Source organism: Vidua chalybeata, chromosome 1 (assembly GCF_026979565.1).
Source record: "Vidua chalybeata isolate OUT-0048 chromosome 1, bVidCha1 merged haplotype, whole genome shotgun sequence".
Lineage (NCBI taxonomy): Eukaryota > Metazoa > Chordata > Aves > Passeriformes > Viduidae > Vidua > Vidua chalybeata.
In genome coordinates this window covers 65,696,671-65,768,759 of record NC_071530.1, presented here as the reverse complement: position 1 = coordinate 65,768,759, position 72,089 = coordinate 65,696,671, and the positions used below count along the sequence as shown (strand labels likewise).

At 41.2% G+C, this 72,089-nt stretch overlaps 1 protein-coding gene across 1 annotated transcript; it reads left to right on the top strand.

Annotated features, from left to right (window-relative positions):
- The first annotated feature begins 35,351 nt into the window (after positions 1-35,351).
- Positions 35,352-49,669, top strand: TMEM170B (transmembrane protein 170B). Its single transcript, XM_053966337.1, has 3 exons — positions 35,352-35,905; positions 43,459-43,629; positions 47,548-49,669. The coding sequence occupies exons 1-3, from the start codon at positions 35,809-35,811 to the stop codon at positions 47,676-47,678; spliced, it is 399 nt and encodes a 132-aa protein (XP_053822312.1). The 5' UTR covers positions 35,352-35,808; the 3' UTR covers positions 47,679-49,669.
- The last annotated feature ends 22,420 nt before the right edge of the window (positions 49,670-72,089 follow it).

Sequence of the window (72,089 nt, the reverse complement as noted above, 5' to 3'; positions counted from 1 at the left end):
TAGCTCTAAAAACAAACGGCATGCTTGTAAAATGGCACAGAATCTCAGCTGCTGGAAATGAAACAGCAATAAGTGGCAACACTGAAGTCTGTCTTGAAGAGTTTGTCTTTTTTTTTTTAATATACTTTTGCCCCTTCACAGTCTCCTGCCTGTTCAATATCCTGAAAATATCTTTTACTGCCTTACCCTCGCCAACATCATTTTGCCACAGTTGAATTGCATCTTCTTTCTTATAAGTATTTTCTTCAATTCTGGCCTGCAAATGATTGATTTGTTAAACTGCAACTCCCCGCTGCCCGAACCAGATTCTCACCCACAGGCTGCTTTATAGTGCTCCAGCAATGTCAAACTGCTGAACTGCCAGTGTGGTATAAAAGAGAGCTGGACTTTGAAAGGAACATTCTTTCATGTCTCTAGAATATTTTCTATATTCTATATAAATACCAAATGGTTTTTTAAAATAATAATAATTTAAAAAGCAAATTCACCCATTTAATGTTCCTACTCACCAAGTATACCATATGGTATTTTAAATGTCATCTTTCATGGCCCTTCTCTTTGAAAAGCTGAGAAGATTTAGGCATAAATATTTTCCCTGTGAGGTTTGGAAACCAATGTGCTGGACACTATATTTTTTTAACAGTTATGGTATATTAGATCATGGTCTTTGGTGGTTAGGCATAACAAAGCCATACCAGGGGAATCACATGGAGAAAAACATGTCAACTTAATGGCTTTCAGCCTTCAAGGTAATTCCAAAAAGCCAGGCCTGTGTATGTGGAATGATCAATTGTTATTCTGACAAAGCTAACCTGGGGTGACTTGCAAGCATGCATACTTACAAGAAGTTTTGAGGACTAGATAAGGAGAAAATAATTGCTATGTGCATATTCCAATTTCAGAAAAAAACATCAGCAAGGCTGCCAGGACAGCCACTGCCCCCTCTTACTCTCCAGTAAATACCTGATGATTCACCTATGATCTGCAGTTCCTGGTACCAGCTTTCCTAAATGAGAAATGCATTCCAAATTTTTAACAGACACACCTTGGAATCTTGGTGTATCTGGCCTACTGCTTTCATAATGTTCCCATTTATCCCTTCCATTTATCTGGTGGGTTTTTTTCCATAATGCAGCTCCCACAATCCTTAGACCTTTCAGCCAGCACCATGAGGAAGCATACAAGAAAAATAACTTTTTTTGGAAGACAGATCTGTGAGAGCAAGGGCCAAAATGCTGATGGGCAGCTGGAGCACCGTGATGCCTCAAGGCTGGCTGCAGGTGATTTAGGTGGGGAGGGGAAACCCAGACCCAGGTGAATATAGTCTACCTTGTGGGCTGGGTGGTGGAGCTGCCCTGATTTGTCATGGGGGCAGAGGGATTAGCTCCTGCCCTGTGCTGCCTCCATCCTCCATGGCTTGTGCCATTACTCTTCTCTCACCCAGAGCAGTTGGGAAGCCTGCTTTTGGCCTACCTCTGCAGCCACATGGAGTGATTGCCAGGGAGGAGGGGCCCCTCAGGATATGAGACAGCTTGGGGAAAAGCAGGTCTCAACCCTTGGACAGACAAGCACCCATCTACATGGATTTGTATTATCTGCTGAGGAGGCCATTGCCTCCATGGAGCTCAGATCCTGGGGTTGGAGAAGTGGATTTTTAGTTGGTTTTGGGGTTTTGGTTTGTTTGTTTGTTTGGTTTGTTTGTTTGTTTTTCCCAGAGCAAATTCTTGCAGCTTTATTGGGAATTTGCTGATTCTGTTTCTGACCTGTAAAAGCACTTGTCTGCCTAGAAGGTTTTCTTCTTTTCCTAACTATCCTAATTGGGCTAATGAAAAATATTGCTTCTACCCATAAGCTTTTTTCTTGGTTAGGATGTACTCCATCCTGTCCCCAGCAGATAGCAAAGGGTGATTCCCTCTGCTGGCCTTGTACTTTGAAGGACAGAGACAACATGTGACAGATTCTATCCTGCTAGGCCTGGGAGAGCTATAGCTACAAGCAATCTCATACTGAGGTGTGTGCATGCCTGCACATGTGAGAGGAGATACCTCAGATTGCAAAGGCAATCCTCCTATTGCCATTTCTTAACTTTTAAGTCCTCAGTTTTGTAAGTCAAATGATGTCTTATTACCATAGGCTTGCATTTAGGCATGCACTAAAATCCCTCCAAATGTGCAGATTTATTGACACAATGTGTTGCATCCCGGAGTTTGGGTTTAGATTAGGGTTTTTAATTTATGTTAAAATAAGTCAAGTTCTGTAATCCTGCTTTTCCCCTGTGTTGTTCCCCCTCCCCCCCGCGGTTTCTGCCCCCATGTTGCCTGCTGCCGGATCCTTACCCCTGTGCCGCTCCTGTAACCACCCTGCCGTCCGGCCCCGGGAAACCCCGTGCTGGCCACCCCGAGCCACACGATCCCGCTCAGCCCGAGGCTCGGTGCCCGCCCCTGCGGGGTTCTCTGGTTGGTCGCTGTTGCTGGCATCACCGCCACGGCAGCCGCCCCTATTGGCCGGCAGGCCGTGGATCCTCTCGCCCCGCCCCTCCATAAAACCCTATCCCACCGGCACCCAGGCGCCATTTCCTCCCATGCGAGTGACGGGAGCGGTCGCGTCTTTCCATCGAACCGCGCCATGTGTGACCAATAAACCGTTCCTGCCAAGCACGGAGTAAATGGACAAATTCCTTACCTCTTTGCCGGGTCCCTAGCGCACGGTAACAGAGGCTGGCCAGCCCACGCGCCCGAGACACGGAGCCATGTCCGGGAACCCGCGGCAGCAAACCCCGGCAGCACGTGGAAGCTACGCCACAGCCGGGCTCCCAAGAGCCGCGTGCAGCCGGGGAGAGCGAAAACCCACGCCGCAATCGGCGCCCCAACGTGGGGCCGAGGCCAGCGCTGAGCTGATCGCGTGGACGGAGGTTCACCGCAGAGCTCCAGGAACAGCGCCGGGAGCCGCCGCTGCCAGCCTGGGGCCGCGCCGCCGCCAATGGGGGAGCGCCGCCGCCAAGCCAGAGCGGGCAGCAGTCCGCGCCGGATCACAGCTCTGTGCCGGACGGAAACCAAGAGCAGGGCCTCTCCAAAGTACGTCAGTGAAGTCTCCGTCGCCCACGGGGCACCAGACAGTGTGTCCTGCGTGGGACAGGAAGTGCAAACTTTCGCAGCCAAGAGGGCAGCAGAAAGGACACTTCTCAGGACTCCCGGACCCTGGTGGCAGCTTTCCTTTGCAGAGACTTCAGTCTGGTAAGTATTAGTCGTGGAAACGTGTCCAGCTAATACGGGGAGGGCTGGCCGTGTTCCCGAGGTTGGGACATGCGGCGCGCAGCACGAACGGCAGCCGCTGGAGTCGCCTGCGTTTTTTTGCTTTTTTTTTTTTTTACTGCCCCAGGGGTGAGGTGGTTTGGGTGGAAGAAGCATGGGGACCGTGCTATCTGCCCAACAAAAGGAATTTTATTGCCAAGTTAAGGAAATAAAAAGGGGTGAAGGGCCCCTACCCAAAAAATTTAGTGAAGAAATTTGTCCGGTGGTTGTTCTTTGCTTTCCCCTGTCTGTCTACCGAGGATGCGCGCAAAACAGAATTTTGGGAGCAAGTGGGAAAAAGGCTAGCAGAGGGGATCGGTAGGGATCCCTCCATAGATGACTGCTTCCCTAAATTCCATTTGTTGATCTCAGATGTAGTAAAATCAGACCCCGCGCGAAACTCGGTTGGGGAAAGGAAAGAACCATCCAGAAAATCTGTTACTCCCTCTGAATCCGTTTCCCCATCCCCTTCTCCTATGTCTTCTTCCCCTAACCCGGGTGGGCGAGGGGGGGTACCCCGTCGATCTGAGACGCAGGGCAGCTCCACAAACGTGGACCGTGCTCCGGGCTCCCCCAAGCCACCCCAGCATCCCCGCCTTAGAGAGATCGGTCGATTCGCTGAGGCCACGACCCTAAACCCTCCTTCCAATCCCTTTTTCCCAGTTGAAAATCCCAGTTTCGGCTCTACCCCGCACAGTTCTGTTTCCTTAAACCCCTTTCTTTGTTCCTCTGAGGAGGCCGAGGCCACGTGGTTGATCCCTTTGTCTTCCCAAGATGGAGGGCGGCCACATGGCAGGGTCTCTTCTTCCCACAACCCCTTTCTGTTCTTTGTTCCCGGTGTCCCTGCCTTTGACCCAACCCCAACCTTCCTCCCTGTGGGCATGGGCGCCGCCCCCTCGGGAGTTCAGGTTGCTCCCTCACCCATTGTTCCCCCTCGTGTGGGTGTTCCCTCCAGTCCTTTGCATGTCGTCCCTGCTGAGTCATCGACTCCACCCTCCTCCACCAGGGAGAGCTCTGCCATCTCCACCCCGCTGCCTGAGGGAGGCAGCCCCCATCCTGTTGCCCGCACCCTGTCCCCATCTTCCCATGGGTCCCGGAGATCCGGGCGGGAGGGAAGAGAGGGGAGGGAGGGACGGGAACCCCTATCCCCATCTTCCCATGGGCCCCGGAGTTCCGGGCAGGAGGGAAGAGGGGGGGGGGACGGGAACCCCTATCTCCAAGTTCCCATGGGCCCCAGATGTCTGGGCGGGAGGGAAAAGGAGGGCGGGGGGGAATCGGAGCCCCTGCCTCCACATTCCCATGGTTCCCGGAGACCCGGGAGGGAGGGAAGAGGAGGGAGTGGGGAACAAGAGCCCCCGACTCTGCAGTCCCATGGTTCCCGGAGACCCGGGAGGGAGGGAAGCAGGGGGATGTGGGTCTCTGAGCATTTTCCAGATTCCATGGAACGGGTCGAGCCGACAGATGAGAGGCATGTAGAGGGATCGGAGGTTCAGAACAAGTCTGTCCTGGAAGCGGCATCCATGAACACTGCTGCCTTGGATGCCGTGCCTCCAAAGAACGCTGGTCTGAAGCAGCCTCCAGCAAGACACCAGTGCTTCCACTGTAATCAGAGAGGACATTTTGTTGTTCAATGTCCATTTCTGGGCAGGGCACCCCCAGGGACAGTGGGAGGGGGGAGAGGGGGGGAGGGAGAGCCCATTCCCCCAAAAAACTGAAGAAACAACGCGCACCTGCCTCGCGTGAAGATAAAAGTAAGGCAGGCCACAGTACCTTAAGGGGAGCTATGATTTATCAAGTAATTGTGATAAATCACAATTTTAAAAAGTGATAGTTCAAAACATCAGGGTGCCTTTGAGTGTGGCAGATGACCCCACCAATCGGGGGGTTGCATCAAACCGCAGGCAACGCAAAAACAAAAAGGACCCTACGACCTCCTTAAAAAATATTTTTCCCCAAAGCCCCAGGAAAACTTTCCAGCCACCCCAGTCTGGGTGTGTCCCAAATCCCCATGTTTGTAGTAAAGTTGTCCCAGTTTCCCTATCCCTAAACACCCTGAGAAGAACCAGCACCAGTACCATCTCCAGGCCCTCTCCGCATGCGTAGCAGTCACCGCAGTTGCAGCAGCAGAAGAAGCTGGGAGAAGAGGCCACCGCTTGAGAGACTAAATCAACACCACTGCTTTCTTTTTATATTTTATTAAGCGGGGAGATGTTGCATCCTGGAGTTTGGGTTTAGATTAGGGTTTTTAATTTATGTTAAAATAAGTCAAGTTCTGTAATCCCGCTTTTCCCCCATGTTGTTCCCCCCCCCGCCCCGCGGTTTCTGCCCCCATGCTGCCTGCTGCCGGATCCTTACCCCTGTGCCGCTCCTGTAACCACCCTGCCGTCCGGCCCCGGGAAACCCCGTGCTGGCCACCCCGAGCCACACGATCCCGCTCAGCCCGAGGCTCTGTGCCCGCCCCTGCGGGGTTCTCTGGTTGGTCGCTGTTGCTGGCGTCACCGCTACGGCAGCCACCCCTATTGGACAGCAGGCCGTGGATCCTCTCGCCCCGCCCCTCCATAAAACCCTATCCCGCCGGCACCCAGGCGCCATTTCCTCCCATGCGAGTGACGGGAGTGGTCGCGTCTTTCCATCGAACCGCGCCATGTGTGACCAATAAACCGTTCCTGCCAAGCACGGAGTAAATGGACAAATTCCTTACCTCTTTGCCGGGTCCCTAGCGCACGGTAACAGAGGCTGGCCAGCCCACGCGCCCGAGACACGGAGCCGTGTCCAGGAACCCGCGGCAGCAAACCCCGGCAGCACGTGGAAGCTACGCCACAGCCGGGCTCCCAAGAGCCGCGTGCAGCCGGGGAGAGCGAAAACCCACGCCGCAACAATGAGTGCATTTTTTCCTCCCTGAAATGGAAAGAGGAACTGCAGATTCAAATGTATTTCATAGACCTGTGTTACTCTGTTCTCTGACTATTTTATTCTTTTTCATCCTTGTAATTTTTGTATAGCTGTTATTACCTTCTTAATGGGGCTTTCCTTTACCACATGCAGCTGAGATGTATAAATGGTTTTTTTAGAAATTATTCCATGTGATCCAACAGGCCATTCAGACTTAGCCAGTCTCCCCTGTATTTTGAATACTGACATACAAACTATGTACAGCTTGAGGACCCCTGTTAGAAATTTTTAGGGAAATCATTCTGAATAAGGAATGCTCTCAGATTTATTGTTCTTTTCAGCCTCTTACAATCTACAAATTCAGTGAGAGAATGAGTTTGTGGACTTCATTACATGAAACTGTAGCAACTATTAAGTTGAATCTGAACAAAATAGGAGGAGGAAGTCAAAATCCAATTTGTCATTGTCTTTGCTAAAATATATGTACAAAAGCAGTGATAGCAAACGTCACCACAGTGTTTCTTACCAACCCTTGCACAGGGAGATGAAGAGAAGATATTTCTGATAACATTTGAAGTAATTCCTTTTTTAGATCCAACATGTTCATAACATAATAGAATAGGATATCAGTTCTGACTGTACATAGCACAAACCCCTAAGAGCTAATCCATTGCTTTGCTCACATGGAAATGCTGCTTTCCACTTTGAATTTCATAACAGCTTGACACTAACTTAGATACTATGTTTTTCAATTGGCATTGGTATGTTCAGGGATTATTTTGTTGTTGTTACTGCTAGCCGGTTATGCTTTAGTCAGGGATTTGGAGGACTTCTGTGATCAAAAGCTCTGACATAGGTCTAAGTACCTGCACTGCTCCCCATCCCCAGAGCCTGGGGGAGAGCAGCTGAACCTGCCCTGCCCTGCACTGCTGCTCTCCTGGGGGGCAACTCAGTCATGGTGGGCAGCTGAGGCTGTAGGAGGTGTGAGGCTTGGGAAAACAGAGGGATCCCATTTTCTTTGCAGTATCACAAAGAAATACAGCAGGCCAAGGTCCTAGGTATGTCCTGTGTGCTGCACCAAACACTGACCTCCTGTAGCTTGACTCTAGATTTTCAAAGCACTTTTCTGAGTGACTCAGGGTGGGAAAGGGCAGGGGGTGGATTTCAAAAACACCTTGAAGCTGTGTTGTGTGTTTATTTCCTCCAAAACAGCCTCCAGGTTGAGGAGAGAGGAGCCCTGTGAGAAACACATATCTTTAAACCCTCCAACAAGGGCCAGATATTCCATGTTTGCTTAGCATGTCACTGGGCTGGGCATGCCTGTACTTCTAAGCCCTGGAGGACAGGGAAATGCTACTTCCCTGCCCTGGGTTGTTGCAGAACACGGTTTTTAATGGTTGTCAGATATTTATCAGAGAGCAATAAGGAACTTCCTGACTTCCCAGGGAAACATTTAATGCACCTTTTCTTAAACTGCCAGATAATGATGATGACCATAATTTTCAAGGAAAACCCTTTGCTAGGCACTGAAAAGGGAGGTGGCTTCCAGAGGCTGGCAAGCACCACACAGCTGCCCACGAAGTTGCAAGGAACTAGTGCAGGGGGCAGCAATGCCAAACAGCCCAGTAGGGAGGCAGCTTTGTGTCCTGTCTGCAGGTGTTGTTGAGAACCCCATTGTCCTGGGACAGCCTAAAGGAAGAACCACAACAGAACCTTTGGAAATTACTGGAGTGGTAAGGTTCCTTGTCGGTCGAGCGGAGGAGATCCTCTCCTTCCTGCATTCTGTGACAGAGAATAAGTACTCTGGGCTGAGAATGATACAAAATAACTCTTAAAAGTTCTGCAGTTCCTGGTTTCAGGCCCTTAGCAAGGGCCTGCTTCAAGCTGTAAGAAAGGAGTTCAAACATTCCCGAGCTAACTTCTTTTCTTTGAGCCTTCTCATGTCTCCAGCTGCTGTATTCATGTGCTTCCCCAGCTGGAAGGGATCCAGGCACAGGGCAAGGGAGTCTGTAAGTTTAGAGATTCTTTCTTACAACATTTGGAGTGCAGAGTGAAAGCATTAGGGAAACGCAGTAGTGGCCTTTCCCTGGACTGTTTTGCTCCCTTTTTGTATGGTCTTACCCCAAAAGATGATGATTACTAGCATATGGATTGCCATGCTGGTATTTTTCCATTCCTGGTAGAGGGCTAAAGTTGACTGGCCTAGTTCACCACAACTATCAATTAAAAAAAACGGATGAATGTGAAGTCCTTGAACTCTGCATTGTCTAAGGTGTGACTCTTATATCTAGTTTTATTGGTGTGCTATATGTTATATATTGTGTCTAATCATAAACAGAGTTTATGATCATAAACAGAGTTTAGACAAATACAGCTGAGACAACTGATAATGGCCAGGTATAAAACCCCACAGTAGTTCATCGTAATTTAAAGGAGAAGTTGTCTTTTTTCTAATGTTAACAATTTTCTCTGGAAGAACAGTCAGCTTTTCTAAGAGCATAAATGTGACTTTAACTGTATAAAACCTGTGTCTCTCCTACTTTGTGTGTTAAACTGTGTCTAAAAGACCACTCATTTCTATACTGCACAAATATGTTTAACCTCATGGAAGTTGACTGAAGGAAGGACTTTACTAGTTATTTTTCAGCCAGTTCTTGACTAGCGGGTGCACAAAGCATACAGAGTACACAAGACCCTTCTTCCTCTCCCTTGCTTGAGAACAAGATGGGCTTGATGTGGCAGAGCAACGTTTTCACCCTGCAAGCAAGCTATGGTGCTGTTCACATGAGCATGGTTTAGAAGAGCAAGTATGTTTCAGATGGCTTTTTTTTCAGAGACTCCCTCTTAAAGAATTTCAATTTTCAATTAGAAAGAAATATTCCTCTTAAACTTTGTAAGAGAAGGAATCATATAATGTAGCTAATGCTGGACTAGATGTAGTTGATACTGCTTCTCAGGAAACTCAGAGTAAAAGTATTCATAAGGCTGATGGCAAATCAAAAGCTCTTCTAGAGGCAGCACAGTAAGATTTTTCTATTACATTATCAGTGCTTGATGGGAAACTTGTCTAATATAGGTGGAAGAGATGGAATCAATAAACTAAATTAGAAAACTTTGGGCATCACATGAGGTAACACCTGTTGGAGCAGCAGTGAAGCTCCTGAGAAAGACCTGTTTCAAAGAAACGTGGAAATAATGGAGCACCTTGTTTGTGCATGGCAATCTCCCACCATCACCACCAAGGGATTCTGTAATAAGGACTCAGAGAAACAAAGCAGTCACATTTAAACATTTTGCTGGCACATGACATGGAATTTAATTGTTCTGTGTTCCTGCTTTCAGCAGCTGAGGAGGACAAATACAATAGACCCATCCTTCACCTTTCAAGCATCTTACTCAATAGCATTTTTCTCTGTTTTCCTCAATGACAGTGGTCTTGGAGGAGTCTGCCCCAGAGAAGAGGTCTGGGTGGGAGAAGAGTGGTTAACTGTGGGGCAGGGTATAGAATATTCTCTGGAGCTAAGGCTGTGATCATTTGCCCCATCACAGCTCCTGCCTTCTCCATCATGGCTCTGCCGTATGTTATACTTCCATTAACCTGTAAGCTCACAAACCAGTGTTTCACTGGGGAATGTGAACAGATGGATTCTTCCAGTGTCTTCTCTGGCTCCTGCAAACCCCTGTGTTCAATGCTGTTGTGTCAGCAGTATGAATCATATGAATTTTATTCAGAATTTTGGTAACAGGGAGGATGGGGCCATTTAAATATCAAGTGTTGGGTCACTGCCCCATGGACCTAAGAACTAATTACAGTGGGACTGGCTTTGGTTTAAACAGATTCTCTTACAAAGTTGTTGGTGTTTTTAGTATGTATTTGATAAGGGGAAAAAATTAAAATTTGAGCAATTAGATTAAATACATTTAAAGCATAATTAATTCAAAGCACAAATCTGAACTCCTTCCCTCCCCATCCCAACAAAAGAGAATATCTGGATTTTTAGACTGGAAAGTCACTTGTGAGTGACAAAGACGACTTTTGTTCTGCCCTTGGCCACACTTCTTACTTGCAGGCTGCCCCTCCTCAGGCCAGCCTCTGTCACCCTGCTTAAAAAGGGAGTGTAATGATATCGACCTACTTGGCAAAGTGCTTTGGGATCTATCTGTGAAAGAGCCAGGGCTGAGTTGCCTTTGCAAACTTTGAGTGTTTCACCTTGCTACACTCCTTTAGCTTGGAAAACCTTACGTGCTAAATTTGGGCAGGTTTTAGTGTTTGTGATTCATTCCCAGGGAATCCCAGATTTCTTTAAGCTCTTCCCTCATTTGTAGGTATTTGCTGATGGTTTACTAAACAGGCTGTCCTGAGGCTGTTTGCTGTGCTTGACACCACTTAGCCATTCGCAGCACTGAGTCACGCTCCACGAAGTCTTTCACCATTAAGTTATGGCAAACGGAACTCAACACCCAACCCACAGCTCGGAGTGGTGGGGCCACAGCTCCACCTCCCCACGCCTGGGCTCTCTCGGTGTGTGAGTCAGAGCAGGCAGCCGTGGGACCTCTGGCTTGATAACAGAGCAGGACAGAAAGGAGCTCTTATCTGCTGTGCACGCACAAGTACTCCTGGTGCAGACAGGGTACCCGGCACGTAAACTCATGAGCTAAGCACTGCATGCAAAAGGTAACTGTAATAAAAATATACTGTGAGCGTCTGGTTTATGGTCTCTTCCTTGGTACAATAATCTGCAAACTTGTGGCAACTCTTTCCTTAGTAATTTGCCTTTCTCCTATAGCTCCTATTTTAATGATATTTCTAACCTATAATCTGAAAAAAACCACAGATTTTTCAGAACATCCCTTATTATTATGAAGCCTCCTGCAGGGAACAGAAATGCAGTTGCAACCTGCTCATGGTTTCTCATAAATTGATTTCAAACTTTGCATGTGAACACACTGTGATTTCTCCTGGTACCCAAAGTGACATCTTCCATGAAACCTCACAGCTGTCCCTCAATGAGAGATTAAAAAGATGGTTTTATATTACTGTTGTTGTTTGCTCACTAATGAAACAGGCTTTTGGTGTATGCTATCAATTACATCACAAATCATGTAATGTAATGACTCAGTACTTTTTTTTTTGTTTGTTTTTGTTTTTGTTTTTGTTAAAGAAAACGTAGCTGCAAGTTTTATTCAGTCTGGTTATTTCATGGCTTCAGAATTTCATGGCTTGGAATTCAGAATGTCCAAGTTCCTCATTACTGCAGGTGTAGATAAAAACTTGAAAATCTGAATCTCTTTGGGCTCAGGAATGTGATGGAAAATAGCCCCCAAAAGGTCACATGCAGTTTGGTTCTGTGGGAGAGGAGAAGGTGAGGAAGAGGAGGAGAAGATACAAAAGCTGGCGCAGGATATTTGCAACTAACACTGTTGTCTCAGTGGGGGTTCTGGGAACACGTGGCTCTTGGGGCTCCTTGGAAAGTTTATGCTGTTTAGCCTCAGAATCTGCATTCTTCCAGCCTTGTTTAGTCTTTCTGGCTCTTTTAAAGGTCAGCTGAGGGAAAACATGAATTAACTCTTCCAGAGGGAGCTGCTGCTCCTCTCTTTCTGTTTGGCAATGCAGGGGAAGTGTCTAAAGCATGGTGTTGTGAGAGAAATTAGCTGCTTCTGCTTTCTCTCCTTCCCCTGTAGGGAATCTTGTTCCCTGAATGAATGAGATAGATTTAGTACGGATTTTATTCCCAACAGTCCCCAATAGGCAACCTAAAAATACCTCCAACCCCACACATGTCCCATGTAGTCCACAGCTTTTTCTGGAGCTGAGACAAAACAGAGATGATGTCATGGGCTATTTTTATACAGTGACATCTGAAATATTTTTGCAATAGTGAAAGAGCACACTAGACTTTTTGGTAAATAATTTCAATGTTATTCTTTCCATTTATGTAAATTGATGAATAGATGAACTTAGATGGAGCAACTGGGTTTTTTTTTTTCTTGTTTTTGGGGGGGCAGGGTTGGTTTTAGGTTTTTTTTTTTTTTTTAATCTTTTCAACTTCTTAAGCACCAATTCCACCCCTGTCTTCTTCCCCTGAGTCTCTTCCAACAGCAAACAACAAGGTAACACCTGCCAGGCATGGGTCAAGACAGTGGCCTTTGGTCTCCAAATAACAGCAGGTGAGTAACTGCACGCTTACGGCCCCAGACATGGGCAGGGAGTGCTGCAGCAGAGCTGGCACCTTCACTCACAGCTCCTGTAGAAAGATCCTGTGGTCCTGTCAGCCTCACATCCTCATGCTGTCCTAGCAGCTGTGAAAAGCCACCAAAGCTTCACAGAAGGAGTTCCCAGGATGGTAGCAAAGAGCAAGAACCCAGATGTTCAACTTTGAAACACGATGAATAGTTGTCATTAGACATGTCAGATACAGGCTGGGTGCTTTTACAGCTTCTGGTTTTCTTCTCCTTCAATGCTGCTGAAGTGTTGGAGCAGACAGTCTGTTCCCTGTCAACTCCCACTGTCACTTTTTTCCTTTAAGGTAATATCAAAAGTGCTTGTATTTTTTTTTTTTTAATATCAAGAATGTCCCAGTCTCTCCTGCTGTGTTTACACTTCTGCCAGCAAATCACTGCTTCTGTCATGTACTTGGCACCCACTTGCTGCTCACTAGAAACCCAGGAAACCCAGGTGGGCACAGCACAGCCTTTGTCTCAGAGTCATCCATTGGAGTAAAAAGCTTTTTTTGGCAATTCAAGTGATTACTAGTCTGCAAAACTGGAAAGTAGAATTTTGCTAACTGGAGCACAGAATGCTGATGAATGCAGAGCTGTTTCAAAAAAAGAAATGAAAGTAGTGCAGTTTCTCTCCATTTTTTTGTTTTCTAAAAGTCAAATCAAGGAAATTAACATATTTTGGGTTTTATTCAGGTCCTACTTTAGCAGCATCTGTCTTACCTGGGGGAAACAGGTGTGACTGAAGTGGTAAACAAAGGGCTTTTCTCCAAAAGGATTCAGGTTCCTAATGTCAGTTTGAGATGCTTCTGTTTAAAAACATCCCCAAAACCTCTGTGCTGCACTAGGGGACCCGAAAACCTGACTCCAAGCCTCTAGCAATTATCACAGAGCTCTGCCTGGGCAGAGGTGCACAAAAATGGTGGTGGCAGCTTTTTAGCCACCCATTTCCGAAAGGGGAGACAAAACCACTGGTATTTCTTTGCTGCTCAAGGACATTTGAATTCGTGGCTTTCACTTCCTCAGGGAACATCCTAAGCAGCCAACTAGAGCATATCCTGACCTGGTCCTCTCTTTGTTATGACTCTTCCTGGTTCAGAGTAATTGCATGTGTAATTATCAGGGTAGAGACAACCATGGAAGACTGACTCTGCCTGGGTGGTGGCTAAACAGTCACTGTAGGCCACAGGTCTTACTCCAAGGATTGTGAGGTTTATTTATCTAACTCTAGTATTCAGTGAATTGTTCTGTTTAGAAAGGAACAAAGCTTACTGAATCTTCATAAAAGCTTGTATTGATTCAGATGCAATGTTTGAGTCCTTTCTATGTACAGAGCACAAAGACTCTAAAGGTCCTTGAGATTTAGCTGAGCAATGTTTTGAGACGGCCGTGTTCCACTGCAGACCAGCACTGGCAGCAAGCACCAGCCTCATGACAGAAAGGAAATACCCTTATTGCCTGCCCATGCTCAGGTGTGGGGTCAGACCAGGGTGTTTTCATAAACACAGTGCCATACTTCATTACATCTCCATCATTTAAAGAAAACAAATGGCTAATCTTCTTGTTGCCATCTTCTCTGCTTCCAGCTTTCTGAATTACTTTCACTGATTTCATGGCAGGAAATGCTGATCTGGTGTTGCAAGATGTAGCCCAGCTTGGAATAGTAATTCAATTTTAAATCCTCAAGGTAGAAAACATTCTATTCATGTCTTGCCATCTAAAGGGTCAACTTCTACCAGTTTCTTCTTCAAGTCTTACTGAAGTATTTATTAATTAATATATGCTTTTCCACTCTTTATTTTTTTTTAATATAAATTTTTCTGACCACTATTATTAAACCATCTGCCTCTGGGGTACAAATACTTTCTCCAAACCTGCACCATTCTTGCATATCTGTGGACAAGCAGCCACTGACAACAGCTGCTGTAGTCACCAAAACGAGTGTGCTGTACTTCCTTCAGACATCACTGGAGAGTCTGCCTACATTCCCCAGCTGCTCTGAGACAGGGAAGAGGAATCTGGGCTGGGAGAACTGGGAACAACCTGAAAGGGTTTAAATGCTTCTGTCCAGTGAGGCTGAAGGAAGAAAGAGATGAACCAGTGACTGGCAAAGAGCAGAGCCATCTGTATCATGAGAGAACAAGAGGGGTCTGCAGACCCATGTGATTTACACAGTGTGTCACATGTACATGGCAAAACACTGCTTAGAAGATCTTGACCACATCTTGGCTGCTAGAAAGATGCCTTTGGTATTTTTAGTTCAACCTGCTAAGAAAATACAGTCCCTCAAGCAGGGCACTGTAACTAACCTGCAGAGCCAGGGCAAGCATAGAGCAAACTGTGCAATTTCACTCTGGATTTACTAAGACAGTTACTTCCCTCTCAGGAGTTTGTCCTTTCAAATGCCCAAGTGTGGCCTCAAAATCTCCATCCTTCATGGGTACTTGCAACTGTGACCTTCCTCCTCTGTATCTGCTGGTTGATGGAAATGAGCATAAACCTGCATGGTGTGGCTGCCCTTATTTCTCTCTCACTTTGAGATTCAGCAGCAGTTTTTTATGAAGAACCAGTCTTTCCTTTTTCCAAGCCTAGCCCTTCTGCACTGGAGAAATGCCCTCTCCTCAGAACCATGCCACCTTCCTCAGAGTGTTTATGTCCTCTCCCTAGGAAAAGATTACAAATTATGTCAGGAATGGATTTTTTTAAAACACACAACCTCTTATTACTCAGTGTTTTAAGTAAAATAACACATGAGCTTGTTAACTCTATCTGCCTCTCATCTCATGGAGGACATGTTTTTTAAACAAGCTTTAATATCCTTTACTAAATAAAAGTTGTTTTCAACAGGAATACCCTGACCATAATCATGATATACACACATACATAAATTTTAGAATTAAAAAAAAAAAAAAAAGGAAATAAAAAACCCAATAATTGCCATCTGCCACTTTCTTAGTAAACATTGTGATATGTCATGAATTCAATTACACAGATCACTGGGGTGTGGACAACTGGTTGCTGCTTTTTAAAAACAAGTGTTGAAATAAGACTTTGCTTTAGGTGCAGCAAACCCATTACTGAACGTCCGTCAAAGAGAAGGGGCTCCTTTCAGCCAGCTGTGTGTGTTCCCTTACGTCAGTGGAAAACTGCCTGGGTACAACCAGCTCATTTCTTATTGACGCCTGTAATTGCAGGCAGGGATAACAAACGGCAACAGTTACTGCAAAGGCTGCCCCAAATTCTTCATTCTGTCTTCGGCTGAGTTGAGGAACAATGATAAATTTCACCAGATCTTCTTTTTGGCCAAATGTTCTCTGTGGCAGGGAAGGCCACATTCCCTGCTGAGGAGATGCCGTGGGCTTGGTTTTAGAGATAGATTTATTTATTTAGAAAAAGTCCAGACTGAAGGGCTGAGACACTGCTAATACGGGGGAGAAAGAGGAGTCAAAAGAGAATATGAGGAGCAAATTTCGTGATCCCCTTGAAATCTGAATTTGGAAGCTGCTGGGGAAGATAAGAAAATGGGACACAGAATTGGTGGAAAGGTGTTTAAATTAAGTGAGCAAAGGCACTGGACAGAGGTAGAGCCATGAAAACAAAAGGCAGAAGAGTGGTAAAAATATTCAACAATCATTTAATGAATGGGTGGTGGGGGTCCCTCGTCCCTTTTCCCCAGCTCCTAAGAAATCATAGTTATTAAAGGAACAGTGGAAGCTTGAAAGCTAAGAACTCCAAGGTTAAGATTTGCTTGTTTTAATTTGAGTATTTTTAGACATAAACAGTTAGAAATAATTCTTAATTGCACAATAGATGAGACCATGCAGTGACCCACATCTGCTGATTGAACAAGGAGAACATCTTTTAGGATGGGAAACAAGTTACAAGTCCAGAGGCAACCTATACTGCAAATATAGAAGATGAGTCATGGTTATGATTCCTAATTTATGGTTCACTGGTTCAATGGCTTAGGGCATTGAATCATCTTCTCTGGAAACCTACAGAAATCTGCCATCTTACACCAGATTCTGAAAAAATTGTATCTTTTTTCAAATTACTACTGGCATCACTTTCAGATGACACTTCAGGCATCTTTAAATATTTATGTAATTGGCTTATTTTGTATTCATAGAAGATATGGGTCAGACTCCTATCATCCTGCCTCAGTATTCATTATAAATTGATATTAGGTTGGTAAAACAACTTCTAGGACAATTTAACACCTTCTTTCTCTCTTTCATTTTGGCAGGTCTTCTTTCACCTTTCTACACAAACCAGCCTGCTCTCTCTTAATGATCAACTGACATGGGAGGGAGGAAACCAGTTTGTGAGAGCTTTGATACACGCAACAAAACTCCTGCTGACTTTATTGGAAGAAGGATCAGTCCAGAACCTGTTTCTTCTTTTTGTGTTTCTTGTTGTTTTGTTGTTTTTATTTGGGGGGGAGGAGGGTTATCAGTTTTTAGTTATTTTTTTTCATTTTGTGTTTCTTTTTGGCCAAAATGCACCAACATGCTCTGAATATGTGTATCTTGCGTTCAGTAAGGCACAAAAAAAAGAGCTTTCTAAGGTTCCCATGACCTGTTTATCGTTCAGGAGCTGTCTGTGTTTGATGTGGTGGGCACATTGTGCCCAGTTTGTCACACCTACTTGCTTCTCAGCTGAAACCCCCTGGTGCAAAGCCGCAGCCCATTGTGCTAAGCACACTGGCCTCTTGTGAGCAGATTTAATGTATTCCCCTGGTTGAGTGAGACCTTGATGAACTTGTATCAAAGGCTTTTCTGAACTCATTTTTAAGAGCGTGATGTGAATTATATGGAGCAGGTGTGAGTGCCAGGGGAAGGTGGAGGTCGGTGTCACACTTCACAGCAGAAAGCCACCCACCATCAAGGCTGCTTTTCATGTGCTCAGCCAGTGTGAACCCTACTGAAAACAGAAGGCCCTCTGAGGCTATATGCAACCCTGAAGGAACAGAGCAGGCTTTTGAGGGAGGAAATCAAAGACATTGGAAAAATTCCTGCTTCAAATCAAGGTAATTTTTAATGACTCATAAGTCAAGACTGGACTGAAGAAAGAAAAACATAATGATTTTTAAAAAATCCTCTCCCTTTACTTCAAAGTAAGGAGGACCACTTTCCAGATCAAATCACCTGCCTCAGTCACCTCGGCAGAGCAGAGGACAACTCTGTAAAGGGAGCTGGTCACAATTCCTGCATTGGCGGTGCTACCTTCTGTGAGGAGGGGGCATGTGTTGTCCTGTCCTGAGAGAGCATCCTTGAGAGTGGCAAACAATTGCCTTGACTGGGAAACAGAGCCATGCTCTTTGCTTTCCTCCCAAAAGGAACAGTAATGCTTGGGCTTGACCTTTTTGTGTTGTTGGGTTAGAGCTACCCAGACCTTTTTGTGCTGTTGGATGTTGAGTTAGAGCTACCCAACCCCTGGAATCTTCCTCCTGGAGATACACTGTCTGATAATGCCCTAAGGCTACCGTGCCTTAGGTAAAGTGCCTTACAAGGGAAAGCCTCTGGCTTTGCTTCCAACAAAATTTGTGAGCTACTACAGCTGACAGAAGTTTCTGAAGTGTGGGTGAAAAGTGTGTAAGGGTTGATGAAACTTAATTTTAGCAAAGCAATTTTGGATGGCTCTCAGTGGTTTGAGAATGCTTATATTGTACACATTCAATAATGTCAGCTGGGAAATCATTCTTGTTACCATATTTCCCAAGACAATGATATCTTAATTGCTGTTGTTCTGATAATGCTCCAGTGTATTCAGTGTTTGATGCTGTGAAAGCCACCTCAGCTTACAGGAGAAATTCCTGTGCATTTCATGGAGACTTCATCTCTGGTCCATTGTGGGATAAACCTGAATTATGAGTAAGAGAGCTTTGGGTATCTATGCTCTGTGACCTGCTCTGGAAATGTATTTGAATTTTGTATATATATATATATTTTTTTTTTTAACTGAATTGGCTTTTTCTTCCTTTGAGGAAAGGAAGCCCCAGGAAAATCCTGCCATAAAAGATTTCTTTGCAGCAGTCCCACTAGGTTAAAATGGAAACCAATCACCATGAAAATGTTGTGCCTCTGTGAGAAGTTTCACCTGTTAAATCTGAGTGTTTCCAGCATGTTTTGGTGTGCAAGGTCTTTACATTCTGCCTTGAAGGGAATTAGGAAAGGGGGATGCCTGCAGTGGTTATGATTTAATTTTTTTTATTTCAGCAACTGGAATTGGGGGTGGAAGAAACAAACAGAACAGTAGAAGTGTTAGGAAAAGAGTATATTACTAAGAGTGGAAAAAGGAGTTTGAAAGACTGCCATACAAAGCAGACTACTGTCTAAAGCTACATAATTTCTTTGCTATGTTGGCATACATCTGAAAAGTTTTGTAAGCTTTCTTATATATTTCTGATTGCTTAAAAAAATTGGGAGAGCCTGGATCACTCAGATTAGTGTTACCCAATATCAGCCTGCATTATGTAATTCTAAGGCAGTAGAGCTACAAAATTCCAAGAGAGTTTGTTCAAGGTTTTGTTAGAAGATGTTAAATGGCACAATGTGTAGTAACAGTTGCTGCATATGAAGGGGGAAGAATATTTTCTGCCAGTTCTGAAATCAAGGGTTACATAATTTGCAGAAGTGGCTTTGGTTGAGGCTTTGCACTTCAAAGCTGTAATCTTCTGAAGTTGCTCCTAGTAGAGCTGGGCTCTGTTGGTGCAAACTATCACACCTCACATGCAACAGGTAATGTTTGAACAAAGCCTTCTGGCTGGATTGAAACCTCTCATAATTAGCAGATAATTAAAAAAAAATAAATCCAGTTTCTCAAAGCCAGCATAAACCCCCACCAACCTTATTGCTTAAATAATGCAAGAGAAGAACTCAAGTAATGCACTGACATCTGCAAATCAGAGTTAATTATTCTTTGCAATACACTTTCCAAAAATAATCTCCTTTATCACTTCTTGGTGAGAAGCATCAGCTGCCAGTAGAAAGAGCAGGGATAGACCACAATCAAGTATGACACACAGGGCACCAGAATGGGGCAAGAAGTAGAGTTGGGTTAGCCAAAACTAAATATTTCACCTCTCTGTAGCCTTCATTTGGCACCTTGCTTTAACTTCCAACAAGAGTCAGTTGTGCCGTGCATCATCCTCTTACACTTTGCAGTCTGGAAATACACTGAAGAATATGCTTACTTCTCAGATTAAAATCCTCCTAGCAGGGCTCATTTGAAAGAACACAATGCCACAATGGAGTCCAGACAATGAAGTAGCAAAATAAAGGGTAATAGAATAGCGAATTTATAACCGTGAAGTAGGGGGTACTTGACATCAGTTACAAGTCTTGGGATGCTAAGAATGATGACTCTAATTCTCCTGATGTTTTATTAAGGATAGGGCAGCAGAAAGGACTCTAGGCTGCTATAAGAAAGGTGAGAGCTGATGCTTTTCCAGGCTAGCATTTGCCAGCCAACACAACCTGCACAGGATTTTTAAGAACATAGGTGAATGCAAAGGACACTGAAAATAAGTGCCAGAGGGAGGGTTAGGCTTTTCATTTTTCCCTCTCTTGGGAAGAAGATGTATGATGTATCACCTTCACCACCAAATGTGCTTTGTATTTGTTTGCATTGTTTTCTATTAGTCTCATCTCTTTCACCAATCCCTTCTATGTGAATGCTTTTGGATGCACATTTACACTTTGATGGCAAGAGTAAGAACAGGGCGCAAGGACAGAGGAGCCTTTTCTTGGCCAGCCTGCTGCATTCTGGAGTTCTTCAAACTTCATGGTGGCCTGGTTGCATCACTGGTTTCTTTTCCCTGTAAGTGTTGGGTGACGCTGTCCATGATGGAAATCACAGATGTAGGCCAGTTAACACTCCCCACCTCTCACCTCCACCCGTGGCTTATGGTCAGCTTAGTTAGGTTCTTTTGCCTCTTTTAATATAAAAAGTGGCAGGTGCTGGTGGCCTAGGCTAAGGAAGTGTGATGTAGCTTTAAATATTATTTATGTCTTCTAGCTATTCCTTAGGCTAGCAAGGGGTATTCCTTCTTTCATCAACCTAAAACATAGTTGAAAACTACAGCTATCCATCAGAAGCAAAGACTAGGAAAAATAAAACTAGTCATTTGGCTCTCTTTTGCTTTATCCTCCATAGAGCTTATTTTTTGAGTGGATATTTTAGAGATACTTCCTTAGATTCCTCCTCTGGACCAGACACCATGAGCTGCACTCAGGTTAAATCCAGTTTCCAAAGTAGTCCCAGTGCATTTCAGGCATGGACAAGAGACACAGAGCATGGCAATGCATGGAACAAATATGTATAGGGCAGAAACAAGGCCTTTTCTATTGGTGTAAATGTATCAACATGCACCATGCTCATATTTTACCAGTGACTCAGTCAAAAGAGGGGGGTGGTGGTGGTAAACACAAGCCAGTAAACTTAAAAGCCTTCTTCTCATGAATATGTAATGGAGTCCTCTTCACTCTTTCAGCCTTGTTTGAATTCAGCTGGGTTAAAGCAGTGAACAAAAAATTAATAATTGTGTGCTGGGAGTATGATGATCCACAACAACAACAGTGTCAAAGAAACAAGCTGAAATGCACAACAACCTCCTCAACACCCAGCAATTATGCTGGTACATCATAGAGCATAACTGAAGTGCTGGTTAATAAAACAGTTAATGAAGTAAATCTAAAACATTTTTTCTACTTTTCTGCTGCGCAGCATGTGAGAGGTTCCTAACTTCATATCGGTGGCATAGAGGGGCCTTTACAGGAACAGGGATGAAGGAAGGGAAAATCTAGAGAAAAGAGTCCAGATATCTGAGCATAGAGTTTCCCCTTGAACCTAAACAAAGATTTTATTTTTTCATTTTCTTTTCTAGAAATACAAAAGTTTCAGGATGCAGTTACCTGAAGCATTTTCTGTGTCAGCAAGTCTCATTTAAGGAGACTACTGATCTCTTGCTCCTATGTCTGTGCTGACACGTCCCAGCCTCTCTCTCCATCAGTGCAACCATCTGTGGTGCTGCATGCTGGGTAACTTCCCCTGGCAGAGCATGAGGAAGGCCCCTGACCATCTCCAGTGGTCCAGCGGATGCTGTATTGAAGAACCTGACTGGTTTTTCTGGATACAGACACACAGAACCAGTGGCTGATAGTGCAGTAATAGGCTTGTGGATACTCTCAGCTCAGTCAGAGAGAAAGAGAAAGGTTTTCTAACCAGGCGAGAGTCTGGGAAGCAGTTAGGAAAGAATGTAAATAATTCTCTAATCTATCTTGTTGTTCACATTGTTTATAGATATGTTCTGCCACCGTGCGTCATTCACTGCACACCAATGGTGTGAAATGTTTTTACTCTAAGACCAATGAAATTAGTCTGCACGATGTTCTTTATATATAGAGCAGTGCATTTGAAATATATCTGAGTTCATTCTGTTTGCCTTCTAACTTGGAGTCTTTCATTCCTGTCCTGCTCAACAGCGACATAGGCTGATAGGCCATTCATTCATACTACAGAAAGTAGCTCTGGGAACTTGGAGGAGAAGCCCTTAGGAGGGCATGGACCTTTGATTTCTGCTTACAGATGCATTATTAATTTTTGAAAGATCACTTTACTTTCCAGAACACTATTCTAATCCTTTGTGCCAAATTTTCAGAAGTGAAAAATATCACATTGGGATATCTAAAACCTCTGTTTCCTGCCTTCCCGATAAGATCTCTGTGAACCTTCTCTTTTCCTTTATTCAGGAGACTGAAGCTGCAGACGTGAACGAATGCTTAGACATGTAAACATTCAGCAAAATTTCATTGCCCTGCAGGAAGAAAACCTGCCTGACTGTCCTCAGTTCCTAGTTTCTGTGCACAGACTAGTCTTTTACAGCTTCAGTGCCTTGTCACAAATACTGCGTCAATTAACCAACACCTGTTGCTAATAAATATTCTAATTGTCCTGAGGTATAAATTGGGAGAGGGGGAGGATTGCAGGTCATATCTTACATAGTTGACAAAGAATATGCAAAGGCTTTGGTGACCTCCTGAATAAATGTAAGGTATATCTGCATTTTCATTAGAGTAACCTCCTCCCGAGCGAGGCAGAAAGCGATTTGTGTCCTGAGGAAAGGTACGTGACAGAGGTCTGTGTTCTTAGAAGGCAGCAGTAAGCAGTGCCAGCAATATCCGGTAGATCAAATGTTTCTAGGCTCTCGTGTTTCTTGTCTGTGAAATCAGATTCAACTGATGGTTCCCAGGGAACTTACAGAGTAGCATTCCCAGCTAAAATACTGCTTTGAAAACTAAACAGCACTAAATGCGTATTATGTCTCCTTCATCACTACTGCTGGGCATCACAGCAGGCAGTTGTTAATTACAGCTGCATTTATAAGTGGGCTCTTGGGCAATGAAACATTAATTCTCCAATGTCATTTGCTATGCTGGCCACAAAGTCAATGCTGAATTACTTACGTCTGTCAATGTTTGGTTACTGTACCCAAAGAGATTCTCAGAAGCCCAATCCCCTTGTTGTCTTCACTAACTAAATCAAAAAGTAAAATAAAATTGTCTTTCAGCCAAAGCCTCTAGTGGCATATGGAGGATCTCTTCCTTATGACTAGGAATAAAGGATGCACAAAGACAAGTATGTGTGTCTCCAGACTTGCTATACACCTCCAGCTAAAAAAATAAAGTGTATATATATATATATGTGTGTGTGTGAGATATATATATATATATATATATATATATATATATATATATATATAATGCCTTGATATTTGAATTTTGCTTCCACTTCAGCCTGTGGCTGAGTCAGCAGAGGAGTCAAAATGAGTTGCAGATTAATGTTATGGAGGTTAGAAGTAAAGGGAGCAAATGGCTGTGCCCAGTGATATAGTATAAGAACCAGAAAGGAAGTCAGAGTAAATTCTGGGGATTGGCATCAAAACACTGAAAGCAGCAGGTTATAGTCACTTACAGGCTTTTGCTAGGCTTCTGGTATTATTATGTGAGTCACGTGAAGACATGTTTTGGACTACATTTAATGTGTTGGTGATAATAATTGTGGTGTTAATTATGCAAGAAGCTCACTTTTCACATGTGATGCATATCTAGTGTTATGTCAAAGGCAACCTTTTAATTTGCCACTGAGACCTCCATGATCCTGAGCATATTGAAAGAAGCCTGATTGATTGTGAAAACCAGTAGGCACTGCAACAGAAAGCAGTATGATAAATTGAGTGATTTGAGAAATGTGCTTTTTTGGTTGTTGTTTCTGTTTTCATCAAGGGTGATGTTTCAGCCTTAAATGGATAGTCTGACTAAAGTCCAGGCAATACTTATGCACCATCTAAGCTTTGACTTATTTGGAACACTGTCAGAGCAGTGTGTTTTTGGACTACTCACTCTGCTGTGGAATTTCAATCTTTAGGTTTATATTATCATGCCTCATTGCAAAAACCTGGTAAAAACTGATCCTGAATATGACTACACTCTCCAAATATGCCTCCCTGAAGCTGACCTCTTTTCATTCCTTACCTGGCTACATGTAAAGCTGCTGACACTTTTATGTAGAATTTGGTATAATTTACCTGAAATAGAAGACAAAATCCAGCTGTGTTCTGCAGTAAATAAGAACAGCTACTGTAACTTATTTGTCCAGGTGGTTGTACAACACCCCCTGACCTTTTGCTAGGTTTTCTTGTTGTTGGGCTTTTCCAATTAGCATCCTAGAATGGAAAATTTGTATTGAAACAAATGTTTAAGCACTAAGGATCACTATCTTCTCTTTAATGCCATGGCAAGGGAAACTCTGTTGGATAATTTTGTTTTTCACAAATGGCATGGCATCACTATCAATACTGAAGCCTGTAACAGACTAAAGTAAATGGGGTGTCAGAACCTGACCTTGCACCACAACTTCTTTTGGAACCTTTTGTATTTTCATTGTATTAATGGTTCACTCCATGAAGATTTTGTAAGAACAATGTGTAAGAACAATCTGAATGTGATTAGCTTTTGCCACACTGTGGTATATTACAAAAGGGCATTAGGTGCAATTCACCACTGTGAGGCATCTGGTCTTGCCTCTACACTATTTGCCAATGAGATCTCAGCTCAGCCTGGAAATGTGAGTGATGTTCTAATTTTGCACTTATGTCTTCATTAGCAGTGATTTTTTCTTAGAAATCCTTACAAAACTGCACGATCAAAATTTAATATAATCAGCAAGCCCCTGGCACAAAAACCAGATTGCACTTGCATTGGTCAAAATAAGAGTAATACAGCTGAAAAGAGTCAAAAGTGATCAAAGCATCTTCCACTATAAAGCTCTAGGAATAGGCTAGGAATTTTACAACTAAAAGATGCTTTAACTTTGATTTAAAGCAAGGGTTGTAACTCTAGGCTCTAAGATCCTCTGCATGCTTATGGATGCTGCTGGACAGAGTGGTTTGCCTCTGAACATGTAGAAGGAGAAGAGTTGAAGGTGAGAGAGGAGTTGCAGGGAGGATTCCATCTGAACAGCAAGGAAGGCAAACAGTACTGAAGGTACACCTTCAGTAAGCACCTTTCCCTGAGCAAGCCTTGCAGGTATCACATTTCCAGTGCAGTGCCCTGCAGACTGGAAAGGAGGGTGGGTGAAGGGAGGACAGCTGTGAATCTTGGGCAGCCCTCCAGGGGGGCTCTGGCAGAAGGAGCTGCCGGTGGACACTGTTGAACAATTGCAACCTGGCAGCACAGCTCTCCTCAGCCAGCACTACCCGGATCCTGAGCAGCTCTGGTCTCCTCTGGTAGCTCTGGCTGCAAGAAGGTTGCAGCCACTCTCTCCAACTTCCTCCCCAGACAGACAGTCTGTCTGGGAGGCTGTGTGCCAGGGTTCGTGCTGTCCCAGGGGTTCAGCCCCTAGTTAGGAGGATTTAGTTACTAACACATTTGTAATTCTAATGCTGTTAGTACTTGCAGCACCGTCACGGGTTTTACAGAAGCTGCATTTGTTTGCTCCTACACGAATGAGTAGAAACAGAAAGGCTACATTTTCTTTTGTAGTGAGAAGTGGAAACCAACATTTAAAACCTTTTCCCTGATCTCCTCACCCACTGTGCCGCTTCACCACAGAGACTGACAGAAACAGAGAACTTGGGCCAACATGCATTTCTCCTCGATTTGCAAACTGACCAAGTTCCCCTTTCAGATGTGAGGTAGTACGTGTGTGTGCACACTGTGGGACCAAACAGTTAGCTAATCCTCTGCTCTGGAATCTGTCTGACAAAGTGGTAGAGCACTGGGACGTTTTTCTTTTCTAAGTTGTTTAAGTAAACAAAATTAAATCTCTTCTTGGCCAGTTTTAAAAATCAAGTCATAAAAGCCTGGAATAGTTCTGTTGTATACATTTCCCTTGGAAAGTATCTGCTTCAGTTTTTCTCTTTGTTAATCAGGTCTGAGACCTCCATTAGAGAATAGTTTATTCCCAGCTTTAGCTAATATTTTTCAAGTGTGCTGTATTTGTGTACATTAATTCCTGCCCTCTCAGCTCTCAGAGATTATCTAAGGACAGGACAGCTAATGGCTATCTGAAACCAGTCAACTTTTTTTTTTTCCTGATGTCAGAGTAAGGACAGGTAAAATAGCATAGAAAACACCTTCTTAAATTAGCTGTGGTCCTTTTCCCTTTTGTAAGATTCTTTCTGATTTTTGTGTTGTTTTCTTTGAGTTGTAGATTGTTTAAAAGTGGGTGTATTATTCAGTGCATGTGACTAGAAAACCTATTTAAATTCTGATGCCTTTGGGAAGTTTGTTCACATTATGCATTTATCTTGTGTTATAATTTCTGTGATAACTGCTATCTGAATGGACAAATTCTGCTGTAATGATTCTGATACTTACCAAGCAAGCATCAGGTGAGGAAAATGTTTGTGAGATGATCTTTATCGTCTTACCAGGACTTGAATTATTTTTCGAGAAGGGTCATAGCAGCTGGTGTAGTCAAAAGCTAACATTGTGTAAGCTGGAAATATTACCATTGCATTTGTTGCTGCTTTGGGTCAGATCCCACCTTTCCTAGCAGTAGTAAGTTTGTTTTACTTCTTTCTCTTCCACTACTGCCCCAGGAAGCAAGGAATTAGAACATACTCATGTACAGTTCCATCTACAAACATTTCAGAGTGCTGCCACTTTAACTGCTCGTTTGTTTCCCTTCCTACAGGTGTATTTGTTTTCAGACCACTCCATTTATTATTCTAGTCTCAGAATAATCTCTGCATGGCTTTGTCAGTGCTGTTTTGGGGGAGGACCTGAGGGAAGAGTGGGAGGATGGTCATTTTCAGGGTCAGTGCAGCCTTGGGCATCCTTACACTGATTGTGATCTACACCTCTAATTAGGGCTTTGGACAGGGAGCCTGGCCTGCATTGAGTACATTTGTTTGCAAAATCCCCTGACCTAAGGCACTCCCATGCAGGCAGGTGCACATTACTTTCATGTAGCTCAGCCTGAATGAATCCTTGAACGGTCAGTGCAGGAGAAAGAAATGCAGAAGGCAGAGCTCCTCCTGTTGGGCACAGCTCCGTGCAAATTTGGCCAGGCTGCATACAGACCCAGGGTGGCAAGAGGATGTTGCACTGTGTGGTCCTCTCAGGTCAAGTCTCTATCAGCTATCTGTGCTCTGCACAATTTAAGTGGCAAAATTGTCCCATCCTGTAAGAAGGAGATTTCTTAGATTCAATCAAAGAGGGCATTGTAGCCCAGATATAGTGACCAAGTTCATCCTTTGAGTGAGAGAACACACTTCCCATCCTTGCCCGAATCTTTCATCCTGTTCTTAGGACTACTGAGTATCATGACAGCCCATTTTAGAGGGAACTGGAAGAGTGCATCTGGACAAATACTGACAATAAAGTACTTCACCTTTTTTTTTTTCCCTCTCCCCACTTAAGTTTTTTTTATCAGATAGAGCTTACAACTCTATAAAATCAAATATTTCTCCTCCTGGTGGCATTAAATTGCATGCAAAGCTCTGTGGGCAGGTAGCCAGAACAATAACAAAGCCACCTTGAAAGTATTTAGCTCTGGCAATACCTTATACTTCTGATTTCTGTCTGTCTGGATTTTTTAGTGCTTTTTAAACTGTCCATTAATTAAACCCCACAAGTAAGGTTACCTCATTTTTCCAATTGTAGAAACTAAACACCTAAGGGGTTACAAATAGAATTAGGAGACTTCTTTGTGTTTTGAGCACTACCCAAGGCCGCTGGAGACAAGAGGGCTGTTCACAGGGCACGATACTGCCTGAAGTGATTCTGGCCCTGTGACTCACCTGTCAGCATGAGGTTGGTCTAGAAAGAGATGTTGTGTCTCCTGGTTCTTGGTTGCGTGTCACACTACGACACGAAATAACTCACGCATTCACTCAAGATACAAAAGAGGGAAAAGAGGAAGTTTTATTTCTGACCTCGCAATATATAGAATTTCAAAAGTGACAGTGGATTGGAGGAAGAAATTGCCACCTCTCCAACCACACTGGTTGGAACCAACAGTCCATCAATTCTCTCCTCCCACAAAGAAGAATGCAAAACAATCATTATTTACATGAACAGTGTGTGATAACTCCAGTAGAAATATGTAAACATCAGAAGGCATAGAAAACTTTTAAAAGAACTTTAAAACTTTTAAAAGAACAGGGCAACAGTTGTGCACCTCAGTGGTGCTGCTGACTCTTTCCTTTCTTTAGAAATAATGTTCCTGAAGAGTTGGGCAATATTCAAGGCAGTACAAACAAGAAGAAAATCTTTGGTGTCCTGTTGGATCATATGTGCAGAATTTTATGAAGTATCAAGACCTGATCCAAAACTGTTACAATTATCCATAGTTCCACATGATTTTGGTTTTCTTTTCCAGCAATGGGACTCCCTTGCTCTAGGAATGAGCTGATTTTTTTTTCTCTTTATGTCTACCTTGAGTTTTGCTCAGCACAGCAGAGGGAGGTATTTTTGAAAGCATAGTTCTGTGACATATTTATATGATCAGCTTGAACTATGAACTAGGGGAGGAAAATCTAAAAGGGATGACAGGAAATCAAAGGCTTCTTTAAATAGTTTGAAAATTCCAGGAATTCAAATGGGAATCTCACAATGGTTGGAACTCATCTACGCATGTGGTGGTGCCAAAAATTTCTAATTAACACATAAATTAAGACCATGGGTCAGATTTTGAATTTCATGGGATTGTGGTAGGGCTGAAGGAACTAGCAGTCTTAAAAAAATGTTGACAACACAGGTGTTTTTTAAAAAACTGAGGGAGATGCCCTCAAAGACATTCTCTGCAATAGACTGTACTGATAAAATGGACAATTAGGGTAAATAAACCAGTGCTGCAAATGTACTGGGATAATCAAATAAGTGGGTAAGACTTGTTAGAACTGGCCTATGCTAAAGAGGAATGAAAATACGTGGCCCTTACTGCCAGAACATAATTATTTCTGCCCTAAGGCAGCTGAATCTCTAGAAACACCTGTAACAGTTCTGCTAAACATAATTATAGTTATCAGATGAAAAGAAGACATGATAAGATCAGATAATTCCCCCATTCAGAACTGGAGTCCACTGAAATCAATTAGGCATTTCCAGGTTTCTTTAGAGGATGCTGGGTCAGCAGGAGAAGGACCTGCTTAGGAACTGAAATATTTGTGGTTTTGCAGGTTTGTGGTATCGAAAAGCACTGCTACAGCAGGGGAAAACTAGAAGTTTTGAGGAAATACCCTGTTCTGTGATGCTGATGTGTTCTCTCCTGCCTGCTCAAGAATGCATCAATTGAGAGGCAAACAAGGGGAGAGGAGGAGCTCATTGTGAGGATATGAGCAGATATGGCTTCAGTTGTGAAGCTTGAAGTTACAGGTATTTCAACTAAACTCAGATATTTTGAAGCAGAGTTTTCTTCAGTTCTAAATCAGAGAAAGAATGCAAATGTATTGCAAATCAGATGAGCCAGAGTTTAGGGCTGTATGCAGAAGCTAAACTTAAATGCCTATGTACTCTCTGGACCATGGCATGCATATGTGAGCGTTAAACAAGAATTAGTTTAATGAAGGAACAGGTTTCTCTATCAAACTTCCAGCAACTCCAAAACAATCTAAAAATAGGATATTTCAAAAAATAATAGCTTGACAATGTTTTTGCTAGCTAATGACCTAAGCATATGAGAAACCTGATGCGGCTATCATGCATCGAATTGTTGACATGGACTGTGAGAGTCTGGTATGTTATTTAAAAAATAACTGGAGGAGGGAGGGCTATTCTGAAAGTAGTCTTGCTGGAAGGGAATTTTTTTCATTTTTGCAAAACAACCTTTTTGAACATGACAATGAAGAGAACAAGGAGCAAAAGTTGTCCCTCACTTTTACTTTATCTTCAGAAGGAGCAGTGAAACTGTTTTCATCCATGTCTTGAAATATGGTTGTCCCTGCTAGACTGTTCCAAATGTCTCCTAATGACAGTGTTAAGAGATAATTGACTGCTTTGAGTCAACTTATAAATGAAAACACAAACGATAATTTAGACTTCACAAGAACCCTGATAACATTCTTAGTCACAAGAAAGGATTCCTGTGGAGTTCACAAGAAGTAATAAAATTCTTTTATAAGTAACAGCATAGTTGATATTAACAGTAATCCTTACTTTAAACTGCTGCATGCATGTGAATGCACACACGTGTGTGCACCTGTCTGTCAGTGTGTGCAGAGAGAGAGTAGGAGCAAGCTTTATTTTTCTGAATGACGGTATTGTTTAAAACAAAGAGGTGAGTTGATCTTTTAAGCAGTACAGACTTAAATGTTAAAAAAAGAATAGATACAAGTCTAGGTAATTTTACTTATGACAGTACTCAACAAATCTTTTTAGAGTACTCAGTTGCACTTTTCTATTTCATGGTGGGGCCAATCCTTCAGGCATTTTAATACATGCGAATTATTGGCTGAAAAATCAGTGTATTTTACAGAGGGATATTCTCTAAACAGACCAGAGTCTTTATTTTTTTCATCTAAAGTTTTAATTAAAAAAAAAATCTAACTGCAGTTTCTAAGTATCCACAGGAATCTTCTTGCAACAGCGTTGCCAACCAAGCCCTGGAGCGTTCCGGCGGTAGCGCCCGTGGTGGCAGAGCGCAGCCGGCTGTGCGGAGCAGTCTTGGGGCCGCCGCGCTCCATCTGCCGGTGCGTGGGGAAAGTCTCCCGTGCGCCTCTGCCTCCCTCTGCCGCCCTGGGAGCCGGCTCGGGATGATTTCTGATGGCTTAGAACAACCTGTGACGCTGCTTTCATGCTGGGGAGAGTTGCGATATTTAACCCGTGGTATTACCTTACTTCCTTCCTCTCCTACATGGCTGTCCGGGAGTCTTCATCCGTCAGTCGAGGTTAGCGGCTGAGATCGTGTTTCAGCCTTTTAAGAGCTGAGATTAGGAGGCCAAGGATGTCTGAAAGACCCACTTCTCCAGCCATAACTAGCTGTGACTGCCAATTCTTCTGACTGAGTGGTAACTGCTGTGCATAAATTGCTGGTCCAGAAAAGGGACAAGTAGGAAGAAATCTATTGCTAACATCAGAGATATTAATTTATTATCTGCATTTATAACATCTTGTCAGTGACTTGGGTCAAAGGCCAAAAAACCCCCTTGAAATGAGGGAAAAGTGTCTGCATGTATGAGCATTACACCAATACATTGCATGGATTATCCATTCAGTTAAAACAGATCTTTAACTGCAGTGCCAGTCAATCTACATGGCCAGTTCTGACTAGAAAATCTCAAGTGAGAATTCTGTTCTTCAAGGAGACCAAAAGGGGTTGCTATTTGGATTTTGATGTTTTACTATGATGAAAAGCTGTATTCACTATGGAAAATTAAATATTTGTTTTAGAGCATGGCAGTAGAACATATTCAGTCTTGTCTGTTTCTCTAAAAAGATGTAACTTAAGAAATCAGTTCATTTTGAACAGCATTACCTTTCCAAGTGGAAAATCATTCAGCCAAAGCCTCTCCAATGAAACTTATCGTTATTTCTTCAGCTTCTGAAAACAATACCAGAAGTTAATAGCAACTTATGTAGATGTGTTCTGATCTTTTGCAGGGCAGAGAAAATAAGCTGACCATACTTTTCCACCTGTAAAACTAATTTCCTTTGGTTGAAGTCAGAGTTTACAGCTGTCTCCTTGCAGTGCTTTGCACGCACACAGCATGGGGAAGCTCCCAAACCTCCCAGCTGCTGTGAGGGAATAGGGGAATGGGGGAAGGAAAATGAGCTCATCTGGGATGAAGATCAGTCCCTGTGTAAACTTTCCCCATGGACGCTTTCGCCGGTGGGTTTGGATGTGTAAAGGAGGCCTGGAGTCTCTCAGGTGTTTATGGTGGCTTAGGGCTGGCTGTCAGGCACTTTTTGAGTTGTGTCCTGGCCCTTGGAATGCCACACAGGCGTGAAAGCCTGGGATTTCTACACAAATTGTGAAGTTTTTTTTGTCAGGTTGTCTCCCCTCCCCTGCTGCTTTCCCTGCAGTTCCAAGCCTTCTCCTGATCCCTGCTCTGCAGAGGGTTATCAGAACTGGTCGTACACCAGCTTGCCAGCCCTCCCTCTGCCACCCTACCAGCAAGTCCTCCAAGCCCTCTCTGACACAGTCACCTTCCCTGATTCATCCCCATGTTCTCTGCTGTGCCTGTCCTCCCCATGCTCAGGGTGCCACAGCAATGGAAGTGGTCTTACCAGGCCCTTGCAAAAGGACTACTTCTCTTTTTTTAACCATTAATAATTTATAGAACACATCTACTTTATCTGATGAAATTCTGAGATTATGTCCTCTTCCTTCTTTCTTCTTCTTCTTTCTTCTTCTTCTTTCTTCTTCTTCTTCTTCTTCTTCTTCTTCTTCTTCTTCTTCTTCTTCTTCTTCTTCTTCTTCTTTTTCTTTTTCTTCTTCTTCTTCTTCTTCTTCTTTTTCTTCTTCTTCTTTTTCTTTTTCTTCTTCTTCTTTTTATTCTTTTTCTTTTCTTTCCTGTTTTACTTATCAGGACAGCACTGCCCATTGTGGTTTCTCCTCCCTGAGATGTTTTCAGCCCTCACCAGCTTTGCTTGTCTTGCTCAAGCACATGTGGTTTATTCTTCCCCTGAGTCACAGTTTCAGCAGCAGCCTAAGCCCTGCTGGGAACCCCTTGCCCCTTTGCCATCATTGCTCCATCCATTGCTGCCTACAGAGCTCATAATAATCCCTGCAGGGAGCTGATACACTCAGGACTTCTGTGGCAACACCATCCATGTGGGATGTCTTGCTGAGGACAGAGTTGGCTGCAGTTCCCTGCTCCTATGAAGCTACAGTTTGGAAGAGTGAATTTTGATTGTTTCTGCTGTCTCATTCAAGGCACTCTGTTGCTCCAGAATGACATCCACCCAGTGTTGTGCTACTGGGACCTGTCACTGCCATGTACCATCCTTTTTTTTTTTTTTTTGCTTTAAAGTCAGTACTTTAGCAATATTGTCCTGAATCATCCAGTTAGCTTTGTTTTCACATTTGTATTCAAATTTGTATCCAGCTCACCTGCTGATGGTGGACTGGATTAAGTTGAATGGATGGTGGACTGAGGATTAAGTTGAATAAATTACATGAATTATGGCCATTTTAAAGATGAGTGTCTATCCCTTTAGCACTTGTACACTGTCCAAGTGTGTTGGAGGTGTTTGATAGAAAATGTTCAGTTAATTTAGATGTTGCATGACTGAGATTTGACAACCATTTTTAGCCTCTTAGATGTAGTTTCAGTGGAAGCTGGACTATGGTTTTGGGGGATCTCTCTTGGGAAGAAAGCTGGTTTGTTCTCCTAGGACTTAGAGGAGCAGCTCTGTGTTCCTGCTGTTCCTGCACTGCTGCAGAATCATAAGCCCTCCCTGGGAGGAGAGAGCATCTGCAAAACCTTGAAGGATGGTCCCGAGCAAATATTGTAAGAATCTGCAAACTACAGAGATACTCACTTGACCTCTACATGAATGTGTTCCCTGTACTTCTACTGTAAAAGCTTGAGGAAGGGGTTCTAGCAAGTTCTGGACACAAGTGTTTCAAAGCCAGTATTCTCCATGTATTCTTCCTTGTGTGGAACACAAAAAATCATCCCTGTGCAGGTTGAAAGGTCACTGGGCACCAATGCAGCATTGCTTACAGAAACATGCATGTTTCCATGCATGCCTCTGGCCTATCAGATAGTCTTGCTGACATCTGCCAGTAAGTTCTCATAGGATATTTATAAGATAAAATGGTCACTAAAATTAGTTTTCCTTTTTACTGTAAGTTTGACTACACCACAGTGTCCTGCAGAGTGTGCCTTGTTCTTGGCACATTGGTCTACAACAAAAATAAATTTAGGGGTGGGGATTTTATTTAAGAATATTTTAAAATGTTTGTTTTCTCAAAGTTTGGTATGCAGAAGTTAAAAAGAATAAACCAGAAAAACTGTTCCTAAATAATTCATTGTATGTTTCACATTCAAACTTAAATTATATGCTATTTTCTCACTGAGCCCTACTCCAAGTATGGAATAATTCTGCCCTAAAAATGAATCATTACTGTATAATGAAGGGAACTGTTTTCTGCAAGGCCTGAATTACACAGCTGTGAAGTATGGGGTTACAAGAAGAGGAAGAGAGAAGACCTTCCCTTGGTCATGGAACAGAGACCTGGCCCAGCAGCTGAGTCCTTTCTCCATCAGTGATCCCATGCTTAACCGTGAAACCCAGAGCCTCCTAGGGAGCTATTCCCTGTGAGCTTCTCATTGCCTGGCTCAATACCTACTTGCAGAAATGCCAAGCACTGTAAGATGCAAAAGGCTTTGGAAGCATTCCCCTGAACCAGACATCCTGCAAAAATCTATCTGAAAAAGAACAGGTCATTGGCATCAAGCAGGATATGAGTTGATTTATCTGTCGTGGCTCTTCATCCATAAATTGCAAATTTTATTACTAATTGCTTTACCTCTCTAACCCTTTCCATCAAAGGATGCTGACATAAAATGATGTTTACGAGATACTGTAGCAAGCACTGTTGAAGAAATGCCAGCGAGGAAGTGTGGGCACTAAATGTGGCCTAGGGATGCATATTTAAGAATGGATGGGGGATGATTGTTGCCTTTTACATCGGTAAGCACCGCGCATCCGGTGCTTCGAGAGAAGCCGCGTCCAGCTTAAAGGCTCTGTATCTTTATAACATAAAGAAAGCAAAGGCACAGAATAAAGATTCGCTCACGATTTCTGACGGTTTCTGACATTTTCTAACTTTCTGTGGCTTTAATCTGCGGCAACAGTGACAGCGGGTTCAAAGGGACAGGCAGGGACGTCACGCAGCGTTTCCTGGATGTTGCCTCGGGATGACAGCTCGAGATGACAGCTTCTCCAGCAGCTCCGGCACTCCCGAGCGGCGCTCCCGCTGTGCGCACCGCTTCTTTGGCTCTGTCCCGTCCCGCTCCGCCGGGGCTGTGTCCCCAGACCCCGCCGAGGCAGCCGCGGAGGTGCGTGCGCCCGCGCTCTCTGGAGCTGCGTGTGCTAAGGCTGTGAGCAGCGAGGTGAAAACACTGCTCTCATCAGAACACAGATTCTGCATTCTGCTCTTCTCCAATGTTTAAACGCACTCAGCAGCATCACCTTAAATACCAGCTTTAACACCATGGAATTTTATCACTTTATTTTCCCCTTTAAATCTACCCACAGGTGTATGTAGATTTTATTTGAGACACTTCTTGCTAACGCAAGTTTCTCTGGGGGTCCACGACATCCCCAGTCTTTCCCGCCCTCTTTGACTCAAATCGTGATTCCGAATTCTGGTTCTCTGTTTGGTGGGAGGAGCCCGCGCCCCCCGGCTCCTCCCGCCGCGCCTGCGCGGGGCCGCCCTCCCGCTCCCAACGCGCCCGCTGCCCCGCTCCCGCTGCTCCTTCCCCCTCCCCGCCGGCAGCCGCTGGCGTCTGGTGCCGGGAGCCTCCCCGCTACCGCCGCTCACCCGCATGGAGCCGCCCGCCTGAGGGACGGCCTGCGGTCGCCCCGCCCTCGCTCCAGGTGATGCCGGTGACCGGGGTGACGATGCCGCCGGCGAGGCGGCGGCGGCCACTGCTGATGGAGGAGGCGGAGATGATGATGATGATGGTGATGATGATGATGATGGGGATGATGGGCTCCGCCGCCCGGCCCTGCCTCTGAGCGGCGGGGAAGCGCCAGCGGCCGGCTCCTCTCCTCCCCCGAGATCGCCCGGCTCCCCCCGGCCGCCGCCTCCCCCACTCCGTCCTCGATGTCTCCACCGCGGCGCGGAGCTCTCTTCGCCGCCTCCCCGCCCTCTCGCTCCTCGCCGCCGCCGTCTCCCTCCCGCTCCGCGGTCCGGCGGCTGCCGGACCCCGCCCGGCGGCGGCACCATGAAGGTGGAAGCGGGGGACAACTCCATGATCAACCTGTCGGTGCAGCAAGTGCTGAGCCTGTGGGCTCACGGCACCGTCCTCCGCAGCCTCACGGGTAACGGGGCAGTGCGGGGCCGGGCGGCTGCGAGGGTGCGCTCGGGGCTGGAGCACAATGGAGGGCGTGGGGGTGGCGGTGGTCTCCCTGTGTGCTGCGCGTAGGGAGGGCTGGTGTTTGTGTTCCCGAGTCTCTCCGGGTGCCTCCATCCGTGTTCTATGAGCAGATCTATGGCGTGTGTGTTTGTACGCCTGCTGTGGGGTCCAGGGAATCAGGAGGGGTCTGTGTGAGGTGTTGGTTAGTCTGGGTGTGTGCCCGGTGTCTGGGATGCCTGCCCGTGCAAAGGACATGAGCGTGTGGGATGTGGTCGCTCACTTTTCTGTGCCCATGTATAATAAAAGAAGGCTAATGGCATCGGGTGTGTGCATGCGAGTGAAGTGATGGGTACTTGTGCATCGGTGAAGGATTGTAGAATGTGTGAGTGTATAACTATGTATGGGAGGCTGGAGTATGTTTGTGGAGGTGGTTGTTTTTTTTATTTTATTTTTTCCCCTTGTGAATAAATGCTCATTGGCATTTGACAGAGAGCTATATAAAAAACAACTAGAAAACCATAAAATTGAATGTGGAGAATCAGAGACTCTCCCCCACTACCTCTGAGTATACCTGTGGATAATGAGACCTGTGGGAGTGAATGAAATGACAGTTGTTTTCTGACAAGTAGTTGTAATCTTAAGCATCTGGGATTCTTAAAGACTGAGCTGTTACGAAAAAATTCTGTGAACCAAAGTAGTAGAGTCAGGTCCTCAACCCCTGTTAGGAGAGGGGAGCTTTGGCTGGCTTTTGGCAAGAGCTGGCTTTTTTCTGCTCAGTCTCAGGCTGAAAAAATGAGTGTGGGCTACTGTGAGATGCAAGGCATATGGTGGAGAGGGGTATCTTCTCTTATTCTGTCCTTGAGTAAAGAAAAGCCTAAGCTTCCAGTTGTGAGCAAGCAGGGACTGGGTGTCAATAGCAGACAAGTAACTGAGTGAATTCTTTCTGCTTGGTTGTAGGGTTGTATTAGGTGGCGACAGATTAGTGGAAAATACTGATCAGGGATAGGTTTTAAACAGTTATGGATATATTCTAGTATTTATGAAAGACTGTTATGTCACCTTTTTCTCTATAGTAATGGTTGATATATTCTGTTTTCTTTTTTAATCTTTTAGAGGTGGAAGAAGTGTGATGGAAATCGAAGTGTAGCTGATGTTGGAGCTGTAGCAAACAGAAAGTGATCATATTTTTTGTTCTTTTAACTTTCAGGATGCATCTTAGTGTAATAAAAAAGATTAACCTTTTCATATTTATCTATGAACTTCATAGTGTGTGTCTCAAAATTAGAGTTTCCAGGTATTAGTGTGGTGATACACTAAATAAAGCTCACTTCCTGAGTAGTTACTTTAACATACCTACTTTAAAAACTTGTACTCTTAAAGGAAAAAGCTCACAATGGATTTCACTTTGCTTTGTGCCAGACATCCTCTATAAAGTTTTTCTTATTAGATCATTCAGCATAAGCGTTTCTATGAAATTCAATGCCAAGAGATAAAATCAGCTTGTTTCTCAGTGCTTTTGCGATAAGGGCCTAATAAGGTATTCTTAATGTGGAATGGTTTTTTGTTTTTAACCTAAAAAATACGAAAAATAATTTTTTTACCCATGGTAGCGTTGTTGGAGAATATGTCACTGCCAATTGTAGTTGCAGTTTCTAATTTTGTGCTTAAATGATGGCTGCTCTTACAGTCATAACCTGGTGAGCTGAATGTTCTCATGGACTGTCAACAGTCCAAAACTTGCACTGGACTTAAGAATCTTTTCCACAGGTTAGATACACATTGATATAATCATTGATATTAACAAAAAGCTGAACTAGTTACATAAGCCCTTCCTTACTCCTTATCAAAGTAAATTTTGTTCAAGACCAGAAATTCTGTTCTTTTCCCTGCCAAGAAAATAGGTGTATGAATGAGTTTATCTTCTTTGACTACTTAATCCATTCTCTTTTGCACCTCTGTTAGGTATAAGGAGAGACTTCTCAGGAATACTGGGAAAAGAAAATCATTAATATGCCATGTTCCGTGAATATTCAAGACTGCTTCGTGTCTACTTTTGGACTTAATGTTGTGGTCTGGACTAGACTTTCAAGTTGTACAAGTGAAGGTTTATCTCCTTTAGATAAACCATATTGATTATGTTTTCAGAAATATGTTGCAAAATGTTATCAGCTTCCTTCTTAAAAATATGTTAATTTTCTGAATTTTTCAACAGTGTCCTGATACAAACTCCAGCCTAAGCCAGCAATGCTTCATACTCTTAATAGCTTAGTTTTGGTGGGTTCTTTTTCCTGTCAATGAGAAACTGAAAGATTATTTTTATACTGTATATGTGAATCAGGTTCAACATAAAAAAGGAAATCCCGTATTTCGCTCTTGGCCTCAAATACCCAGGAGACCACAGACAAGTTCATTGCTGCCACATACGCATCACACCCTGTAACAGCTAAAGCTGCTGGTGTTGTTCCTTTTAGCTGAACATAGGCACATCACCGTGGTGTGCTTGCTTCCTCTCTTCCTGACCTCTCTTGGGAGGTGGAAATAAGGCTTTAGGAGTCATGGGAGATGTGGGGTGGCTTTTGCCTCATTCTTTGTTACATCCTCCAGTATATCCCAAGATCACCTCCTTTATATGAGCTGGTTGTGTTTCAGAGTTAGTGCTAGATCAGGGTTTACTGGAACAAATCATAGCAGCTGAATTTGAACTGGAAAAGGAGAAAAAAAATCCCCATTATTAGTATCCAGTAAAATAAAAATTGCTGAAAGGCTGCTTTCACAATAAAGGACTTGGCAATATTTCTACTAAAAGAGGCTCCTAAGCGCCATCCTGTGCTCATTTGTCCCAGATTGTCTGGATTTTCTTTGCCCCCTATGCTGTTACTTGAGAGGACTAGTCTAATTTGAGATTTAAATGCTCCTCAGCAAAGTGCTTTTTTTTCCACTTAATGCAGCAAAAATGTTAGCATCTCCAAACAACAATTTGGCTGTATTGTTGATAACTTTGAAAGTACCATTTAATACAATAATTAAAGACAGGATCCGGTGCTGAAGAAAAAAATGTAGCATGTAAGGAGCCGAGTTACATTTGCAGTTATCGTATGCTGTCACTTCATCTGAGTGCTTTGAGTTTATAAACTACAGGAATCTAATGTTACTGGTTTTTTCTAATTCTAAATTTGACGTATGCTACCTTGTTGACTTTAATTTTTATTCTTAGTACAGATGCTTATTGCTTGACTAACCTCTATACCTAATAGTAGTAGGCTGGGTACTGGGCTTAGAATGGAGAGAGAAAGAGGGAGACACTTTGTTTTGGAGTAATCACTTTTGATTTATGACATGTTGTAGGCAATCATTATTCATCTGGCAAAACAAGCTTAGAACTTAGAGGAAAAGTGCTGAAGATTAAGGACTAAGGAGATATTCCATGTTTACTGAAGCTGGCAGTAGGACAGCATATTGATATTTTATATAGGTAATATTTGAAAATGTTATCATTTATCTACTTGTATAAGATGAAGGTGTTGTTGGAGCGCAACTTCAAGTCTTGATAAGATGGAAGTGATATAAATGTTATTCTAAACAATGACATGGTTTAATAAGTATTTTCCTAATCTCTAATGTTGTGTATGCCTACACTAGTATATATGTGTATATACTAATATATAATGTTTATCTGTAGTACATAAGCATAATGTATGCATGATATCTATCTGATAGGTGTAAATATCAAAATTAAATTCAAATTAATTAAAATCAAAAGTGCTCTAAAACTGCTGTGATTGGGCATTAATTGCAAGGTATTTGAGTTTTGCAGCTTTTCTGGTAGGAGAAAAATCCCCAACTGAGGCAAACCAAAGGAAAGGAACATAAACACTGTCTTAAATCTTCTTTTCAGTTTAAGCACAAAGAATTTTAGACATGAAAAATGTATCTCAGTTGTTCCTGTTAGAAGAGCTATGACATCTTTGCTGTATACTGAATGTCACTATGCTTGTAAACTACTGGGCTTTCCCTAGTTCCTGTATTTCTCTAGGAGCTGTGGAGTTTTGATACATGTATGTTGTGTTTTGGTGACTTCAAGTAATTTGGATATACTAAAAGTAAACTCATAATTTTTTTTTTTTTTATTTTATACTATTAATATCTCTTTAGACATGCTCTTTGAGGGCATGACTAAATAAACTGAGGCTAGGTGAGTATTTGAATCTCTCTGACAGATATAGGTAAATCATTACCTCCATAACAGCGAAGTACTCTGTGCAGCTCATGTTGTCAAAAGAGCCAGCTAATTAGAATAGCTGCACAAAGACTGAAATTGGACTGTGCTTTTTCTTGTCAGGCAGGGTAGCAGTACATAAATTTATGCTGCTTCAAGGGTCAGTCAGTGTATAGGACAGAAATAGCTGAGACACTTCAGTCTCACTTCCTCGTTCTTAGAGATGTTGCAAGACAATTCAGCAATCAAACTACTCAGTCATTTTTGGACAAATGAAGTCTTGACCATTTGTGTTCAGAGGTCCACATTCTCTTTCTCTATTCTTTAGTGACACCTCTCAGTGTTACTCTCAACCCATTCTTTGTGTCTTTCAGTGTTATTCCAAGATACTGCTTTTGAGAGTCATCTCTCTTCATGATTCAAGGGTTAGATAATACTGAATTTTACAGAACATGAGTAGCTCTCTGCCCTCACCAGATCAGAGTAAGAGTGTCTACGTTTTCCTCTAGGTGAATGGAGCTTAAGGTCTCTGATTTGCTTGAAGGGTTGTCTCTCTCTCCTTACCTTGTTCATCCCTGTTAAACAACTTACTTGGTTGGCTTCATTACTCACCCTATGAGCAGAAGTAAAGAAATGACTGGGGTGAACTAGCAGGTATAGAAAGAGTAAATAAAGGAGGATAAGAAATTATAACCTCTGGCCTTCCTAGGAAAGGTGCTTGGAAGTGATTTGTCCTGCTTCAAGCTCCTACATGATGTTTTAACACATACATGATGTTTTAATGAAGGGAAATCATAGTTTAACAAAGCTCCAGCTGTTTTTGTGTCAAACAAGGAATATTTCTGGATGTTCTCCAATTTCCTTTTCAATATGCCTGCTGCTTTTAAGGAGTAGGAGGAGAAAGTGAAAGAACTGAAGTTTATATTTCTTTAGCCAACAGGACATTTTGGTGCTGGTTCTATTCTCAAGCCTCCTCCCCTAAATATAAAGTGAGGGCTGATGCTAATTTTCCTCGAGCCTTATTTGGAACATAAATAAGACCGAAGATAGTTGCTCACTGTGGAGCTATTTTGTTGTGTAAGAGTTTGTAAATATTTTTGGTTTCTTAGTTACAGGGGAGTAGTTAGCCTTTCCATAAGCTTTCATTTTCTTCTAAAAATACAATCATCCTAGCGAGTTTTCCTAAGACTGGAAGTCATTTGTCTTTTCTACCTGATAAAACTTGACAATACCTACAAACACCAATTTCCTAAAAGGTGATGCGGTGCCTAACAAATCCTGTCGAAATTACAGGGTGTGACAGTGTCGGATTCCCACAGACTTTCTTGGTCCAGATTGGTTAATAAATCCTAAGGTTTGTTTCCCTATTGTCCAACTGTAGGTCTGGCAGGGCTGCCATATTCTGTATTGGTAGATCTTTGGTTAATCCTTTTGTTTATGTGCTTCCACTTGAATAAAACAATGGAAACACCCAGGCTGTGCTAGTAATGGACCAGGCCTGTTAGGACAGCAGAAGAGGTTCCCCTCCCACAGATTAAGTCAGCCAGTCTCTTAATTTTAGTGAGGGCGTTTGTGGAGTGACTGCTTGACACTCCTGCCATTGTTCTGTCACAGTAGCTTCTGAGAATGATGAGACATTCATTTAGTGGAACAGTACCATGGTCATTATCCTTTTGCCAAGATTTTTGGTACCCATTTTGGGGCCAGGGGTGAAGGGACGGAAGATCTGAGGAGAGCTGCTCCGAGCCACTCTCAGGATGTGGATATATGTACCCAGGCACTCAGAAGGAAAAGCTGCACCTTGAACTACAGTTGAAGTATTCATTGGATGTATATTTGCCAGCCACTTTCCTTGCTGCTCTCTTAAAAGAGCCTTTTGGCTATCATGATTTAGAGGAGTTGTACGTCCTTGGGCAGACATAGTGTTGCCATTTATGCCTGTGTGAAAGGGGAAGGGCTGAGCTACTCCCAAAGTACTGCTAAATAAAAAAAGCTTGAACTCTGTGTCTATGTTATCTGTATACATATCCTACTGACTCCCAGGGCTGTGGTTATTGTGTAGCAACATTTTTTTCTTAGCATCTTTTCACAGTATGTTTTGTGCTGCTCAGTATTTTTACATTAGCTAATTGGGATGTATTTTTTCCTCAAATAGTTGATATGAGTCAAGCTACATTAATACAGGCTTGCCTCATAAGCAATAAGTATCTTGCTTTTGTAAGGAAGCTGGGATTTTTGTTTTGTTCTATTTTTGAGGGGAACTGCAGCAAAAACTGAATTAGTGACAGTGTCATGGGATTATGGAATATGCACCCTAATTTGTTAAGTTCTGTAATGATAGCTACCTACTGTACTTGACTAAAACCAAAAGGGATGTTTTCTTTTATTTACTCACCCTCTTGATTAATAGAATGTTTTTAGAAAGTTGACACCAAGTGAGAAAGGTTCTTGAGTTATTGTGTAGCTCCGTTGATGGTTCCAGGGTTCCAGCTCTTTTCTTCGAAGGTGCTCATCATGTTTGCCATTCTTCAAAGAAATGTTTGTGCTCCAAACATTCTCATGATCTGACACCCTTTTTAGTAATTTAAATAATAGTCACTACCTCTCTCTGAAGTTCTGTACTAAGCAATTAGAAGCAAGGAGTTAGATGTGTTAAAATTTCTTGTTAAAATGATAGTGTTTTTATTTGCATTATTGAAGCTAATTTGATGGAGCACTCTATTATAGCTCCTGGGTGTAGATAAGCTAAAGTCTTTAATCTCAGTTTTCCCATCTGATGTTACCTGATGCTGTCTCTTATTTGTGAGGGTGGGGGGTTGGGAAACAACAAAAGATCCACATCTGCCCCAAAATAAAAGCCCATGACCCAAAAAAAAACCCCAAACCAGTTCTTGACTTTTTCCTTCTCCAGTCTTTGTATCAGAGAATATTTCATTTGACAGAAGCAGTTACAATGCCTGCTATGAAATTGCAATCAACACTATTTAAAAAAGTCATTAAAGGAATTATGGCTACTTGTAAAAATATATCTGAATTAAGGTTTTTGCCAGAATAATTTTTCTATTTTTTAACATAATACAGCTAATCCTTTATGACAGACTGCTGAAATGAGGAAAGAGTCTTGAGCATGTGCTGATGGTATCACATGTATCACTTTTAAGATGGAAATCAGTATTTATTTTTCTCTTACTGTTGATTGTTTGCAAAGTTTTTTTCTCTTACTGTTGATTGTTTTAAAGTTTCTTACTTATAAAGTTCTTGTCTTAAAAATATTAACCCTTTATTTGACTGCTTTCTTTCAGAGATGTGGTACTGGGTTTTCCTCTGGGCTCTCTTCTCCTCTCTCTTTGTCCATGGTGCTGTGGGAGTATTAATGTTTGTGATGCTGCAGAGGCATAGGCAGGGGAGGCTGATATCTGTCATTGTGGTCAGCATTGGATTTCTGGGTTCTATAACTGGAGCAATGATAACCAGTAAGTCTGCCTTTTGTTCTTGTTTGGGGTTTTTTCCCCTTTCTTATTTTACATCTAACTTCTAAAAAAAAAAAAAAAAAAATAAGCTTTGCTGATGTTCTAGGTGAAATACTGTTTGGCACGGGCATTTGTTACAGTTTCTTATGGTATTAGATGAATGTCTACCACTCAAGATACATTTTTTTCATTTTTTTAATTTCTTGACATTGTATCCTCAAAGAGACGCAACTATTTTTTTCTGTTAAAGCCCAAAGGTTCACAGAGCTGTAGTTAAAAACCCCACTCACGTTTAAAACATTGCCGAAACTGTGTTATGTAGTAAAGTGTGGAGGCTTACACCTGACCAAATATGACACAAGTGGTGTTGCAGAGAATGTTTTGAGGAAATGCTGCTCATCTGTGTTTGTCCAGAGTTATTGGTATCAGGTGCAGCTTTTCCATCTTTCCCAAGAAATTCCATTATCTATGTCAGCACTGAAACATGGGCCATGAAACCTGTAGGACACTTTATTCCTTCTTTGATTTTATCATATCCAGCTCTGTTTATCAAACTTATAAATAGGCTACAGTACCTTTTCCAAGCAAGTAGGAGCATGTCGAGTTTTCTCTTGTGGGAGGAAAAATAGTGAGTGCTATTTTTTCAGGAAAGAATCACATGCTTGTCTTCAACAGTGCTGGTAAGGAGTTCTCAGCACTAAAAACTATGTATTGAATGGTGCCTATGTTAACTGAGCAGTAGTTTCTGCCCCAAAAATCTTCAGTGTTGCAGAAAAGATTGCCTAACTTGAAAGGTCTCCAAGGGTAAGGAACCATAAATCTAGCAACCACCATGTAATCTGAAGGCAAATTTTCCCACCTTTCATTTTGGTCTTCCTGTGTTCTGCCCAAGTTATCAGAATAGTGGTATCACTATGAGCTTTGGACACATTCATAGAGGATTTGTGTCAGATTATGTCTTATTGCTGCTGAAAGACCTTCCTGATTATTGTTTTTCAAGGCTAAATAAAAATGAAAATGTCATGAGAAGTTTCACTAAGACTTTCCTCAAAAGGTTGCTTTAATTGCTACAGATTTCTCAGCTTAGAATTTCCACTAGTTAACACAGTATAGTTCAGTATAACTATTTTTTGTTGGATTTTTGCAAGGGGGTTGGGTTGGGTTTTTTTTTCCCTAAGATGAGTTAGAACTAGTTGAGTGCCTTATGTTATATGCTATGCAGATTTTTGTCTTAGGATTAAAAGGCAGTGGCCTGTTACAAGGTCAGCCATGCAGGAACATTTCTGAAGAAATGAGATAGGAAATGTTGTGTTGAAAGGTCCAAGCAGAGACTTTAACAGCTTTGTGTGGTGGGGAGGTTTCAGGATCAGTGTCTCTCAAATGAAAGTACTTTGTGTCTTCTATCTTTGCATAAAAAGAGGAGCAACACAGTTGTATTTTTGGCATCCAGTTTTGCAGGTCAAAACATTTAGCACGTAAGCAATCCTGTTTGTGTGCATATTCATCTGAGAACTTCTCCAAGCTTAGACTGTAGACTTGTTATGCTGTCCCCAAAGGTTTTGCAGAGAGCATTGCAATTAGCTTAGGCAAGTACTTTTTTGTTTCTGGCCAGAACTCAGTTGTTTCATACCGAAAGAAATTCCGTGGGGAGCTTTTGAAGGCAAGTTATGGTGATCAAATATTAAAGAGGATTTTTAATAGTTATTATGCTGCAAACTGAGAGTTATGAGTTGAAATATCAGCTATTTGAATATGCCTGGTCCAGTGCTTAAGAAATTGAAATAGCAAACTGACTTCAATTTCCACTTTGCATTTCCAGTCTTCTGCATTGTTTGTGTAGGAGAATGAAGGCAGCATAGACTATTGCACAATGTAAGTTTAATTTTGCTCAGGGAGATCTTTCAAACTTTCTGATGTTCTGGAACCTTTTTAGCAGCATATAGAAAAGCAGGAGACTCCTCTGTTTCTTAGCTTTGAAAAGTCATGGAAATTAAAGGTATTTTAAAAAGGTATTGAAAAATTACTAATCAGAAGGGAATACAGTAAAAAAGAAAAGAACAACAACCAAAAAAAAAAAAAACCCCAAAAACAAACAAACAAAAAAACCCCTAAAACCATAACAAAAACAAAGAAACCCACAAAGCAACAACCAAAAAAACCCCACAAAGCCAAACAAGAATATATGAATACCAGGCAGCTTAAGGCAAGAATTTTAGCTGTATTTGATCCAGAAGGGCCTGTCCTTCCTCTTCTTCCCCAGCACACTCCTTTTTGGTGACAAATTCTCATTTCCCTCGTTGGCAGCCTGTTGTACATACTTTTGGCTCAATACCAGTTCTGCTGGGTTATGCATTACAGGTTGTAATGCACACTGTTATTTGTGTAATAATACCTAATTAGCAAACTACCAAAGTTTTATTCTTTTATTCTGGATACTTCCCAGAGTATCTCAGTGTTTTCTCAAAGCCCAAAATTTCTGTTATTGATCTGCTACTGACAATTCTGATATACTTTTTTGGCCAATTTGAATTTGCTTTGAGAGTTCAATCTGAAAAATAATTTTAATGTCAGTAGTGGGCTCCATCTAAAAGATCTTTTTCAGGTTTTGACAGCAGCTAGCCAAGAAACAAATGGAAAAGCTTATGAAAGGTAGCTGAATGAAATACCATAAGGCTAGCCTTCTGGTGAGATACTTCAGACAAAATATACTTTACAGAGTATGTTAAAAAAAAAAAAAACACAAAAAACCCCAATAAAAATAAATCAACCCCAAAATTGCCTAACAGTATGATTAATAGTGTTTGTAAGTACCATTATGGCCACAATCATTAGTAAATCCTACTCTTCCTAAAGCTATTGTGAAACTGAGGTGTTACTTTTTGAAGATGTCAGATGATTCAGATGCTGATTGTACTTTCAGAAAATCTGTTGTGACTCAATGTATTTCTGTGTCACTAATGGATTTTTGATCATTCCAGCAGATATTCCTGTTAGTGACTGTGCAAGACCAAAAAAAAAATCCCTTTTTTTTTAAACTCTTGCTTATTATTTAAAAAAATTATGATGCCTTTTCAGTTCTCTTTGAGCCTGAAAGAGCCTCTGTGATCTCTGAAGGCATTTAATTTTGACTAGACAGCATCTGAGACAATGCATACTGAAGGTCTACAGTTAAGTTTTGGGTTTGGTTTTGGTTGATCCTGGCCTCTTGTTATTATATTTCAAATGTGAATTTGCACACAAATGTACAAGAAAAATGATCTGTTGAGTTTGGGTTTTTTTTATGTTCTGCAGCTCAAAATTGAATTGTATTGGTTAGAAATTTCATCTCATACACATTTATGGAAAACACTGCAATACTTCGACCTTTTTCATGTTTTGCTAGATTTGCTAAACAATTGTTAACAATTCAGTAGTTTAAGTCAAAATAAACTCATTTAGTATGACCAGTTTATTCAGCTGAAATATTAAATGAATCTGGAAAATGTGTGTTTACAATTGTTTTGTTGACACTAGCAACTTTATCGTTCTTGTCTTCTCCCTGCTGATACAAGCAGTATTAAAACACTCTTCAGACTTGGTCAATTTTTAGAGGACTGTCTTGCTACCTATTCAAACTGGCACAAGGCAAAAAATGTTCAAAAAATTTTGAAGATGTGTACAGGGGAACAACAAGATTTGATTTTCTTAAATCAAACTGATGATGGAAAAGTTGATCTGATTCAATTGGGAAAATCATTCCTCAAGGATATATATAACTATAAAAACACAAGCAAGGCTGGTAATTGTGTAATGCCATGAAGTAATGCAGTGTTTGGTAATGCTCTATAAATAGCTGACGCATAGACAGAGTAGATAATTTGTCACATATTTGAATCTTGTCTTTTTCTGTGATTTGATCATTGTTTTCCTTGTGATTCTTAGGTGCTGCAGTAGCTGGAATTTACAGAGTAGCAGGAAAGAATATGGCTCCCCTAGAAGCTCTTGTCTTTGGCGTTGGACAGACAGTACTGACGTTAATTATCTCATTTTCACGAATTCTTGCAACGCTTTGAAACTTATGCAGAAAGGGGGGAGAAAAACGTCTTTAATCTGAAGAGAAGCTTCCTGAAAGTGGATTCGTCAGCTTTATGAACTCAAATTATAGTGCAAGAGGAAGGAAGCTATGTGGAAAGTGCACTACAAATCTCGAGGCTCAGTCAAATGAGCAGGCTGTCCTCTAGTGTTGGAACTGCTGCACTCCTGCACTGCGCCTTAACGTGCCTCCGTCACGGGCGAGGGGGGAATCTCTGTGTGCCAAGCAGAGATGGAGCACCTCGAGCAGCTGCCAGGCAGGTTCATGCTTGGTGGTGGGATCACTGTCCTTAACACCTTGGAATGAAACAGAGGGGCTGTCCTGAAGGTTGCTCCGTGTGCCAGACTTGAAGATATTTGGTTTAATTCTGAGTGGGTGGCTGGGTAAGCTCTGGAATGTAGAAGAATTCTGTGAATGTGCACAATTCTCCTTGAATTCAGGTGAAACAGAGAGATAACTGACTTTTGTGTATTAGAAGAATCTCTCTGAATGCTGAATATTCTTGTTCAGCATTCAAAACAACTGTTAGATCTCTTTCAAAATGTAGATTAATTTTGATGGGGTTTAAGAACCACAGCTTTAACAACCCTGATATAATTAGCACTATGTGAAGAATGGCTCGTGGCAGTTTTGTTCCTTGGCACATTTCTTCATGACTTTAGCCTGTCAGAAATCAGGAGTTTAAGGTGACTATATGAAGGTTATTAAGTACAAGCTGTTGTGTATGCACAAACAAATCTTAAACTGATGTTTTCCTTGAAATTACTTTGTCTTAAACATACAGATGGTTACCAGCCCTTTTGCACACCTCAGAAAAAGGGTACTCATTGCAAATAAACTCCCTATATTTAATTAAGCACTGGTAGGACCCTTAACCCTACATATGTTCTGTAAGAAAAACACAAATATAACAAACTCTCAGAGAATACACCTATGAGGAAAATGGAAAGGGTTAACAATATGATATATTGGTTTTCTACTGAACAAAAATATTAAGTGTAAAAAAATAGTTACTGTACTCCAAAAATTTGTAAGTGGGGCAGCACTAATGTATTTACTACCTTGTTTCTGAACACTTTGTATCTTTGGAAAGATTAAGATACCTGGAACTTTCAAATACTTAGCTTTCGGTGGTTTGTGCTTTTCTAGTTTAAAAGGGACTGAGTGGTGTTGTGCATGTGAAATGTCATAAATGTGAGTGTTTGGAGTAAAGAGAAATTTTAAGTCTAATAACTAACTATTTATGAAATACAAAATTTAAAGGGCATAAAGTTCTGTGAAGAATAAGGAATCTTTTACATCTTTTCTCAGCTTAATGCTTTTCAGCAATTGTCTCTTAATGATGACAGGGAGTAAATCAGTCAAAGGTTTTGCTGTTATGATGTCAAAAAGACTTTCAGGACTGTCACAAACACTGGCACCTAGTGCACACCTAAAAGAATATGTTTAAAATCTAAATTGCAATCCAGTCATTGCTTGCATTGATTGCATCAATTTATCAGTATGATAGTAATTTAAAATGTAATTAATTAACCTGTCTGCCTTTATCTTATTCCATATACATTTCTTTAAAGTACTAGGAATGCTAATAATATTTGTTTTCTTTAAAAGCATCAAAGTCTTGTTTGGAAAACATACAAAGTTATGGGCTTTGCAGGGAACAAGTTAAATTATAGGTTTATAAATATTTTCAGTGTTATTTTTACTTTTAATTGCTTCAGAAATGTGGCTGAATACATATACTGTCACTCTTTTTGAATGTCTTCAGAAACTTTCCTCTGGTTTGTTTTTTTTGTCTTTCACTTTCTGCTAATTTTTGGCACACAACCATTGCACTTTAATAGACAATGAAATTATGACATCTGTAACAAGCAATTGAAACTTCTCCCTGTTGTCTTAAATTGTGAGAAAACTGGTTTCAGGTATTTAAGTCAAATTGAATAATAAAGTGATTGAAGATGTTTCTCCTAATGTGCCTTGTTACATATATGTTTAGGGAAGAGGATTTAAAAAAAAAATTGTCGTATCTTCATTCTTGTTCTATTTTGATTATTTCTAATTCATTTGGTTACTTGATACAGTGTGTTCAACAAACCTTAAAACATTCTATTTGACAATCTGGAAATGCTTGTCTGGATCAAAACCAACCACGTCATGAAGCACTGTGTTCAGTAATTTAGATTGTCTCATGCCTTTATCTCACACTGAAACTTACTCACAGGTTCCAAATTTCCTTGAACATCTCAATCCTTATATTTTGTAGGAGGCTATTATGCTGCCACTGCTCAATGGCTTGCTGTCTTTCACTAAGTTAAACTACAGCAGACTGCTCCTAGCTGATGAGATACGTATGCTTGTATTGATGACCTTCATTCTTCGTTTTAATTACTGTGCCAATGAAGTTGTTGCCATTGTAACTCTCCCCCTTGGACAAGGAGGCATCTTTGCAGGTTTTAAGCTACCTTTCTTCAAATAATTTTTAGGTACTTGTATTCACTTTTAAGATGTTGTCATGTGCTTTGCTGTCTCTGCATTGTATGACATTATTGCCTGGCAACAAGGGACAGACATGTAATGTAATGCTTAAGTGACCTAACAGGGACAAGGCTTTATTTGACAGAAGTTTATTTTCAGCTGTTTCTTGTGAGGAGTTTATAATGATGAAAAGTTTGTCTGTGAAGTTGTGAAGTCTTCTTTGATCACAGCATGAACATACTCCTTAATAACTCCAACAGTGAAAGAAATTGTAAGTGGCCTTATGTCTGCAAAACTTGGAACTTTCATTCCATATCCCTAGAAACAGCGTTGTTAAGCATAAGGTGCTTTAGTGTTTATATATATATATATATATATGTGTGTGTGTGTGTTTATATATATATATACATATATATATATATGAATGAATGGTGGCTTTGTGGAGTGTGTTTTTATACCTGACATGCTAACAACTGAAATAGCTTTTCCAATAAAAAATAAAATTACTTTAGCTAGCCTCCCCTCCCCCTGCCCCTCTCAATGAAGCTACAAAGATATCTTGTGTGTGAATGGCACAGATGGTACCCTGGTTCACCCTTGGACAATGCAGTGTTGTCCACACAGGATGTTTTAGTACTATCTTCAATCAGCTCTGCCTGTCTCTGCATTGTGTCACTGGGCACATTCTGCATTGTGCAGAACAAAAAAATTCATCGACACAGTTTAATATTTGGAAGAAGGGGGAGTACTGAATATATTATTTAATGTGGAAAAGCTACTGTTTTTTTAGAAGCTGCTGCTATCAAAGATTTAAACATTCCAAACACCTACAATTTATCAGTATGATCATAGAATTAAAGAATACTAGGTTGGAGGGGACCTCAACCATGGTCTGGTCCAACCTTTCCTGTGAATAGCATGGTCTAGACAAGGTAGCCCAGCACCCTGACCAGCCAAGTCCTTAAAGTGTCCAATGCTGGGGAGTCCAACATTTCCCTGTGGATTTTGTTCCAATGGCATTATTCCAGTGTCCTACTGGAATATCATAAAGTAATTTGTACGCGTGACCTCCCATCTTTTCCATGTGTAAAAAGGGAGTCTCTTCTTTGTAGCCATCCTTTGAAAATTGGAATATGGTGATAAAGACTCCCTTAAGCCTTCTTTCTTCAAGGCGGAATCAACCCAGTTCTTTGCCTTTGCTCATATGTCAGGCTTCCCAGACCTTTGATTATCCCTGTGGCCTTTTTGTGGAGCCTTTCCAGCCTGTCCATGGTTTTGTGTGTTTTTTGCATGTCAGGGACCAAAGCTGAACACAGAGAACCCAGTATTGCAGGTGTGGCCTGTCAGGAGGCTGAGTGAGAAAATGGTGATTTTATCTCTGCTGGTTATGCCCTTGTTGATGCAGTCCATCATATCAATGATCCCATTGGCTGTCTTTGCCATAACAGAACGCTGCTCACTCACATGGAGCTGCTTGTTCACCAGGGCCCCCAGATCCCTTTCCACAGAGCTGCTCCTCAGACAAGTCCATCCCAGCCTGTGCTGCACTCCTGGATTGTGTTTTGCCAAGTGCAAAATCTTACCCTTGTCTTTGTTGAACTTCCTATGGTTCTCTGTGCATCCCATCAATATAATTTTAGTTCTCAATGTGTATTTTTCTGCTTTTCCATCTCTGGTACATTTCTCTTCTGGATTTGAGCAAATTCAGAGGTTCACAGTTAAGCCAAGGAGGTCTCTTGCTCTCTCTCTTTCCTGACCTTAAAGAGGATGAACTGGTTTAGTGTTTCCAGGAGACTGTTGGTGAAAAATTCCCTGCACTCACTAGCTTCTTTATCCTCCATGACATCCCTTCCCATGGGCTATGAGCATAGTGAAGCTTTCTCTTCTAAATCTGAATTGTTTGTTTTAACACTGACCTTCAGCAAGCTCAGCAGCATCCCACTACTGTGATCGTGGCAGCCGAGGCCGTCACTGATTGGGATTTTACAAAGCAGGTTTCCTTGGCTTGTGAGTAGCAAGCCCAGCAGTGTCTCACCCTTGACTGGCACATCTAACCATCTGTATTCCAAATACGTCCTCTACATACTCCAGGAACATGATGGATAACATGTGTGCTGCTGTATTGTTCTTCCAACAAGTGTCTAGGCAGCCAAAATCACTCTATCACAAAATAAAACCAGGTTCTATTGACCCAAAGCTTTCTTAAGACCCAAATATTGTTTAATTGGTGTTATTTCCTTGGTTTGGAGGTCAGTAGCAGATGCCTACTTGGAGATTCCCATTGGAGACAACCTCTCTGACCTTGACTCAGGCATTCAGTAGCGCTTCCACAATCTCTTTGCATTGGTACGCATATACTGGAGGTGCTTGCTCTTTTGGTTCTCATCTTGGGAAGCAGCTGAGGAACATTTGGCACCACTCTAGTTGGCTTGACTTATTCCCTAGATCAAAAAAATTTGTTTTGATTCAAAACCTGCAGCTATGTTTCTGGGAAAAAAGCTTCCAAATAATTGTCTTTAATTTTCTGGGTAATTTTGAGTTTATGAAACTAAGATGTATGCTGTGGCTAGCCATGATTTGCTGTTGCCTTTTTTTTAAGAAACCAATAATTTAACCAGTTTTGAATATTCAACATGGATGTAAAGCTTGTCTAAACTTGTCTAAAGTAGCTTTCTATTTTTGAAGTACACTGTTTTGATTTTGATAAGGAAAATAGTGTTTCCCTCTCAATATATTGTACATTGATATTTATTTTGCTTACAATTTGTATTTGAGTTCTGTTGTGGGGGGCACATATATAATGCCCTTTGAGCAGAAATCGTAATGGAGTCTTAATAACTATAAAAACTGGTTTTTTTTTTGTTTTAATTTATGTATTTCATGCACTAGGCATATTTTAATAATACCTTGCCTGCATTAAATCTAAGTATTTATATCATGAGCATATTGAACTGGATGTTTTTTTACGCAGCCATCGAACATCACACGTGTATAATTCCAGATGAATAGACACAATAGTATTGCTTGATGTAATGAATTGTGGATTAATCAGTTAGCCCCTCTCCCCAGAAAGTATGTGACTCTAATAAGGCCTCGAAATGCAATTGTGAACCTGAGAATTTTTTTCAGTTGCTCTTCTGTTTCTAGAAATAGGTTCTTTCATTGTATGTGTATTTCCGTTAAGGGGAAAAACATGGAGATAGGTCACAGTTATCATCCTAATAGCCCATCTAATTCCAAGCAATTTGAGACAAAACAGAATTCTGAATGTTGTTCATAAATTATGATAGATTATTACATACACAAAAATGCTAAAGCATAACTTTTTTTCAGAGTTACCAAAATTTAGCATACAATTGCATCAGCATATTGATGGGATACTTTTTCTTAGTCTTTAGATTGGGAGCAGCCCAAGGTGGAAAGATTGTTCAAATCCTCAGCTGAAGCAGTAAATGTTCTTTGAGTAGAGATGAATTTAAGAGAGCTGAACATTTGTTTTGGGGTAATGGTCAGATATTTGGTGGTGATATTGGTCACCACCATCACAACTTTAAAGTCCCACTGACTTTAAAGTCAGTTGGAAAACTATTCTGTCCTCTATTACAGCAGTGAAATCTTCATCTGGGTTCATTAATTTGTGTATGTAACTGCACACACTTTTGGAAAAATGAAGTTATCACAGAAAGTAGAATTCAACCTGAGTACGTATGTTTGATATCCTAAAATTGTGACAGATTATGTCTTGAAGCATCTTGTTTCTGCTGTTTTCCACAATTGTGCCAGAAGTTACAAATGAAATTCAGGCTGTGCATTACATTCTAAATGTAATCACAAGGACATCTCGAAGTCTGTGAAGATGTATTATTGCTTGGGGTATTCTCCCAGTGTGGCAGGTATAAAAACAATTAGGCTCTAAAAAAATGATCTAAAGAAGTATTTTCTTTCAGGAACATACATTTTGTCACTTCTAATTGTTCATCTTGTAGTTACTGAAGACTTTAGGAAGCTACTGCATGAATCCTAGCAGGATTTGACAGCTGTTGAAGGGAATGTATAATATGTCCTTTTGTACTTCTGTGGACTGGAAAACACCAACTCTTAGGCAAAGTAAATACTGAAGAGACATTTTCAGTAAAATAAACAACACTTGATTGATACAAATGGCATTCCTTTTTATTTGACACATAACTTTCTATGTTTCCTTGAGAAATTTAGTATCAACACTGTAAAATCCATTTTGGATTATCCATCAATATAAGGTATAAATCGAAAACCTTTTAAAATTACTTGGCTAGAGGTTTTACTTGTTTGAAATGTGCCTAAATTTTATACAGATAATAAAATTCTGAAGGTCCTTAGTATTTTGGGTGTTTTAGAAGATGATCAGGTATCTACAGAACTAAACTTTTGACTGTGACAATATATAGAATAGCACACAATTCTTCAGAAGTGATTACAGAAACCACTAAGAATACCTACTTTACAGTTAGAAAAAGTATTTAGCATCTGTATTGATAACTTTAACAGTTGTACTATAAGCTTTACAAATACAAATATTATAACCATTTGGATTTAGCTGAACAAATAGGAGAAGAGGAAAATGGGAATTTGAAAATTTTTAAAAATGACAAAGGTAAAAAATATCCATTAGTCCACTGACAGACTTATGCTCCTTCAGTACAGCTTTTCATCAAGCATGACTTAAACAATAGAACATTGTTGGTGTCTCACCATAAACTGTCTTGTTGATAGAATGCATTCTTCAAACTTGTATTAGAAATAGATATTCATATCTTCACTTTTTGAAGTTACCTAAGCTAAAGTGTTGTGACCTAGGCATTGTTACTAAGCTCAAAGATAGCAACAACAGTGATGGAGAAGAGTGATTTAACATTTAGTTGATTTATGCTTTGTACAGGACTCCATTATAGTGTACAAAAGGTATTTGTTATGAGTGGTGGATGTACTGCATGCTCATGTAATACTTTAGCTCCAGTTAAAAAAAGATGACATTTAAGCTGTAAATACTGTATACTACTATATTTCATTTTTAAGCAACTTTTTTATTTCCCTGTTTGTGTACAGTTCTCTATGTACATATTAAAAAAACTAAAACAAACAGACCACAAAATTTTGAGAAACTTTTGTAGTTATCTTTTGCATTTTAATTGTGTTAACAACCTAAATATGTCCATTCAGCTCTCTGTTTAGTTTGAAGTTTTCATTGCATGCTTTCGGGTTCTTTGAAAAACAGCAATAACATTTGGAAAATTATTTAAAGTAAAACATTCCTTTGCACAATTTCTACTTCCATTCTTTAGAATGCAGATACAGTGGAACAGTTGTCCAACTGTAAGATTTAAAGAATCTTTAAGTAATTATTTCTATTTTTTTTTTTTTTTTTTGGTGATAGGAAATGTCTCATAGTACCTTGTAAATGGAATTTGCAAGTTAAACACGGTTTCTCATGCTCCTTTACTTAACTAAAGTTTCCTATTAAAATATTTTCATAAACTTTCTGTAGCTTATTGCATGTTCTTCTAAGTAATCATGAAGCTATGTGTCAACCTCTGTATGAAATACTCTGACAACACAAGTTTTACATTTTGTGAATCTGGTTGAAATGTACAGATGTACACATAAAATAAAGCTAAAACTAGTAATTAAATGATGTACCTTCTTGTAGACCACAGTGGTGTGTTCCTGCAGTTGCCTTAATTGTGATTTATAGATAGAAAAAACCCTCACAGGTACCTGTGTTAGCAGAGGACCGAAGTGTGTTGTGGGCAATACCTTCATTTGTCCGTTGTTTCCACACACAGCTTTATAACCTATGGCCTCTGTTTCTTACAGTTAAACTTTAGCATGTGGGGAAAAAAAAATGCCTGAGCAAATGAGTCATCTGTAAATGGCTGGTTACAGCAGAAAGTGAGGCAGTTGCTTCTGTGGTTATAATAAAGATTTGTTTATGCAACTGGGTGTATGTAGTTTAGAAAACAAATTGGTTGCAGAAATGAGAACCAGATTGATACAGTTCATCAGATTAAGCCAGCTGACAAGGGAAAGCTGTTTGGGAAAAATATACTTAGTCAATGTGATGTAAATGTTTTTATAGTTTTTTGGGGTTTTTTTTGGGGGGTGTTTTTTGTTTGGTTTTTTTTTTTTTTTTTTTTTGGTGGTCCTGCTGAGGTATATAGCTGCTACTTATTCATGCTTTTGTCCCATGTACTTAATTTTTAAGGAAGTCTAATTTACCATGATTAGTCATTATCTCTTGGAGATATTTGACAGACTGTAGTGTAAGCTTTTTATTGCTTATTTTAAAGGAAAAAAAATTGATTTACTTTATATTTTCCTAAATAATCTGTCTGAGAACATTCAGTTGTAAATCTGTGTGTCTTCCATGGAGACCTAAAGTACTGCTTTTATAGATGGCATTGAAGGAGCTGACTTATGAAGTGCTTAAGGGGCTTTAGAGAGTATAAAACTATGTTGCTTTGTCTCAAAGTAGTGGTGGGTTGTGAGGTTTTTTGTTTTCTTGGTCATTTTTTTGTGCATTTGAAATTTTTGTTTTGGGTTTTTTTTTAATTTGTAATTTAAAGTTGCTTTCAAGATGAGCTTTTACTGTGAGTGATGGAGGTACAAAAAGGAAAATCAGTCTAGGGGAAAGGATTCAAAATACCTGAATCTTCTGATTATAAACTCTGGATGAAGTCGTGTAAGGAACAAAGCAATGCTGTGCAAAAGTATCAGCTTTAAAAGTAACTGCCAGAAGCAAGCAGCTACTTTGATTTTGCACCCTGCATGGGGTGGGGTACCTGCCACTGCAGAACAGCTGGGTACCCTCTGGATCTGCCTCTGGACACAGCAGGGATGTTCCACTGCCACCCTGCTCCCTGGCTGCCTGCCTGGGACGTCTGCGGGAACATCTGCGAAATCTGGGCTGTGTCCCCTGCAGGAGCCAGGGGACAGCAGGAGATGAGAGCACGAGAGCTGCTCCAAGGTAAGTCATCTCTGTGCCCAAACTGGAGCCCTCACCCCAGGAAGAGCAGAGTCCAAATGCTATTTCCATTACCCCACAATGGCTCATTCACAACTCTTTTTTTTTTTCCTTCTAAAAAATAAAATGTGCCTATTTATAAGACACATACTCTCCCAAAGAAGAGATTTTCTTGTTTTCTGAGAAGCTTAGTTTCAGGGAACGCTATTAAGCATTGCATCTTACATTGCTTCACAGAAAGGTTTTTAAATCAGTTTCCCTCTTCCTGACACACGAGAGAAATCATATGTCAACTTTAGAATACCAAAAGTAATTAACCTGGTGGGTTGGGTGCAACCAGAATAAAACTGTGTTAAAAGTGTTCTACATATTTTAACATATATAATATGTCTACAAACATATATGTAAATATGGACATGTAAATATATATATATATCCATATTTATTTGAGCTTCTCTTCCTGGCTATACTTTGTAAATGGTGGTGGGGTCTACCTTTTCTTTTAGAAGTATTTGTTATTTTTCAAGTATTCCTAGTAAGCTTGGGCACAGAAGTACAGTGTAAGTGAAGCTTGTTCAACTGTAAAATAGGATACAAGTTTAAATTTTTCAGGGAGCATGAGGACACAATTTTTATTTCAAGTATGTTCCTTTTGTCCAAATAAATTATGGCATGTGTCAGCTCAACTCTGTTGATGGATAATAGAACAACACTGATTACTGACATTCCAGGCATGGTAGATACTGGCACTATCAGGACTTTTTAAAATTGTTAAAAGCTGACTGAAAATATTATTGTCGAATAGCAGCTTGAAATGTTATCAGTGGAAGGGGAGCCAGAGTAATCAGTAGTCTGAGCCTATAGCTTCCTATTTAACATGGAATTTATCCCAACACAACTGTTTCAGACCCAGACAAAGCTGCCCCCTTTGCACAGTGCCTATCAGCTGAGCAGCACCTTTGTACAGTGGTTGCATTTTATTTTAAAGCTGCCTAAACTGTCAAACTGTCCCTGGTGCTATCAAAAAAAAAAAAAAAAAAAAAAAAAAAAAAAAAAAAAAAAAAAAAGGTGCCTCAACAAAGAATGTTTCTAATGCCTGTACTATTTGTTCTCTCTTTATCATTAGAGCAGTTACAGCTAATGGATGCCTTTCCATTTCCAAACCTTGCCAGGCACAGCTTCTGCTTTTAGCACAATTCCAACTACCCTCCCTCATTAGAGGCTATTCGTTGTTCCCTAACTACCTTGGCAGAGGTGTGCAGCCCTGCTCCTAGCACTGGACAGCCAAGAGCCGTGGTCCCTGACTGTAGCCCTCTTGTGCTGGCATGCATGCACAGGACCTATCCTACAGAAGCTGTAACTAAGTGTGAGACTGTGGAAAACTGTCACCTAAAGGCAGGATGGGGGAAGTATGAGGCCATAGCATTGTCCAGCCTGCTAAAATGATAGGGTTTAGAAAATCGGGTTTTTTTTAAAGTCAAAATTAAGGCTGTTACCACATAGCTAAGTAGCTTGAGTGATTATGGATAAAGCATAACAGTGCTTGAGAAGTTAGTCACTGGCACACAGTGACATGACAGGCTCACTGGATGTAAGTGAATATGCCCTGGTAGTCCATTAGGTGGCCTGAGTTGCACATACTTCGGAATGCCTTGAAATAAAAGCATGGAACGTAGCTAGGGTGGGGAAGCATGGCAAGAGACGGGGTTGGGAAGACTAGGATGACCTGAATTATGGTGAGGATCTTTGTACAGTGTGAAAGGAAGCAAGGAAAGGTGTATTTCTCAGAATGGGGGAAAAGGATGCTGCAATAACAAGAAGGGAGGCTGCATGAGCTTCATCTGGAAGGCTAGGGGAGTTTTATTTTTCTGTATATAAAAAGGTAGACATCCACATCAAAGATCATGCCTCAAGTTTAGCATTTTTAATTATGTCAGTTCTGTACAGGAAGGGAAAGAAACAATGAGATATGAAAGAAAATAATAATAATGCTCTGGAAGAATTAAAGACAGAGTCCAGACCCATCTTCATACTTCACCCAGCTCTCCTTCAGAGTCAGGTGCTGCACAAAGGTACACACCCAGGGCTGTTTCCCTCATGCAGAAGGAACACTTCCTCTTTCATGGAGCACTTATTCTGTGTTTTTGGGGATCCCACCAATTTAGAAAATTCATGCCTCTATTAACTACTGACAAAATAATTAATTAAAGACCTGTTCAGGTTCAAATAATATTTAAGTTATTTTTACCTAAATTGTTACTTGGGGGGATATTAGAATAAGTGCTTAGCTACATTGGTTTTCCACAAATACAAGAAAATATTTTTCTTGATAGTTTTCAAAACAAGCAAACAAAAAGAACCAACGAAGTGCTACGTACTGCACTGTACCAGATCTGTACCAGTGTGCTATGAATTTTTTCGTAATCCTGAAGCAATAAATAATCCTTCCTTTAGAGGATTATTGTTGTATAAGGGTTGGATGGTTTGTTTCTCTGGCATCAGGAGTTTGTCTGGTATTTAAGCAAACCCCCTGCAAAGCAGAAATTCTGTCACTAGGTGGTGATCTTGGCCTGTCCACGATTTCTCTCCCTCCTTTCCTCCCACGCTGCACTTCTAGATTATGACCAAAGCAACAATCCTGTTTTAATGCTGCTTCTGAATATTATGTCTACAAAGGTAAATAGTCCTAGCATTTAAAAGCTTAGGACAGACTGAAACTATTTGTTCTTACAGTTTTCCTCATAACTTTATCTTTGTTTATGATGTCTGGTACTCAAGGTATTATTTATTCTTTATTCCTGGTTGCATGTTTAACATTGTGCTATATGACACAAATGTTTCTCTTCAAACTAAGAAATACAGGAGCAGATGAGAAAATCCAGATCTCAAACACTTAAATGTTAAATTACTCTTTACCTGACTCAAAAGAGAAATGTGGTTTTCGTGGTGGTGGTGGGTGTTTTTCTAAATAAAGGAACAGAGCAGTAGTGTGTTGACTTGGGAATTCAGGGCACAAGATTTTGCCTGGTGAGACATATTAAAGAAACAGTAAAAGTGGGAGAGTGCAACAAACTGGGACAGAAGGGAATCTCTTCTTGAGGCTATACTTCTATCTGACTTGCCATGGCAGGTGCTTTCTTTGGAGCACCTCCTTTCTTTCCATGCAGTGCATCTCTGCGGGCTGACAAAGTGGGCCTGTAAAACGGGGAGTTTTCAGGAGCTGAATGCGACTTTTTTGCCATCTGTGTTCGCTCGTGCAAGCTGGGACTCAGAATCCCATAGGCCAGCTTTAGTCTCGCCTCTCTCTGTGCACAGCCATTGCATTAAGTGCTCTCATTTCACTGTGTGTTTTGGAAAGTGAAGTCCTGCTTGGCTTTCTAGTTGGTCAGATTGAGATATGAGATACTTCAGGAAGAAGCACTTCAGTTCCAAGACAGGGTCTGGCATTTAAATCTTTGCGAAGCACTTCCCAAGGGTTCGGCAGTCAGAGTAATTACTTTGCAGACAGAAAGGATCTTGGTCAACTAATGCCTTGACTGGCATGTCTAAGGAAGATCAGCCTGAAAACAGCCAGATATCAAAGTCACATTAAAATCTCAGTCAACTGCAAGAGAAACTTACCAGTTCCCACTGGAAGTAGAGCTATTTCACAGGATTTCATGTCCCGTGGGAAAGATTCCAAACACTTCTGTAGTGAACTTCAACTCCAACAGCTTTACAGTAGAGAGGGAAAGTGCCTGAAATTCCTCATATAAGCATTAAACCTACCATACTTCCAGTTATCTGCCGAAACAGTCCCATAATCACAGTGATTACATATTCCCAGAGCTGAGCCACCCATTTTCATATTGAAGATTTATGCCTACTTGTATTTATTTTATAATGGTGTGTTATCCTGGAACCCATCAAGGGGAAAATAAGAACTTCAGCCTATGACAATCCTCTTGATTTCAAATTAACTCCTTTTAGGATTAGTAAGATAGTCAGCTCCTTATATTTAACTTTTTCAGGTTCTGAGTACAGATTTCAAGTAGGTTAATAAGATAAAGAAGACTTCAAATATCCAAATTTAAAAGCTGTGGGAGATTGTTTGTTGAGTTTTTTTCCCCCTTTTTCTTTTTCAAGTAGGTTAAACAGCCTTTGGAGTGCTTCTTCTAACTCAAGTCATCCAACTAATTCTTTCAACATGGTGAAATCTGTTAAATCTAAGCTATAAACATCTTTTAGATATCCCATGGAAACTTCTAGTTGAAAAAATAAATGGTGAGTCCCTGTTGTAAACTTTCAACAGTGCCAATAACAGCAATATTCTGCCTTTTACCATAAGTCTGAAGAGTGAGTTTTCTAGTAATTTTACAATTTAATAGTTGAATGCTCTTGCTTTTGCTGAAGGGCCTCTAAGCACAAACAATGTAGTGTGTGGATCATGTGCTTGGAAGGTACTTTAAATAAACTCTAAAGGAGAGATTTATTACTTCAGTAATTAAACAGAAAGAGTAAAGCAAGCAGGTATTTAATGCCAGAGATTGCATGAGGGATCATTGTTCCATGTCAAAACACAAACTTACAAGTGGTAGAAGAGCCATTGAGTAAGTTCACATAGTTCCACTTTTGAACCTGAAACTTGTAGGGCTATGAGTTTTGAAGACATCATACCTTAATTTAAAAACAAAACAAAAGGCTAAATAGTCTGAGCTATTGCAAAACAAGTCCATACTCAAAGGTCAGACTGTCGGAACCCAAAATGTCCCTCAGACACTCTTGGATGTTCTGGGCCCAGGTCAGAAGCATTTGAGACCCTGGCATGCAGCCGGAAACCCCTGTGGCTTTGAATCTGATCCATGGAACAATTTACCAACCTTGCAGGAAGAACAAGAAATCACAAAAGTTTAGATATTATAGTAGAAGTAGTCACAAAGTGAAAGGAAGAATCTTTGAGTGCTGTACAGGGGGGTTTTAAGCCTTGTACAGAGGGGTCTGAGTTTTGTTCATGGGGGTCAGAAGTTCTAAGATGGAGGGATTTGGGCGTGCCCTGTTCTCCTTCTTTCTCCTTCCTATCCTCCATGTTCTTGGTGATGTTGGCACTCACAGATTGGTTTAGAGTATAAAGTCACTATTCAACATAGGTGATAGACATTGGGAAAAAAATGTAAACATTTAACACGTAATGTATGATATAAAAGATGGCACCAGCCCCCTGAGCAGTCAGAGGGTGTCAGAGACCATGTCAGTGTGTCTGACCTGCTGAATGGACCGCAGCAGTTCAGGAAGAAAATCTTTTAGATAACATACAATAAACTACCTTGAGACTGGATGACTGAAGACTACTGAGTCTTTCTTTTAAGGCACAGGTTGGAGGAGAGATTTTTCCACCTCTCAGGGTCACCCCAATCTGGAGGTGAGCCCCATCATCAGACTGAGTTTGGGAAGCGCAGGAGGAACAAGCATGGATATTCATCTTCTGAGAGTCGAGAGTCCAGCCTAACCCTCTGAACACCCAGTGCTCCTCAGCACAGCACTCGGGGTGGACATGTGCAGCTATGGCTGGTCAAGAGCCTGTTTACCTGACTTTTGACTCCAGGTGAGAGAAGGGGACAGCCTCCTTTAGTGAAGTCTCAGTGTTAGCTAAACAATGAACCCTATTCACCTATAAAAATGTGCATTTGAGGCTTTATCTGCTCTTTGATAAAATGGCTATTACAAATCTTGTACCACAGGTCTGCAAGGTACAGCCTGGTCTCAAGCTTCTTAAGTGTTCTCTGCTCTGATCTTCCTGCAAGTGTTTGACACTGGTCTCCCTTGGTTTGTAAAGATTCAACATACCAATTTCATCCTGTACCTAAATCAGGGAGCTAGGACTGAACATCTAATAGCCTCATGCCAAAAAGATCAGAAGCAGATGGTGCTGCACCTGTGTGAAAGTGTTAGTGATTGTAACACTGCCTACCCAATTGCTTCCTATGAATAACAGATGGGTCACAAACAGGTTATATCAATTGATCTTTCCAGCTTCTCTTCTGTATTTGCCAGGAAATTTCCCTTTCCAGGCTCAGCTTCACAAACATGTAATTTAATGGAGGCATGGTTGAATTGTGTGGCTCCTATGGTTATTCAAAAATAAATGCTGAGAGCTCAACACCAGAGCATGCACAGTTTGGAGGGACAGGGTGAAGTGTCATAATATTTATTGTTAGTCTGTAGTGAAAAAGTGCCCTACAAAACCCAAACATGGTGTAAATTTTGAGTGCTCCTTTCTGTGAAATCTCCCCACTGCCTGCAGTTTCTGCTATTGTGTAAACAGCACAGGGAGTGATGTGTAGGCAGTGGTTAGTGGTAGTCTGCCATAAGTTCCAGGTACGACTATCTTTAAGGCTAGCTTCTTTCTCAATAGTTCCTACTCACTAACAGCTGCTACTCTCTTGCTTTCTCTTTCACAGGTTCTTGATGTGTTTTTTTCAGCAGGACTCTTCTAAAAGGCTGCTACCTACCTGCACTGGTTCCTGCTCCCTACTGGTCCCCCTGGCCTCCAGTAACTGACTCCTTACAGTGAACATGAGATTAAGAAAAAATATGGGTTCCATTTTTTTAATTGCCATAGTCAGCTGAGATGTTTTGATACAAAGCAGTAATCCTCTAGGTATGCCCTGTCTCATATGTACATATATTTATTAGAGCAACACAAGCTGGGGCGAAGGAGTAATTCAGTCCTGCATCACACACAATAATACTCAGTTGCTCTTAACAGAGCACTTAAAGGGTTTCTAAGTTTCAGTAGTCTGCCAGGCCATATACATGTTGTATGTTTGCCAGCACACATGTTGACTATATGCCTGTTTTTCAGTGAAAATAATTTTCTTTCAAAGAGCTTCTAATACTTCTGGAGACTTCTCTCTGACATGCTCTGTTTCATTTAAGATAACACATTTTTTTAATGCTTTCATTTATGTTCTGATGTGAAATTACAGCTGCTTTTGCATGCTCCTGCATTACTGCCCCCTCTGTCCCCAGTTCCAATAAAGCTTGCTGCAAGGTATTCAAAATTATTTGTCTTGAACTGTCTGGGATATTAGATATTAAAATACGATGCTATGTATAAGTACTGTCAGATATTCCTTTTCACCTAGGTTTACTTTTGGCTGGATTCCTTAAATGAGCTGTGGAAAAGAGAACTTTATGTTCATGCAGCTTGAGATAGAAATTATGCAGCCTATAACTACTTTTTATAAAAATATTTTTAAAAATAATTAAAAGAAAAAAAAACACCATTATATTATGGGCAAGCAAAATTACTGTTTTTTTCCCTAGATACCCCTGAGAATCTTTTCCCAGGTGCTTTAAGGAAATGCAGCATCTGTCTGACTCTATGCATTTATGACTCAGTTATATAAGAGAAAAGAAATAACTGACTTATGCCAGACAAAAGGACACCAGTACAGAGAATGTGCCTTGGATTTTAGGAATGAGGGGAAACATATGGGTGTACAACAGTAAAATCTCCTCTTCTTCTTGTTCTGTGGTGCTCTAGGAAAGGCAATCTGCCAGGGAGCAGTAAGGAATTTCAAGCTGAAGATGAACAATATTATTGCAAATGTGTCTATCTTACAGGATATTGATGTTCATTTGCTTTCCTGCCATGAGGACTTAACGTTGCAACTAGAGTGAAGAACGGGGGAGAGATGTACTGGTGTAGTCCAATCTTTTATTCTGAGACCTGGAGTTATTTTAGAACATGGCACTTCTAGGATAATAACTTAAGTTAGCAATATTCCTTAGCTAGATGAGCACTACCACAGCTTTAGTTAGCACATGTACAGGGTTTTAAATTTACTTTTGTAGATATGCATATCTTAAAATCTCTGATGTCTTTTTCCTAAGCCAAAAGACACTTAGAATAAAAAGAAGCCAAACCAAACAAAACAAAGAGAAAAGACCAAAACCCCAAACAAACAAACTCCCAAACCCAGACTTGGGCATTTAAAAACTTTTTAATTATGCAGGATATATTTAGAAGTATATCGATGATTTTAGGCTTCGCAGATGGCTGTTCATGTTGCAAATGCCACCAGAACAAGCTATTAGTGCAATCTGAAGGATGACACGTAATGAACAGGCTTGGCAGTAGAATGGCTTTCTTCCTGTAAGCGTTCATCATTTTCCTGTGGCAATGATGTTACAAGAGAAGTGGTGAAGGTGTAGAGAATGAGAATATGAAGAAGTCCTATTGCTTTTTTCTGTGGCATCTTGATTTATGGGTAGAGAGAGTGTTCCCTGTCTTAGTACCAAATAGTATTTGTCAGCCCTTCAGGAGAATTACTGTTATTTTAAGCATGTTTTGATTTATTTTCATAGAAAAACTTTTGATAGATGTTTCATGCCACTGACCTTTGTAAGTAAGTGCTCCGTGTTTCATTGAAGCAGCAGTAAAAGCAAACCATACATTAGGGGATGCATTTCACTCATGATTCTTCATTGCAGCACACTTCACGGGGGCATTGACCCAATGTCAAAAGAAGGGCTCGATTTAGTTTTAAATCCTTAGCCTTGTGACAGCAGTTCTGGATCTGAAGATGGATCAGGTGTACCAGGTGCAATGGCTACAGAAACAAATTGCCTATGGATAGGCACAATCTCAAACACTTCAAAAACCACAGAGGCTTGCAAGGTAAGACATGTAGGGCCTGGCTCCCTATGGATGACTTTCACATTATGAAGTGAAGGTGGAAAAGTAATTAATTCTGAAGTAAGAGGGTCTACAGAAAGTTACATCAAGTGGTTAGCCTAGATCAAGTGTAGACAAGTGTTAAAACAGGCCTCTAAAACTCATGTGTCATGTGAAAGACTTAATTGATGGGTCCTATATGGTGCTGACAGAGATATCTAAAGACCAATATGACTTACAAAAAGTGATTGCAGTAATTACTGGCTAAAGCAGCAGTGACAAAGCCCTAAAACTTTTTCCTTTTTTTCTTTTCTTATTTAAAGAACACAGTGAACATGAAGTAGAAGTTGTTCACCATGCTACCTACCTGTGCCTGCAGTGTGGTGACCTGTTGCACACCTCTACTCCTCTTCTCCTACATGAAGCAGCAGCCTCTATTCCTGCAGAAGTGATTTCTGTTGTCAGCAGCACTATGCTATGTCATATCTGGAGAGAAAAAAAGCTCAATGTGTCCATTAGGATATATTTTGTTATGGGCAAATGAACAACTGGTGAGAGGAAATGTCCTGTGGAAAAAGTTGCTGAGTGATGTAGGATGGTGAAAGGAAGCAAACGAGAAGTTGGTGATTTAGAGAGAGAGAGCAACAAAGATGTTACAGGTCAGTTCTGGGAGTAGCAAACAAAGTATTTCACTCTAATTAGCTAAAAAAATATTGGCAGTTTTAATTTCCTGACCAATTAGATCAAATAGAAATGTCTTTTGCTTGCTCTGAAAAACATCAAAGAACAACAGGTTACAAAAAGAACTAAGGATCTACAATAACAGTAATGGGAAGTGTAATAATCATCTAATTACACCTGGACAATAGATCCAGACCTCATAAATAAGATCACTCTCTGTCTTCTGGTTGGCACTGAATGAAATCAAACCTTTTGCAAAACATGTTTTGAATGAAGGCTAATTCACTTCCATATAGTGTCTGCTTCTTTGCTCAGGAAAAAAAGAATATAATAAAGCAAAGTACCAGGGAGTTGATCTTGTAAACTGGAAAGAGAAGTGCGAAATTTCAACAGAGAAATTTTATAGAATGCTAGTAATCCTTGGGAGAGCAGGTCTCCAGTTGGTACAAATATTCAGAACCTCATTATTCAGCTTCATTTTGTAGGTGGCTTTGCAGAAGCTGTAGATTGCCCCTGGGCAGCCCAGATGCCAAGTCAAATTGTTCCACAAATGGTATAAATGGATAAAATCGTTAGCTGTGTGTTCAAGCTATGTGGGAGGGAAGCACTGCTTCTCTTCACAACTTAATGGCTCGCCCCCATTTCATTCTCAAACCCCAGAGCATCCTCATGGCAACCTCATTATTACTTTGCTGGGAAGCTACTCCTAAATGTAACTTGTGGCCTCCTTGAGTACGATCGGCTTTCTGTCCTTGCAGGACTGTCCCCTCTGTCACTGTGAAGCAAGTGGACAGCAGAGCCATGCATGTGGCTCTCTGTGCCATATCAGCGCTACCAGCCCTGCTCAGAGGCCCCTGCACTGGGCTGTTTCCCTCTTCTTAAATTAATCATTTTGGGTTCAGCTTTGCCAGAGTGAGTTCCTGGGATAGGTCTTGTTTTTCACCTTTGAACAATAACAGAACTGGCACACTACCAGGAAGGGCAGTGGCTGGGGTGGGTAGGAAGGAAAGAATCATATAGGAAATAATTGTGTAGGAGGTTTTAAAGTATGAGGAAACAGAAAATAAGAGCCAGGACTGATATAGATTTTTGATGAATACATATGTTCAGCTATAAGTGATATCTGCATAGAAAACTGATCTATTTTTAGTTGGCAGGCTTTGAATCACTGTTCTAATTTGCTATTCTTGTTTTTCCCAAATGTATTAATCCCAGCAGGTGAGCCTTAACTGGAAGATTAAATGTGAGCAATTTATAGCGATGGGGAAAATTCAGGCTACAAATCCCAACCTGAGATTCATACTCATCTCTGGTATGTGTGAGACTTTGAGAGATAATATCACCTGGAGATTTGAGCTATGTTGGAAAACTGGATGACTGCCCAGGATAGGGAAAGGATGGAGGAAAGGAAACCTGTGATTGTTGCACAGCTCAGGTACTCACAAAGACTGCTTTTTCTGTAGCTGCAGAAACAACAAAATGTCCTGGCTTCCCAAACCCCTGTAATGCTCTGGCCAGTTGATGGATAACTTTTTCTGTCTATCCAGAGTGGGCAGACTCCTGCCAGTAGATGTTATTTGGGAGGAAGGTGAGGTCTGTGAAAGTGAATGACTGACATTGCAACTTTCCTTAATTTCTAAGGCTCTGTGTTTCCTCAGCGGCACAGATGGGGGCACAGGAGAAAGGGAAAGCTTTTTCACTATGTGGATTACCAGTGAAGCAAGGGGCTGATTGTCTTTAATGCACTTCTGGGAAGAGAAAGTAAAATTAATGGCAACCTTTGGATTTTTCTTCAGGAGATGGTTACGAAGGCAAATTGCACTTGTTAAAGAGCTTATTAGCACTGTCTATGATCCAACTGACGCTTCCTCTCTTCTTAGTTAGAAGCTGCTGAAGTGCTTGAGGATAATTTTTGGTCCTTGCAAGATGTGAATGACTGGTAACTTGCTAGCCTTTATTTAATTTTTTAAAATATGGTCGTCCAAACAGTTCCTTCTGAGGGCTGTAAGAGGTTGTAATGTAATTGTAGTCAGAAATAGAGGACTACAAAAACAGTAAGACAGGCAGAAAAATGCCATAAGAAACAGTGCCAGAAATGGAAGTTATTATACAGGACATCTACCTGGTTTTGAACTCTGTTGGTTTCCTGGCTGTATGCTGTTACACTCTTGCACAGCAGATCCTGGTCTAGAGGCTCTCTTTGTAGCTGTTTCCTGATGTAGCTGTGGATGTGTGTTTCATACTCACCTATGCATAAATTCTTTGTGCCTTTGAGAATACGGAGTCAGTGCCTACCTTAGCATGACTTAACAGTTTTTGGGGGTCCATGTAAAAAACACGGCCTTGCTACAGACAGCTCAGCTGTGATCTTGGCAGTCTTTCAAGCCTTCAGTTTTGCTATTTTTTCTTTTTTTCTTCCAGGTTTTCTACTTTTTTTTTTTTTCAATTCAGCTAATCATCTCTGTCTCTAGAGCTTGGCACAAAGGCCTTTATCCCGCTGCTGAAGTGGTGTGTTGTGAGGTGCACTGTGATACTCTGCTAGGGAGAAGGGATCTTTGATGATATCAAAGAATTTTTATGAAGCAACACCACAAAGATCTGTGCTGTTTGTACTGCTACTGGCAGGAATATCTGGAATAAAGGAGCATATGAGCTCAGATAACCTTCATATCTGAAAGAGAAGCAGCAAACCTCAAAGTTGAAAGCAGGGTGAGGCAGTAAGCTTGATCTGATTCACAAAAGAACAGTGTAGTTACTTTCTGAATTCTGGGGCACACTTGATCTTTTCTTCCTTGATTCTCAGGACACCATAAGTTATGCTCTACCTGTGGAATCTCATGCTTCATACACACGTCAGGATTTTGTCTGTCACCTTAGCAAGGGTGATTTATTTGGTCTCCCATTCCTTGTCCCCCTCTCCCACAGACCATGGGACTTGACCAGTCAGCCAACATCAGTAATTAATAGTAAATAACATCTCCTCTGTGCAGTTATTTCATGATCTGTTGGCACAAACTTGTCCCTGAACAATGGCAAGCAGAAGGAGTACATATCTTGAACTGTTTACTCTCAATTTATGAGCAGCAATGAAGTGACTACTTTTTTAAGAAAGCAGTGCAATATGCAAATGAGAAAGGTAAGAAAGCAATTAAAGAGATGGCTTAGTCTAGCTGATGGCTAACACTATATTAAAACAGGTAATTATTTGTAATGTACTGTGGAAATATCTGTTTACCACCTCCTTATTGTGGCATTTACTTTATTTTCAGTATGTGGCTGCATATGCATATCAATTTTTTAACCTCTTAAAGGTTAGAGAGTCTTACATCTCTTTTCTGCTGTCACTTACACAGAGGCTTCAAGACAGACTGACCCTAAACCATTCGGTGTTGTTTTCAGAAAATAACCAGAAGTGACAGAACCTGCCAAATCTTTCCTTTTCCTTGAAAGCACAGTTGTCTTGAGGGAGTGCTGCTTTGCAAGGACTTTTGCAACCTTTGTTTTTGACTCCTCTGGAATGTGACACATTGTTATCGCACTTGCCTAAGAAGGCTTTGGTTGCAGGTTTATCATATACTCCAGGCTCATGAACTATTTCCCTGGGGACCACGCTGCATTCTTGATTTGCATGGCGTCTAGTGGCCAGCCAGCACCATTCAATTCCTGTCCTCTTGGCATCCTGTCTTAGAAAATGACCTTCTATTCTCCCTCAGTATCTCCAAGTTGCTATTGAAAAAGTGCCTGCTGTTCAGGAAGACCCACAGGCGAGTCTGGCAAGAGAAAACAGCATTTGAGTCTAGGAAGTTTCAGTGATGCATATGTACACACACACACACACACACACACACACACACACACACACACAGTCATCTCAGGAAAAGCTGAGCTGTTTATATTCCTGTCTTTGAAATGATGAAGAATACAGAAAAATTCCAAATATGTACAGTATGAAACAGGTGCAGAGCAGCCCAGTGACAAACAAAGGGCAACGCAGAAAACGCTTCCAAAACACAGGCTGAGTTTGTGCTTTACAAAGTGCTAATTCATAAGTTATTTCCAACATACAGCTGGGCAGATGCCAGGTTTTCTTTGATTCTGCCTTTTTTTTTTTTTTTGAGACCTCAGTTTTGAGAGGAAAACAGTATATAATCCCTTTTTAGGAATTCATTGCCAAACCATCTTGCATCTCTCACATGGTAATACTGTAGACATTAAGGCATTTGTACAGCTGACAGGATGCCCCTAGAACATAATCTTTAATCCAATATGCACTTAATCAGTTATCTTAGTTGAGGACACATTGAAGTTGTCTCATTGTTGGAAACAGGTACCCACTATCTCCTCTCCACCAAGTAATAATCTTCTAAAAATCACACTTTGCTGACAGGAAAAGTTCTTCTTTCCTTAACTACCTTCAGAAAAATGTCAATTGTAATATATTTATTTTTTATCAATGAGAATTTTCATAACAACATGGAAAAACATTTCTTTCATCTTACATTCATTAAACTGTCATTCCAAGTTTTTACAGCACATTCCTAATTGAGAAAATGGAGCAATATGTGCCTGATTTATACTGTAGCAGTCCCTCGTAGATCTTACCCTTTCCAATTTAGCAAGATGGGTAAATGCACATTCAGTTGCACACAGGTTGTTTTCAACGAGTTAAAGGTGGGGCACACACTCAAGTTCCTTGCTGATATGCATCTGTATGTGCAGTCCATGAAGTTTGGTATTTTTAACAAACACAGCCAAGCTGCATTCTAGAAGAGCGTTGCTCTTACGGAAAGCCAGTGTGTAGGGAGGAAAGGAGCAGTTTTTCCCCATCTATTGCAGTCCTAGCTGGGCTCCACATGTGGGGTTAATGGCCCTGCGAATTAGTGACCCTAAAAGAGTATGGTTAAGTAAGTTTCTGACTGCAGCCCTTTCACCCACCTGGAGGACAAAGGGATTTCTGAGGCACAGAAACAGGTTCCTCTGGCATGGCTGTGTCTCCCCTAAGTGCCCCAAAGGTGAGCAGCTCCCAATGCTGGAGCAGGGAGTGACCTGCCTGCCTCCAGATGCATTTGAGCATCTCCAGGTCTGGTTTAGCCTTATCAAGGAGCATTGTACTATGTCTATTACATAAAAAAAAAAAAAAAAAAAAAAAAGTTAAAAACTAAACTTTTTGAAGTGTTTTCTACAATGTTTAAAAACCCAGCTAAGGAACAGTGCCCTAGGAAACCTTGGCTCAGTACCCAAGCATTTTTCACCCATGTTTCAGTTTCAAAAATAGCTCTTGTTTTTAAGGCTAATCTCAAGACAATAACAAAGTAATGGTGATGATGATGATAATAATAAAAAGATCTCCACTTCCCTCAGAGATTGGGTAGCAGTTCATGCCTCTTTCAAACCTTATTTTAAATGTAGCCTTTTCCCATCATAGCCCTTAAGGCAATTTGAATGCTATTAGTGACCAAACAAAGTCACATAACTGTGAAGCAAGAAGCAAGAGATTTTCCCCTTATTGTTTTAACAAAGAAAAATAAAAAAGTGTAAGTTTTTCTCTTTTATCTTTAGCACTGACAAAACTGATA

What these genes read in the sequence shown, in the direction of transcription:
- TMEM170B (XM_053966337.1), top strand. Translation starts at nt 35,809, where the DNA reads ATGAAGGTGGAAGCGGGGGACAACTCCATGATCAACCTGTCGGTGCAG. An exon ending in CGTCCTCCGCAGCCTCACGG is followed by an intron (nt 35,906 to 43,458) that starts GTAACGGGGCAG and finishes GCTTTCTTTCAG; the next exon opens with AGATGTGGTACTGGGTTTTC. An exon ending in AACTGGAGCAATGATAACCA is followed by an intron (nt 43,630 to 47,547) that starts GTAAGTCTGCCT and finishes TGTGATTCTTAG; the next exon opens with GTGCTGCAGTAGCTGGAATT.